Here is a 72,089-nt window from a genome sequence, read left to right as displayed (position 1 = left end):
GATATTTTGATATTTTATTATGTGGTACAAATATCTAAATTTTTTAAAATAAGTTATATATATATATATATAATATAAATATTATATATAAATATATAAATTATATTTAAATTTTATCTAAAGAGATATTTTATACGTATAATTTTTTTTAAAATTAAGATAAATGATTTATATTGTGATATTATATTATTTTTAATTATTGATATAATTTATTTTAAAAATATTAAATTAATTTATAAATAAATATGATGAATAAAAATTAAATTAAATAAAAATCAAATTTTTTAAAGACTAATGAAAAGATAATTCCTAAAAATATTTTTGTTGAAAATAAAAATTGATTTAAAAGTTCATTAATATGAATATAATATAAGATAATATGATATTATATTGTCAAAATCAAATTAATATTAAACAATATTATGTTATTAATTTATTAATGGAACATAAAATATTAATATGTCAAAATGTATAATTTTCAATGCAATTAAATTAAATTGAACATCTTTAATAATATTAATATAATATTTTAATCCGTATATGTTACTGTCTAAATATTTATTATATATAACTAAATTTTATAATAAATTATTAATTGTATATAAATATATGAATTATATTTAAATTTTTTTAAATATATATTTTCAAACATGTAAATTATATTTTTAATTCAAAGATAAATAAAGAGGTATAATATTATTTTCAATTATTGATAAATTATTTTAAAATATTAAATTTTAATTTAAAAATAAATATGATAAATAAAAATTTGAACTAAATAAGAAATCAAATCTTATATATTAAGCGTAATTTTTAAAAAAATTTCTTCAAACAAAAGAGTTTATAGAGATTTTTAAATTTTTTTTTTATTTAATTTAATTTTTATTTGTCATAATTATTGATAAATTAAATATTATTTTAAAATAAATTATCAAAAAATAAAAATAATTCTTTTATGATACAAAATATTTACTATAAATTAAGTTCTATATATTAAATACGAACCTTCAGTAAGTGATTTTAAGAGTTTTTTTAAATTTATATGTATACTAATTTTGAATATAATATATGCATTTAAACATAATGTTTACTTATCTATAATTTATTATAAATTTTAATTATATAATAAATGTATCTGTATATCAAACATATTAAAATATTAGTTAAAATAATCTTTAAAAATGCTAGAGATGAATAATAATTCTTAAAAATATTATCCCACTGTTATTTGCTTTTCATATCTAGTAATTGATTAATCAATTCTTATATATTGAATGTGAGAAAGATTATATTCAATAAGAATATTTCTAGTAGTTATTCTTTGAGGGATGGTATTTAAGAATTTTCTTAACTTATATAATTTAAGTTTTTATTTGTTTATAAATAAAATTTAAATATTTTAAAATAAATTATTAATGTATAAAATAATTTTGTTATGTAATATAAGTTCACTACAAGAATGTTTCAATTTAGAGTCGACCAAAAGCCGACTCTAAATCATAAAAGCTAGCGCAATATTGTCGGTTATTCATCGATTTTTGGCCGACGCTAAATAAGTCGATACAATTTTTTTGTGTCGGCTAAGCCGTCACTAACAAATTTATTTATTTTAATTTTTTATTGTCGGTTAAGCGGACACTATGTTGACACAAATTTTATTTTATTTTTTTCTTTATCTTCTTTTTTTCGCTTATCATTTATTTGTTCGTATTTTTAACATTTCTGGGACTCGATCTGTGAACCTTGAGGTCTTAAGTGAACTTGATAACCAAATGTACTAGAACACATTATGCGTATATAACATTGGAAAAATTATTTTTATCTCTCTGAAAGCACGTATACGTATATTATTTAAATATAGCGTCGACTTTTCCGACGCTAAACTTAAAATAAATTTAATTTAAATTTATTTTCAGTTTAGCGTCGAAAAAGCCGACGCTATTCTTTAAATATAGCGTCGGCTTTTCCGACGCTAAAATGAAAATAAATTTAAATTAAATTTATTTTAAGTTTAGCGTCGGAAAAGTCGACGCTATATTTAAATAATAGCGTCGACTTTTCCGACGCTAAACTTAAAATATTTAATTTAAATTTATTTTAAGTTTAGCGTTCGAAAAGCCGATGCTAAATCTTAAAATAGCGGTTTTTTCGACACTATTTGCCTCAGCTATTAGTCGACGCTTATTTTTCGCCGCTTATTCAGCGTTTTCTTGTAGTGGTTATTTATCTTAAATCTAAAATATATTTTTATATATTTAAAATATTTATTTATAAAATTTTAAATATAATATATATTTGTATATATAATTTCTTATAAGTTTTATTTATATATAATACATATTTGACCTATGTGAAAATACTAGTAATAAATATTATTAAAAAGTATAAAAATATTTTGTTTATATTTACTTAAATTCTTAATTATTTTTTATTAATTTAAAAGTTCACAATATAAGATATTTTTCATGATATACTATTAAAAGGTATAAAAATATTTTGTTCATATTTACTTAAATCCTTAATTTTTTTTATTAATTTAAAAGCTCACAGGTATAAAATATAAGATATTTTCATTAATTTTTTAAATGAAATTAAATTAATACTATTATTTTAACCTGTATATTTTACAGACTAAAATTTTATTATATATTATTAAATTTTATAATATGTAAAAAATACTATAATTTGTAATAAAAAAAATATTATATTTAAATATATAAATTGTATTTAAGATAAATAATTTATATTATAACATAAAATTATTTTTAATTATTGTTAATTTATTTTAAAATATTAATTTTAATTTATAAACAAATTAGATAAATAAAAATTAAATTAGACAACAAATTAAAATATATATAAAAAACTTTGATCAAATAATACTCCCCCAAAAAAATTTCCCTGTCGCGAAAGTCAAAAAACCCACTTCCCAAATCATAATAACTTCTCTGTTTTTTTTTTTTTTTTTTTTTTTTTTTTAGAACGAACAGTTATTGAATAGTTTGAGACTATTATATATCTATCATCTTAACTAATTACAATATATATATATAGGGACGGATTCACTTGTGGGAGAGTTGGAGTACTTGCCCCACTATTATTTGATACATACATAATTTTTTATTTAAAAAATAATATATTTTAAAAAATAAAAATTATATGTTTAAATTATTATATTTATAAAATATAGATTTGGAGAAAGTGTTTATTTATTTGATGTCTATCAAACTTTTAAAAGAGATTAATTCTTTTATGTGATAAAGAATACTCTTTAACAATGAATTAATTTTTTTAAAAAAGTTTAATTAATGTATATATATATATATATATATATATATATATAATACTCACATATATAATGTGATATATTAAAAATTTTTTTTTTGATAAAATAAAATTTGTAGTATGCATACCTTTTGTGTTTACTATTTATTGTATACATCGGTTAAAAACATAAAAATAGTAAAATTGTATATGTTGATTAAAAACAATCAAAATAAGAAATATCGGAAGATTTATGTTTCATTTAAAATTGTTATTATAAAATATATTTTTAAAATAAATTATCATCTAAAAATATATATTAGATATTAAAAACATGTTTATATCATAAATAAATTAAACTTGATTTTTATAAAATTTAACATATTTATTACACTGGTGTCGTTTAAACCCTCCTATATATATATATATATATATATATATATATATTCGGATATGGACAAGACTAAAGTACTATAAGAGGGAACCGAAGAATCCTCGGTACATATGTTCTAGGGAGTCCTTGGCTAGGTTAAAACAACCTATTTCACTCCACAACTATCAAGATTATTAGATTACTAATTGGCTTGGTTATGGGCCTTGGTCCATTAAGATTAGTAAATACAAGTAATTAGGAACCGGTAAAGGTACGCTTTCATAATTACTAGTTTGGATTAGTATTGAGATCTCTAATGTCGAGAGCTGACTTAAGCATTAGGGTGTCTTTTGCAAGTACTCCACTCTTTTTCTAGGACATCATGATAGACGAAGACCCAATAGGAGTAGAAAAATTACTGGAGTACCCTTATGCAAGTACATTTTGGAACCTACCGTGGGGTCGATTTTGTAGGCCTGTGTTGTTTATTTTTTTTGTAGGAAGAAGAGTTCGTAGAAGATGGTTACTACCAGGAAGAACACCCACTCGGTTGAATAGGACTCGAGGCCGATTGCTCTAGAAGATCAAACTAATCTCTCAGATGTTATGAGATTGCTCTAAAAAGAGATGATAACTATCAAGAGAGCTCTTGAAAGGGATGCTCAAGAACTTGAAGCACTTAAAAGGGAGAATGCAGAGCTAAGAAGCCTGAACAGGACTTGGAACCCCACCGTACATGCCAACAATGAAGCCTCATCTTACCACATCCTTACAACCCCATATACCACAGCTCCCCCTCAAATTGGCACCATAACCGGATCTTATAAACATCCATCCACTTAGAGCATCATGGTAACAATCTTATATGATAATCGGAGGAATCTTCCTCTAGAGAAATATGAGGGATCCTTGAATCCTGACGATCATTTAAACGCATACCTTACACAAGTTAACACTAGGGTTAGCCTAGTGGTTGGGTGGAGAGGGCTTGGGGTAGTTAGAAGCACGAGAACCTAGGTTCAATCCTCATTGCGACCATCTTTGTAATCTTTCCTATCTTTACCAAAAAAAAAATACCTCACACAAGTTACTTTGCTGACACAAGAAGATGCCACACCGTGTTGCATATTCCTTACTTCCTTGAAGGGTCGAGCACTGAATTGGTTCATCAAATTCCCCCTACATCCATAAGTTCATTTGAAGAATTGTCATCCTCATTCATCGCAAAATTTGCCACTGGACGACCGTACCAACTGGCATCATTAGCATTGTCCAATCTTAGACAAGAGAAGAAAGAGTCCCTTCGATCTTTCATGGATCGTTTTAACAAGATTGCTATGGAGATAAAAAATTTGAATTCGGCTATTGCTATGGATAGGTTGAACACGACATTAAACCAAGACCTTTCGTGAACAGACTATGCAAAAAACCCTCATTGGATATGAATGACTTGAAGAAGGGTTAAAAAATATATGCAAATAGACGAATTAGCCGAATCAAGAAACCAAGCTAGAGCTGAAACTATGCCAAACAGAAGAGAAAATGAAAAACAAAATTACCAAAAGACTTAAAGAGAGGATATTGGGAAAAACTATCAAGTAAAAAGACCTCGTTACACTGACTATACACCCCACTAAACACAAGCAGAGCACAGATATTGGAACAAGCCCTGGCGTAAAAAATTTTATGCATCCCGAGAAGAGCCCATACACTCCCAAGGATAGACCTATCAAAATCATGTTCGTATCATCAAAACCATGGTCATTCAACAGAAGAATGTGCTATTTTAAAAGATAAAGTGGATGATTTAATAAAACAAGGACATTTGAGAAAATATGTCGAAAGTCAGTATACTAACTAAAGGTGATGGAATCATGCTTTGGAGTGCAAGAGGTGACATACTCAAAGAGCCAAGAGGTGACATACTCAAAGAGCCAAGAGGAGTGGGCTAGACATGGAAGATTGGGCCTTGACTGGCCCAATGGGCCCTATGGGCTTGGAAGGCCCAAACCAAGTTTCAACATGGGCCTATCTTGATATGAACATTCTTATTATATTTTGTTAGCATAGTTTGAATATATTTTGGCCTTGTATTTTGGACCACATAGAGTAGCATTTTAGGTTTTAGGCTTGTTGGGCTTAGTTTTGGGCTTCATGGGCCTTTGGGCTTTTGGTACCCAATATTGGGCTCATTTTCATTCTTGTAATTTTTCCTTTCCATTGTATTTGTTAGACCAATGTATTTAGGTCATTAGAATAGGAAAATACAAGGAATAATAAAGTAGGCTAATTAGGTTAAATTAGGTTTAATTTGGAAGTCATTTAAGTTACATTTTAGTCACATGTTTAGCACCATGGGTGGCTGAACATGTGCCACTCAAATTAACCCTAAATAACTCTCAAATCAAACCTAAATGGCACCTTGGTACCTAAATTTTCGGACTAGCACATGGGAGCCAAAATTTGAATTCAAATTTCAAATTTGAATTCAAATTTTGGGCGCCACATGTAGTCTTTGAGTTAGGCTCCCAAAGAGTGCACATTCGGAACCCTACTTAAGTGTTTCTCCTACACATTGTATTCACTTTTGAGATTAATAAAATTGGAGAGCTTATTCAGCCCAATTTTCCCTTGAAAGTCACCGTGAGAGAGAGCTACACTTTTAGGAATCCATTAGGTTTTTCCTCCTCTTTGAAGTGAGCTCTCCCTTGAACCTTAAGTTTGGATGCTTCCATCCAAGGCTTGGCCTCATTCCATCCGTGTTTCTTCATCGTTCAAGTGTTCATAGCTGTGGATTCAAGTCTCCTTTGAAGAGATCCTAGCATTGGTGAATTCAAGGAGAAGTTCATCTTCCACTTCTCCTAGTGTTTGCCATCGAAAGGTACAATAATGAGAAAAATAGTTACTCTCAAAGAGGAAGAGAAACAGTAAAACAAGAACGTAGATCCGGAAGGGAGAGGAGTCGGTCAAGAGAAGGAAAAAGAGAAAGAAACTCTAGAAATCAAGAAAAAAGAGTCATCAACACCATCTTGGGAGGATTTGCAAGCGAAGGAGCAACCTCTTATGCTCGAAGAAAGACACTTGAGAGCAGTTAAAACAGTAAATTTTGTAGAAAAAAGGAAAAAGAAAATGGCCACTATAACTTTCACATATGAAGATTTTAAGGGGGTAGATCCTGATAAGGACAATCCTATGGTTATCAGTGTGGAGATCAACAATTGCATCGTCAAGAAAACCTTGGTAGATCAAGGAAGTTCAGCTGACATATTGTACTAGAAAACATTTAAGCAAATGGGAATTCCGGAAGAAGAACTGAAACATTATGATGAACCACTAGTAGTTTTTTCTAGAGAACGAGTGACAATGAAGGGATGGCTCGACCTTTACACTTGCTTCGGTTACGATCAAGAGACTTCAAAAACTATAAAGATAAAATATATTGCGGTGAATACAAATACTTATAATATTATGCTAGGAAGACTGTTGATCAATGCGCTCGGAGCCATTGTCTCAACACTGCATCTAGCCATGAAATTTCTTGGAGAATCACGTAAGGTAATTATGATTCATGCTGATCAAAAAAATGCGAGAGAATGTTACATGGTCAGCCTGAAAATACGACAAATGGTGGAACATGAAGACAAGAAAATGTACATATGATAACACTAGAAACAAAAAAAATGTTAGACACTATAGACTTGGATCCACGGTTAGGAAACGAAGACTTCAGAGTGGAACCAAATGAAGAAACTTTATCTTTCTAGTTAGGAGATAAAGAAGGACAAGATACATATATCGGATCTAAACTTGAGAATGATGATAAAGAAATGATACAAAAAGTAGTAAGAAAGAATAAAGAATTATTTGCATGGACAGTGGAAGATATGGTTGGCATCGATCCCACATTTCACTATCATCAGTTAGCAATATGCGAAGCAAGACCGGTGGCTCAACGCAAAAGAAAAATGGGTGAAGAAAGAAGAAGAGCATTAAAGATAGAAGTATAAAAGTTGGTAAATGCACGGTTCATATGAGAAGTACAAGGCATATTAGTAATGGTGAAAAACGCCAATAGAAAATGGAGAATGTGTGTAGATTACATTGACTTGAACAAGGCATGTCCTAAAGACGCATGCCCTCTCCCCAACATCGATCGACTTGTTGATGGCACTGGAGGCCATCAAATTTTTAGTTTTCTAGACGCATATTCGAGGTATAACCAAATTAGAATGTACCCAGGAGATGAATAAAAAACAACGTTCATAACATAATCAACAAACTATTGTTATAAGGTGATGCCTTTTGGTTTAAAGAACTGTCGTAACCGGGATCACGACGGGATGACGCTAACATTTTTATATTCAATGGAGCCGCCACCAATATTTTATTTTAAGGGAAAAACATTGGAAAACCCTTTAAAGGATAATCTTTAAAATTAAAGTTGGGTTCGGGAGTCGATTACGTGTAGGGAAGGTATTAGCACCCTACAACGCCTGTAAAACAGTACCTTTAATTAATTGCGCAACATTATATAAATTTATAAATATTTAATTTATTCCTCAAAAAAAACGTATGTGAGATATATTTTCTTTAATCTGAGATGCCTCCTTTTTTATTTTTATTAGAAAATTATAGGGATTTGGGTTAGCAAATGGCTAATTAATAAACCCTTCCAATAACATGAAAGATAGAATTGCTATTCAATCCATGTTATTGACTTTTATTTGTTGATACTAAATTATGCTTAAAGTGTAGGACAATGAATAAGTATTATATTAACTTTTATGATTTACATGATATTAAAGGGTAGAAGTTCTACTCAATTAATATCATTAACCATAAAAATAAATGTACATAAGAAAAATTATGTTTATATTTTTATTTAAAGAAATAAATTTTGCACAAGGATCCAAGTTAGCAAATGGCTAATCAATAAATCCCTTCAATAACGATAAAAATAGAAATGCTATTTAATTAACGTTATTGGTTGCAACAGATCTTTACTCTTTAGAAAGAAATTTCATATATGAGAGTTTAAGCTAGCAAATGACTAGTCATTAAACCCCAGGACCTAATAATGTTAAAGATAAAAATGTTATTCAATTAACATTATTATTGGTCGTATATTAAATATTTTTTTTTAAATAATAATCTTAAAGGCAATAAATCGTATTCACTATATACAAACAATAAGCAAAAATAAATAAACAAACAAACAAAAATAAAATAATAATAATAATAAATAAATAAATAAAAGAAAAAAAAGAAGTTAAGAAAAGAACGATACCAAATGAAATGAATATTCGAATATGATGATCAAGAAGGTGCTTTTTGGCTACCTTTCACACTACAGAGGTGTCTCACAGATCTTAAGAAATACAAAAGAGAGGGGGAAGAGAGAGAGAAAAAAATTTCGTCCATCTGTCGTAACCGGGATCACGACGGGATGACGCTAACATTTTTATTTTTCAATGGAGCCGCCACCAATATTTTATTTTAAGGGAAAAACATTGGAAAACCCTTTAAAAGATAATCTTTAAAATTAAAGTTGGGTTCGGGAGTCGATTACGTGTAGGGAAGGTATTAGCACCCTACAACGCCTGTAAAAACAGTACCTTTAATTAATTGCGCAAAATTATATGAATTTATAAATATTTAATTTATTCCTCAAAAACGTATGTGACATATATTTTCTTTAATCTAACATGCCCCCTTTTTTTTATTTTTTTTTATTAGGAAATTATAGGGATTTGGGTTAGCAAATGGCTAATCAATAAACCCTTCCAATAACATGAAAGATAGAATTGCTATTCAATCCATGTTATTGACTTTTATTTGTTGATACTAAAATATGTTTAAAGTGTAGGACAATGAATAAGTATTATATTAACTTTTATGATTTACATGATATTAAAGGGTAGAAATTCTACTCAATTAATATCATTAACCATAAAAATAAATGTACATAAGAAAAATTATGTTTATATTTTTATTTAAAGAAATAGATTTTGCACAAGGATCCAAGTTAGCAAATGGCTAATCAATAAATCCCTCCAATAACGATAAAAATAGAAATGCTATTTAATTAACGTTATTGGTTGCAACAGATCTTTACTCTTTAGAAAGAAATTTCATATATGAGAGTTTAAGCTAGCAAATGACTAGTCATTAAACCCCAGGACCTAATAATGTTAAAGATAAAAATGTTATTCAATTAACATAATTATTGGTCGTATATTAAATATATATTTTTTTAAAAATAATAATCTTAAAGGGAACAAATCGTATTCACTATGTACAAACCATAAACAAAAATAAATAAACAAACAAAAATAAAATAATAATAATAATAAATAAATAAAAGAAAAATTAAGAGAAGAAACGATACCAAATGAGTTGAATCTTTGAATATGATGATCAAGAAGGTGCTTTTTGGCTACCTTTCACACTACAGAGGTGTCTCACAGATCTTAAGAAATACAAAAGAGAGGGGGAAGAGAGAGAGAAAAAATTTCGAGCTCTGAAGAGTACTGGACGAAATTTTTCCGGGTCGAAATGAGCCTCAGCTGTCTATTTATAGACTTCGGGAAGGGGTCCAGAACGGCCCGTTCCAAAATCGGAACGGCCGTTCTGGACATGGCCGTTGTGTGAAAAATTCGTATACTGGAACGGCCCGTTCTGAAATCAGAACGGCCCGTTCCAGTATTGAGAATAACACCCAATTTTTTTAGATCGGAACAGCCTTGGAACGCCCCGTTCCAGATGCAGGAACGGCCCGTTCCGTTTTAGGAACGGCCGTTCCAATATTGGAACGACCCGTTCCAATTTCGGAACAGCCCGTTCCAAGTTAGGGTTTTTGGCCTTTTTGGAGCCTTAGAACGGCCCGTTCTGGACCTTAGAACGGCCCGTTCTGGACCTTGGAACGGCCCGTTCCGATTCTGGAACGGCCCGTTCCGGGCCCAAAAAATACTTAATTTGTGCTTTTGGGCCCTCTAAAGTCCTGTCTTCTTGTCGGCATGTTTCGGGAGCTCCTTCCCTTCATAGTAGATGTCTATTTCATCACTTTTGTGAGTCCGGATAAAATTGATTATTCAAAGTTGCCCCTCTTTATTTATTTCTTATTAAATAATCTAAATAAGGTAATTTAGATCATTTATGATAAGAAAGAAATAAAGATGTGAATTAATTTTATCCAGCTATTGTTGATGAAGTAAGTTCTTGAAAGATTCAATACTTTTGCTTGAAGCTAGTCAAATGCTAGAATGTTGTGTTGGAATCATCAAGTGCTAGTGCTGGATCATCCGAATGTTAATGTTGAATGCTTGTGCTTGATCAACCGAATGCCAATGTTTGATGGAGTGGTCGAATGCTTGTGCTGGATCGACTGAATGCTTATGCTGAAGTAGTTGAATGCTTGTGCTTGATGAAGTGGTCAACTGCTTGTGCTGCATCGACTGAATGTTGGTGCCAATTCAATCAAATGCTGGTGCTGGATTGATTGAATGTTGATAGACTGAATGCTACTGCTGGAGTGGTCGAATGCTTGTGCTGTATCGACCGATTGTTGGTGCCAATTCAATCAAATGCTGGTGCTGGATTGATTGAATGTTGATAGACTGAATGCTACTGCTGGAGTGGTCGAATGCTTGTGCTGTATCGACTGATTGTTGGTGCCAATTCAATCAAATGCTGGTGCTGGGTTGATCGAATGTTGATAGACTGAATGCTACTGCTGGAGTGGTCGAATGCTTGTGCTGTATCGACCGATTGTTGGTGCCAATTCAATCAAATGCTGGTGCTGGGTTGATCGAATGTTGATATTGGATCGACCAAATGCTTGTGCAGGATTAGTCAATGGGTCGCGCCAGGTAAATACTGGGCTTATAAAAAGAAATTGTAACTTGTGCCAGGTAAGTACTGGACTTTATACAAAAGAAAAATGTAACTCGTGCCAGGTAGATACTGGGCTTTAAAAGAAAAATATAACTGGTGCCAGGCAGATACTGTGCTTAAACAAAAAGATATAACTGGTGCCAGGCAGATACTGGGCTTTAAAAAGAAAGATATAACTGGTGCCAGGCAGATACTGGGCTTTAAAAGAAAAATATAACTGGCGCCAGGTAGATACTGGGCTTAAACAAAAGAAATTGTAACTTGTGCCAGGTAAGTACTGGACTTAAATAGAAAGTCAAATTTGAAGTAAGTGTTTAGCCTAAAAACTCTACGTCATAAGTTCTAGGAAGCAAGATATGCAAATGAAATGTGATGCAACAGTGATATGATGCAAAATGTTATGAGACACAACTTTCAAGACTTAAACTTTTGTTTCTTTTCCTTTCCCTTTTTGCTTTTGCTTTTTGCTTCTTTTTTTCCAGAAATTCCTCATCGTGACACATAGCCAAGGATCATGGATGAGTGAGTCCTTTGGATACTTTTTTCTTGAATGATAGTTGGCTATTTCCTGTGGGTTACCCTCAAGCTGTTGTAAGTACTTATGAGTTGAAACAACGTTATCCTGTTGGTTGCGCTTGGTAACATTTATCAAGAAATTATCAAGCATACTGTGGTTTTTAAAACCCATAAAAATAATTTGTAATGCCTTGAATTTTCCTTTTTTAGATGTAACATGCATTTCCTTTCTGATGGAAAAGGTTAGGAGGAGTGGTAGATGACTTCTCCTTAGCTTCTCCTTTGCTCGGATCTTCTTCAAGGAGATGGAAACCACAATGATGAACACTAGATGGAGGATGATTCACGGATTGGAAGAAGGCTTAAGCCTTGGATGGAAGCATCCAAGCTTAAGGTTCAAGGGAAAGCTCACTTCAAAGAGGAGGAAACCTAAAAGGGTTCCTAAAAGTGTAGCTCTCTAAATTTGGTGACTCTTGAAGAAATTTGGCTGAATAAGCTCTCAAATTTCATTATTCTCAAAAGTGAATACAAAAATGTGAAGGGAGGACTTAAGTATGCACGGAAATGAAGCACATAGGCACCTAAACCAAAGCTACACAAATTGGCGCCTAAAGTTTGAATTCAAATTTGAAATTTGAATTCAAACTTTGGTGCACATGTGTAAGTCCGAAAATTTAGGTACCAAGGTGCATTTAGGTCTGATTTGAGAGTCATTTAGGGTTAATTTGAGTGTCACATGTTCAGCCACCAATGGTGCAAAACATGTGACTCAAATGTAACTTAAATGGCTTCCAAATTAAACCTAGTTTAACCTAATTAGCATACTTTAGTATTCCTTGTATTTTCCTATTCTAATGACCTAATTACATTGGTCAAACAATTACAATGGAAAGGAAAAATTACAAGAATGAAAATGAGCCCAATATTGGGTACCAAAAGCCCAAAAGCCCAAAAGCCCATGAAGCCCAAAACTAGGCCCAACAAGCCTAAAACCTAAAATGCTACTCTATGTGGTCCAAAATACAAGACCAAAATATATGATACCTATACTAACATGATGTATACAAAACATATGAAAATAGCTATAACAAAATATGGCCCATGAAAAGTTCAACTTGGGCCTTCCCAGGCCCATCAGGCCCATTGGGCCCTGACTGGCCCAAACCTTCATGTCTAGCCAACTCCTCTTGGCTCCTTCAATATGTCACCTCTTGCCTTCCTAGGCATGATTCCATCATCCCCTCCCTCTTGAAAAGGATTTGTCCTCAAATCACGAGGATGCATGGAATAAGAAACATCACCTACATACACAACAAACCATGTATAAGAGGTGACATGTTTATGATGAGAAAATGGATTATGGATCCTAAGAGGAGTCCTTATATCTAGCCTAAGAAAAAATAAACTATCAAAATTAGACTCCCTAAAAGTAGAAATAGGCTCCTCTCCTAAGCATAACCTAGAAGTAAAACCTAAGAATGTAATAACACTGTGACTAAGACAATGAAAAGAATGATTTTTAAACACTACAATATCTTGCCTAAAATACCCTAAATGGTAGCCTAGGCTTTTCCTAAAATATAAAGAAAAGAATACTAGAAAACGTCCTAAACAATTTGGAATCATATTGTTTGGTAGATAAAATGTCTTGGAAAATCTTGAAAACTCATATAAACTATTTTTGTCTTGTAGGGAAGGGTGCAAATTAAGTTCAAATAAGGATGAACTTCCCATAAGATCAAAAATAGAATATGAAATATGACAAGATGTATCTATCAAACAATAGATTCCAAAATTTGGGTGCTTTATTAGAACAACTATGGTAGAAGGATTCCTAAAGAGAGGAAGGCTATCTTCCTTGGGCACCTCCAAGGAAGTAGCACAAGAAGTGGAACTAAATGTAGTCCACTCCTTCTTCACTACATCTTGAAGTTGAGATTCATTTTTCTTTAGAATGATTTGTTCTTGAATCTCTACTTCATGACTAGTGGTAAGATTAGGGTAAGAGTTAAGGTCTTTATTTATGAAGAGAGTATTTTGTAAATGATTTTTAGTGGTAGAACAACTCTCTTCACTCACAAGTCCTTTAGAGGAATTATTTTCCTCCTTACTCTTCCCTAAGAGCAATGCCTTTTTTCTTTCTTTTTCTCTTGTTTTTCTCAATTTTTCTTTTGCTAAAAGTTTTTCTCTCTTTTGTTTAATAATGTGAATTTCTTCCTCTAAAATTGCAATTTGTGCTTTTTTTTCAAGTTTTTCTTTTTCTTTTTTTAAAGCTTCTTGCTTTGTCCAAGGTGTTAGTGATTTAAGCCTTTGAGTAGAATGTGAAAAACCTTTTGGAGAGCTTAATTCACTACCACTTGAGAAATATTTTCTCATGATTAAACAAAAGAATTTTTTTGTATATGCTATGCAAAAAGTTATAAAATGTTTTTGGTATTTTCTAGGAATGAAAATAACACTTGGAAGTCTAAGTGTACAAGTTGCACTATCAAGGGAGGTGAGCTACAAAGAGCCACTTAATAACCAAGCCTTTTCAAGTGGAAATCACTAAACTCCTTTGTGGTATCTCCAATTCCCCAAAACTTTTCACAAAAATTTTGAATGCTTTTTCACAATTTGATTGTTTTTTGAGACTAAACTAAACGTGAGCAAGTAAATCTACACAAGTCTAGACGAATTTAAGCAACTAAGTAAACACAATTAAAGTTCAAACACTTGAAGGAAGCAAGGATAAATCAACTAGTCGGTTTGCCCTAGGTGGAAGCTTGAAACATATGAAATTTTCAAGCCACTTCCACTAGTACTACACGTGAGAATGCTAACAAGGAGTTAGATATACCTGACCAGCTTCTTAATACTCCCTCCAAGCTTTACAAATTGATTTTAAAATACAAGTGAGATTGCAAAATTTAAACTAGCCTAGAAAGCAATAAATGGCGGTTTTGGTGACCAATTAGTGACGGTTTTTGTGTTCAACTTTTCTAACACTTGTTTAAGTGTCTTAATCCGCCACTAATCCTTCAAATTTGATGCTCCTGGACCTGCAAAGAATCAAAACAAAAGAGGTTAATGGTGGCTGCCTCACAAGGTGAAAGGAATGGTCACTCAAGTGAAGGAAGTTTAGGAGAAGTTTTGGTCACTAATTTAGGTCAAATTTTTAGGTCTTAGTGTCCAAACTTTTCCTACTCTTTGTTGAGCAATGCTTGATCCTTGAGCAAGGATTTGAGGCCACTTCCAGCACAGGGAAATTATTGAAAGAAAACTAGACAAGCAATAGAAGCACAATTTGAAAAGCTTATACCAAAAGTTAAGAGTAATATGTATATATGACAAGACTCAAAGAGGTTCAACAAGTAAAACTGGAAAATAAGACTCCAAATAAAGCTAGCACTCAGTTAGGAATGTTCCTATATAGGTACTAGAGTAGATGAACAAAACAAAAAAAATTTGAAAGCAATTGGATAAGTATAGCAAAAATAGTAGTCAAAACAATAACAAGGAATCAAGTAGGTTTTTCACCAATGTACACCTCTCGGCTTTTTCCTTTTAATTTGCTTTCTCTATTTTTTTTTTATTCTTTCTTTTTCCAGTTTCAAGTTAAGAGTCCAGAGAGTATATTTGCCTTTTGTTTCAAATTTTTCTATGATTCCAAGCTATAGAAACCGAGACTACAAGTTAGCCAAAAATTAGGTCAAAATTCAAGTAAATTTGAGAAACTAGTGCACTAATCTTTAGGTTTTGATTTGGCTTCTTTATGAACTCTTTTCTTTTGATCTTTTGAACACTTTAGGCTCTGTTTTAACTCTGTTTTTCCAGACTTAATGTATATATATTTTTTTTTAAAAACTTGAATCCAAAGATAATGCACTAGAAGCACTTGAAATTTTGAATCATAAATGTTTTTGTAAGATTTTTTTCAATGGAAAGTGATTTGAAAACTTTAAGAACACAATGGAAACCTAACTCTAAGGAAACTTGCTAGGACTAATAGCAAATCATGAACACAATAAGGTAAAAGAAAAAGCACATATAGGTAGGCACATATGAACAATGACCGAGAGCAAAATTAATGAACAATGAACTCAACAAAAATTAGATCAACATGCTATTCAAGGAATTTTATGACATATAAGGACTACACAAACATACTAAGACAAAACATGGATTAAAAACCAAAATCTAAATGCAATGTATGCAGTCCAATCACGGACACATATTAGGAATGGAGAGACTCAAAATTAAAATAAAAAACAAGCACAAGCTAATAGGTCCTAAACAAGTTGATTGAGGAAGAAATTCAAGAACAATCAACCAATGGATCTATGGAACAAAATATGATAAAAAGCATGTAGATCCGAAAAGAAACTCAAACAAGACACTTAGAACACAAAGAACACAAAAACAATCGGACCAAAACAAGATGAAGAACTTATCTCCTTGAAGACCTTGCTCTTGATACCAAAAATGATGGAAAAGGTTAGGAGGAGTGGTAGATGACTTCTCCTTAGCTTCTCCTTTGCTCGGATCTTCTTCAAGGAGATGGAAACCACAATGATGAACACTAGATGGAGGATGATTCACGGATTGGAAGAAGGCTTAAGCCTTGGATGGAAGCATCCAAGCTTAAGGTTCAAGGGAAAGCTCACTTCAAAGAGGAGGAAACCTAAAAGGGTTCCTAAAAGTGTAGCTCTCTAAATTTGGTGACTCTTGAAGAAATTTGGCTGAATAAGCTCTCAAATTTCATTATTCTCAAAAGTGAATACAAAAATGGGAAGGGAGGACTTAAGTATGCACGGAAATGAAGCACATAGGCACCTAAACCAAAGCTACACAAATTGGCGCCTAAAGTTTGAATTCAAATTTGAAATTTGAATTCAAACTTTGGTGCACATGTGTAAGTCCGAAAATTTAGGTACCAAGGTGCATTTAGGTCTGATTTGAGAGTCATTTAGGGTTAATTTGAGTGTCACATGTTCAGCCACCAATGATGCAAAACATGTGACTCAAATGTAACTTAAATGGCTTCCAAATTAAACCTAGTTTAACCTAATTAGCATACTTTAGTATTCCTTGTATTTTCCTATTCTAATGACCTAATTACATTGGTCAAACAATTACAATGGAAAGGAAAAATTACAAGAATGAAAATGAGCCCAATATTGGGTACCAAAAGCCCAAAAGCCCATGAAGCCCAAAACTAGGCCCAACAAGCCTAAAACCTAAAATGCTACTCTATGTGGTCCAAAATACAAGACCAAAATATATGATACCTATACTAACATGATGTATACAAAACATATGAAAATAGCTATAACAAAATATGGCCCATGAAAAGTTCAACTTGGGCCTTCCCAGGCCCATCAGGCCCATTGGGCCCTGACTGGCCCAAACCTTCATGTCTAGCCAACTCCTCTTGGCTCCTTCAATATGTCACCTCTTGCCTTCCTAGGCATGATTCCATCATCCCCTCCCTCTTGAAAAGGATTTGTCCTCAAATCACGAGGATGCATGGAATAAGAAACATCACCTACATACACAACAAACCATGTATAAGATGAAGAACTTATCTCCTTGAAGACCTTGCTCTTGATACCAAAAATGATGGAAAAGGTTAGGAGGAGTGGTAGATGACTTCTCCTTAGCTTCTCCTTTGCTCGGATCTTCTTCAAGGAGTTGGAAACCACAATGATGAACACTAGATGGAGGATGATTCACGGATTGGAAGAAGGCTTAAGCCTTGGATGGAAGCATCCAAGCTTAAGGTTCAAGGGAAAGCTCACTTCAAAGAGGAGGAAACCTAAAAGGGTTCCTAAAAGTGTAGCTCTCTAAATTTGGTGACTCTTGAAGAAATTTGGCTGAATAAGCTCTCAAATTTCATTATTCTCAAAAGTGAATACAAAAATGTGAAGGGAGGACTTAAGTATGCACGGAAATGAAGCACATAGGCACCTAAACCAAAGCTACACAAATTGGCGCCTAAAGTTTGAATTCAAATTTGAAATTTGAATTCAAACTTTGGTGCACATGTGTAAGTCCGAAAATTTAGGTACCAAGGTGCATTTAGGTCTGATTTGAGAGTCATTTAGGGTTAATTTGAGTGTCACATGTTCAGCCACCAATGGTGCAAAACATGTGACTCAAATGTAACTTAAATGGCTTCCAAATTAAACCTAGTTTAACCTAATTAGCATACTTTAGTATTCCTTGTATTTTCCTATTCTAATGACCTAATTACATTGGTCAAACAATTACAATGGAAAGGAAAAATTACAAGAATGAAAATGAGCCCAATATTGGGTACCAAAAGCCCAAAAGCCCATGAAGCCCAAAACTAGGCCCAACAAGCCTAAAACCTAAAATGCTACTCTATGTGGTCCAAAATACAAGACCAAAATATATGATACCTATACTAACATGATGTATACAAAACATATGAAAATAGCTATAACAAAATATGGCCCATGAAAAGTTCAACTTGGGCCTTCCCAGGCCCATCAGGCCCATTGGGCCCTGACTGGCCCAAACCTTCATGTCTAGCCAACTCCTCTTGGCTCCTTCAATATGTCACCTCTTGCCTTCCTAGGCATGATTCCATCACTTTCAGTATATTATCATAAAATGCAAAAAGAATTGGCAACAAAGAGGTAGGATAATCTTATTTAAGAGAGTAAGAATGTGTTTACAAAGGAAGTCATTGTATGACAAGAATGACAAATATGTACAAGGGTAGCAATAGGAGGTAATTGTTATGTGAATGATACTTTCTAGATGAACAATGCTAGTACTACACTTCAATAACTTTGATTGCTCGCCAATAAACTTGAGAGGATAATTCAATGTAATTGCCCCATTTTGTTTTTCTCTGCCGTGTCTGGCCCCAATTGATACCTAGCATGTCGCTCTAAATTTGCTTAGATCGCCTTTTCAGGTTTTCAATCTAACCAGTTTTTTTTTTTTTTTTTTTTTTTTTTTTTGACCCTAATTTTTGCCTAGATTGCTCTTTCGAGTTTTCAACCTAGCGGGTCGCTCTAACTTTTGCCTAGATCGCCTTTTCGGGTTTTCAATCTAGCGAGCGTTTTTCTTGTGTTTTTTTTAGCCTAATTTTTGCCTAGATTGCTCTTTTGAGTTTTCAATCTAGTGAGTTGCTCTAACTTTTGCCTAGATCGCCCTTTTGGGTTTTCAATCTAGAGAGCCTCCTTTTTTTTGTTGTTGACCCTAATTTTTGCCTAGATTGCTCTTTCAAGTTTTCAATCTAGCGGGTCGCTATAACTTTTGCCTAGATTGCCCTTTCGAGTTTTTAATCTAGCGAGCCTTTTTTTTGTATAAATGAAAATTTGCATTTAACCTTTTCTCCTCAATGAGATTTAATTTGATCCAAACGGGTTTGGACCCATTCTGCTTCTTCTAATTTGGCTTCCGTCAATACTCTTAAAGATGGAATTTCAACCTCGATTGGAAGGACTGCTTCCATTCCATAAACTAAGGAAAATGGGGTTGCCCCAATTAATGATCCTCTTGATATTCTTGTTTGCTGCTCATGTAAAGCAAATGGAAGCATCTCATCCCAATCTTTGTATGTCACCACCATTTTCTGGATGATCCTCTTGATGTTCTTGTTTGCTATTTCAACTGCCCCGTTCATCTTTGGGCGATATGGGGAATAGTTATGATGCTGAATTTTGAAGTTAACACATAAATCTGTCATCATCTTGTTGTTCAAGTTGGTTCCATTGTCAGTAATGATTTTGTTTGGCACACCATAACGACAAATTAATTTCTTTTTGATAAGTTTGCAACCACATTTTGTGTCACATGGGCATATGAAGCGGCTTCAACCCATTTGGTGAAATAGTCAATAGCAACCAGAATGAAGCGATGTCCATTTGACACTTTCAGCTCAATAGGGCCAATAAAATCCATTCCCCACATTGAAAATGGCCAAGGTGGTGAGAAAACATTAAGAAAAGTTGGCAAAGCATTGATGTTATCAGCATACATCTAGTATTTAGAGCAATCATTTTCCATTTCCTCACAAGTCTGATTAACTGCACAATCAAAATTATTTGATGCAACACTAGCATTATCACTTTTGAGCGCATTTTTTGCATTCTTTAAAGTTAGAATAAGATTGAGTAAAAAGATTAAGGAGAAAGGAAGAGGTAAAAGGTGAAAGATGAGTGAATGTTTTTTTGAGATTAAGGAGAAAGGAAAGGGTAAGAGATGAAAGAAGAATGAATGCATTTTATTTAATATTTAAAAGGAAAAACATGAGCCCTTATTTAAAGAAATAAATCTTAAAGCCTTGGGCAGAGCAATAAGACTGACATTACAAGAAAATTACTTAAAATTTGAATTAAAAACCAACAGGCAGCTTGACAATCTCCTAATTGTTAAGTTCCACGTTCAGTGGACAAGCGTGAACCAGACTAGCATGTTCATTCTCGCAAGAGTCTTGCTCAACAATAGCTATTGAGTTTGGAAACTCAAACCCATCACACCAAAAGCTTTCTCACAGATCACTGAGAGGGACCCCATCTACTTTCCTCAATAGAATTAACTGTCGGCCCTCCATGACCTGGTAGAGGGTTATTCCCAATGTTAGGATTGTCCTCTTTAAAGTTTAACCACCCAGCCTTAGTCAAACTTTGTACCTTGGTTTTTAGTGCCCTGCAATTTTCAATGGAGTGACCAATAGCTCCCGCATGATAATCACATTTGGCATTAACGTCGTATCCCCTAGGATATGGTGGTTCTATGGGCTTCATCGGGCAACGTACTACTAGTGAATTTTGTAGTAGGAGAGGGAACAACTCAGTATAGGACATAGGGATAGGGTCAAACTCAATTGGTTTCCGATCTTGGGTATTTTGTGACCGCACATGGTTAGAATTTTGGTTCCATGGCTGGGTAGATTGAGGTGGTCGTGCGGTAGGTATTGTGGGTGAAGCTTGCAGAGCTTGATGGATAGGTTGTTGAGGATGTGATGAGACGGCAGTGATATTTGGGTAGACCATGTGAGGGGTATAAAAATAAGGAGGTTGGTCGTTAGGTGACCTAGGGGAGTTGAATGTCACTGCATTTGTATCTCCTTCTTTTTTTTTCCTGCACCATTTGAAAATTTTCTTAAACCAGCTATTTCAATAGAGTTAACCGCAATCTTCCCACTCCTCATGCCATTCTCAATCCTTTCCCCAATGATGACTATATCAGAGAAATTTGATAAAATATTCCCAATCATTTTATCATAGAACGGTGCTTGTAAAGTATCAATGAACAGGGCTACTGCTTCTCTATCAGACAAAGGAGGTTCCACTTGTGCTGCCACTTCTCTCCATCTCTGAGCATATTCCTTAAACGTTTCACCATCTTTTTTAGACATGTTACGTAGTTCAAACCTATCTGGAACCATGTCAAGATTATACTTATATTGTTTAAGGAAAGCATCAGCTAAATCCTTCCAGGAGCGGATATAGGCCCGTTCAAGATGCATATACCAATTTAAAGCTACCCCAGTTAAAGAATCCTGAAAACAATGAATAAGCAACTTATCATTGCGAGCATACGCTGCCATCTTTCTGCAGTACATGGTCATGTGATTCTTTGGACAACTTGTTCCTTTATATTTATCAAATTCAGGAACTTTGAACTTTGGGGGGAACTCTATGTCTGGAACCAAACAAAGATCGACAGCTTCACCAATATCATAGCTACCTCCTTCCACAACCTTTAGCCTCTCTTCTAGCATTTGTAACTTTTTGCTAGACTGAACATGCTCAATTCCTGAGGTTGGTTGATATCCCCCAGAAGTTTGGTGAGGATTCCCTTGGTTGGTGAAATTAGAATTTTGGGCTTGGTAGGGAACTTGATGTTTGTAAGAGGTGGCATTCATGGGTGGAACCTCATGTTGGGTTGGTGGCATTTGTTTAGGCGGCTGGTTCACCAATGGTTGGTGCTTATCCGGAGGATCCATGATTGTTGGAGGTGTGTAGTTGGGCGGAAGGCCATATTGTGGCCATTGGACCTCTAGAGGGTCAACATGTTGGTCGGGATTGTTAAGATGTAGAGTTAATGGTTGTGCTGGGGCTGGGGTAAAGCCAGGTGGATACGCAGGAGAGGTTGATGATTCTCCTCTAGCTACTGGAGGGGTCCCTTCCATGTTTTTCACTTGTATAGATTGCAACATCTCTATAATTTGGGCCATTTGTTCCTTCAGTTGATTGATATCATTTCTCATTTCTTCGTTGCGTTCCTCCATCTCATCCATGATCTTGGCCTGAGAGCGTGTTCTATAACGATGCCGAGGAAACACTTTATTTTTTTTGCTTTATTGCTTTCAAAATACAAAGTAAATTTTTATGAGTATAAAAGAAAAAAGAAGACACAAATTATTATTATTATTATTATTATTATTTATTATTATTATTATTATTATTTATTTATTTTTTTTGAAAATATTGGTTTTGTATTCAAATTAAAGAGTGATTCCCCATATCTTAACGCTAGAGGCAAAATCTCTTAGGTTATACAAGAGTTGACACTTATTTCAAGGGAGCATTCACTCCTCAATGGATAAGGTCATCTTACTAGCAATGCAGCAGTACGAACCACATTTTCAAACAAGGATCAATCATTTCAAGATCAAAATGTGATTAACAATCACTCAAGGGAGAATTCTCTCCTAATAAATGATGTCTAAAACAAGTTATCAAGTCAAATGTGCTATTATTTTAGCAGATCTTACCTACCCTTTGGAGATCATTTTTTTAGCACATTTATCCTAATACTCTTGCTTAACACTGATGCATTGCTCGTATGATTTTGAATCTCCTCCATATTGAATACTATCAATTATTTTAAGGTTTAAAAGAAAATAAGAAGAAAAAAAAAATGAGATGAGGATTTAATTAAATGAAAAGAAGAAAGAAAAAAAAAGAAAATAAAAATGAGATAAAGACTTAATTAAAATGTGACTTACTATGCCCCTAATATGCATGTATGCATGACTTTTTATCATTTATCCTTTATTTATTAAAAAATTTATTTTAGGCAAGAAAAACACCCTAAAAAATTGATATTGGATATAAATTTATGATGCATGAATGTATAACATTTTTTTTGTTAGTATGAACATATATCAAAAGAGGGATAGAGAGTAGTGCGAGGTAAGCCTAGGGTAGGAAATTTCTAAGGTTAACACCCTACTTTGGAAGGTCATTAAGTCCACCTATTAGTGCATGGTTTTGTGGGTGAATCTAAAAACTCCCCAAGGTTTATTGGTCCCCAGGTTGCCCTTATCATATAAATAAGGACCTAGCGCATGAATTAATCACAAGTAGGGAACATACCCTCTCAATATGATTAACCCATACTACTAGTAACAACCTGAGCGGTAACTCAACAACGGTCAAGTGAGCATCAAGCCCTCAATAACAGTCATCAAGCCACCTTCTCTTCTTAGGCTCGCACAGGCTCGGGTATAGAGCCCAAAGTGTGTGAGGTACAAGTGTTAATGGATGTGTAAGATAACAAACAAACATGCAAATAAAATAAACAAAACTCTAATTTAAACTTAAATCCAAACAAAGCATGCGTAGCAAACAGAAATAATAAAACAAATAAATACAACAAATAAATAAATAAATAAATAAAATAAAAAGAAAGGAAAAAAAATAATATTTATAAAGTCATAATTTTGCGCAATTAATTTAACAAGGCTTGACTCTCATAACTAGTCCCCAGTGGAGTCGCCATCTGTCGTAACCGGGATCACGACGGGATGACGCTAACATTTTTATATTCAAAGGGTTTTCCAATATTTTTCCCTTAAATTAAAATATTGGTGGCGGCTCCATTGAATATAAAAATGTTAGCGTCATCCCGTCGTGATCCCGGTTACGACAAGAACGTAGGGGCAACTTATTAGAGGATGATGGATAAAATATTCTACAAGCAGATCGATAGAAACGTTGAGGTCTATGTAGATGATATGGTGGTGAAATCAAATAATGTAAAGGAACATATCAAAGACTTAAAAGAAATATTCAATGAAATAAAAAAATACAAGATGAGACTCAACCCCGAGAAATGTGGTTTTAGTGTTTAAGGAGGAAAATCCCTTGTGTTTATGTTATCATCCAAAGGTATATAGGCAAACCCAGACAAGTGCCAAACAATATTAGATATGAGGAACCCAAAGAATATAAAGGAAGTACAACAATTGATCGGGAGACTCACATCGTTGTCCCAGTTTATTCCTAGGTTATTGGAAAGAACCAAACCAATACTGAAACTACTTAAAAAAATTAAGGAATTCTAGTGGACCGAAGAGTGTGAAGAAACATTTCAAACTCTAAAGGAAACCTTAGCCTCCCCTCTAATATTAACAAAGCCAGATATGAGCAAAGATCTCATTGTGTACTTATCAGTCTCTGACGAGGCCGTAAGTGCAGCTGTAGTTCAAGAAGAAGAGGGCAAACAACAACCAATATACTTTATAAGTCGAACCTTACACAATGCCGAAACCCGTTATCAATTGATTGAAAAGGCAGCATCAAGCCTGGTTTATGCAGGAAAGAGGTTGCATCAATATTTTCAAAGTCATAATATTGTTGTTAGGACATATTGCTCTATTTCTAAAATCCTAAAAAACTTGAGTTAGCAAGAAGAATGATGGCATGGGCAATATAACTATTAGAATTTTCCATTCGCTATGAACCATGAGGTCCAGTCAGGGCACAGGTCTTAGATGATTTTGTAAATGAATTACATCCAAAAGAGACAGTTGAATTGGTATGGTAGAGCCTTCATACAGATGGATCCTAAATAATCAAGGAAGTGGGGCTGATATCATATTAGAAAGACCGAATAAATGTTCAATCGAGCAATCCATTCGGTTCAATTTAAAACATCCAATAACTAGGTTGAGTACGAAGATTTGATAGTTGGCCTTCGGTTGGCCAAAGAAATGAATGTACAAAAGATTAAATATCACACCGACTCGAAATTAGTAGTAGATCAAATTAATGGACATTCCAAATTAAAAAAAAACCTACTGAGCTACTTTCATCTTTTTTAGAAAATTAAAGATAACTTTGAAGATGTACAAATCCAACACATACCTCGGAATGACAACGAGAGAGCAGACAGATTGGCCAGATTGGCTAGCAGTTGAAAACCCGAGCATTTGAACACTTTGCTCCAACAAGAACTACAAATTCCAAGTATAGAAACAAAGGTATGCTACCAAGTTGAGACCTCAGAAAAAGGATGGATCGAGGATATTTTGAACTATATGAACAAAGGCATATTACCATAAGATCCGTTGCACGCTAAGAAATTGAGAATAGGAGAATTTTATAGACGAGGATTTTCGTTACCCCTGCTCAAATGTTTGATGACCGAACAATCTAATTATGTGTTGAGAGAAGTACACGAAGGAATATATGGTTTTCACACGGGAGCGAGAATGACTGCAACAAAAATTTTAAGGGAAGGATATTTCTAGCCGACATTAAAGAAGGATTGTGAAGACTTTGTTAAAAAATGCAAACCATGTCAACAACATGGCAATATCATCAGAAAACCTGCTAAAGAGCTACACGGTATAAGCTCCCTATGGCCATTTGCTATGTGGGGAATGGACATCCTCAATCCATTCCTCATGACCAAAGGACAACTGAAATTCCTCATTGTAGCTGTTGATTTATTCACAAAATGGATAGAAGTAGAACCACTAACAACCATATCAGAACCAAACATCCAGAGGTTCACATGGAAAAATATATTAACACGATTTGGAATACCTTACGCTATAATCACTGATAACGGGCTTTATTTTACTAACAAAAGATTCAACAAATTTCTAATGAACTTAAACATCAAGCATAAAACCACCTCGGTAGAACACCCTCAATCAAACAGAAAAACAGAATTAGCTAACAAAGTCATACTATCAGAACTAAAAAAAAGATTGGGACTGGCAAAAGGAGCATGGGTAGAACAACTACCTAAAATTCTATGGGCATATAGATGTACTCCAAAATCTTCAATGAAAGAAGCACCTTTTAGACTCACTTTTGGGAATAATGAAATGATTCTGATAGAAATTGGAGAACCCTTGTACAGACGAGTTTATTTTCATGAAAAGGATAATTATAAGAAGATTTACAAATAGAAATTGACTTATTAGAAGAAGGGAGGGATAAAACCCTCATCAAAATTGAAGCATGCAAAAGAAGGATGATGATAAGATTTAACTTGGGAGTGAGACCTTGAGAATATCACAAAGGCGATTTAGTTTGGAGAAGCACATGGGAAGCAAGAAAGAATCCAAAATAAGGAAAGCTCTCGGCCAATTGGGATAAACCATATAGAATTAATGAAAACCTGAAAAATGGAGCATACAAGCTAGAAGAATTAAATGGAAACTTAATCCCAAGAACATGGAATACTACACACTTGAAAATGTATTACAATTGAAAAACCTTGGATTTTGGTGTACTCTTTTTCGTGCTTAGCTTTTTATCCGTAAAAGAATATGAAAAGGTTTTCGCTAAGTAAGGTTTTAAATGAGGCACCCCAATGAATAATAATACAAGAAGTTTTTCAGGTTTAACGAGCGCATAAACTCAAGACCCTCGATTAAGGACACACTCGGTCGAGTGCATAAAACAACACAAGATCCTCGGTCCAAGACACACTCAGTTGAGTGCATAAAATAACTCAAGACCCTCAGTCGAGGACACACTCGGCCGAGTGCGTAAAACAACACAAGACCCTCGGTCAAGTGCGTAAAACAACTTAAGATCCTCGGCTGAGGACACACTTAATCGAGCATGTAAAATAACTCAAGACCCTCGACCGAGAACACACTTGGTCGAGAACATAAAACAACTCAAAACCCTCGGCCAAGGACACACTTAGTCAAGCGCGTAAAATAACTCAAGACCCTCAACCGAGGACACACTCGGTTGATTACGTAAAACAACTCAAGACCCTTGGCCGAGGACACAGTCGGTCGAGCGAGTAAAAACAATTTAAGACCCTCGGCTGAGGACACACTCGGTCGAGTGCGTAAAACAACTCAAGACCTTGGCTGAGGACACACTTAGTCGAATGCTTAAAAAAAATAAGACTCAGTCATGGACACACTTGATCGAGCACGTAAAAAAAACCCTTGATCGAGGACACACTTAGTCAAGTGCATAAATAAAACAAAACCCTCAGTCGAGACACACTCGATCGAGTATACAAGCAATATCAAATTCTCGGTTGAAAATGCAAAGCAACGATCGAGTGTGATTTTAAACATATAAAATACTTCGATCAAAAACGAACTTGATCATGAATCTTTAAACAAATCAAAATACCTTAACTGAAGATATAGTCGGTTAAATACAAATTCAAGAATTTAAGACCCCTCGACCTAAGACCATTAACTAATTTTTTTTATTGTTTTTAAAGACGTCCCTTTGGCCTATTTGTTTTTAAAGCCCCTCGGCCTATTAAAGTTGTTTTTAAAGCCCCTCAACTTAGGTCCCTTAACTAAATCTTTCGAGGTTATAATATTATGACACCTCGGCCAAAAACCTTTGGACAAAACCTTTTGAAGTTATTATAGACTCTTTGGCCATGAAACTTTTACATTAAAGTTCACGACATAAAAACTTATTAGAAACTGTTCTTACATGAGATTTGTCAAGAGGGACGATCTGCTGAGCAAGATTGGTGAGCCTTCTTTGCTAGGTACGTCGGCTGCTCTAAGATGGGTGTGTTACCTGCAAAAGAGACTCCGATGCTAAAGTTAGTCTTTAGTAGTGTAATCTTCTCATATATTTAGTGCATGTACCTTGATGTGAATTAGGGTTTTCCTCTTAGGCGAGGGTAACGTTGATTTGGGCCTGAGATTAACCACAACCCGATAAATAGTGGGCGTTTGCTTTGGCAGATGTCATGTGGCATCTATCTGATGTAGTTTAGTGCTTTAGTGCGAAGCTCAAGCTCGGCTTCTCAACACGAATATTACACTAGCCCCTCAAGCTCTGAAGACCTCTAGTCGAAGAGTTGATACAGAGTTTGGTGGGGGGTCGTGACTCTTCGTCTCTGCATCTTGGGCGAAACACCATTTGTCATAAAGTGTTGCCTCGTTTCCCGAAACGCATGGGCAGATTGTAATGAAGGGTGGCGGCTTGTAATGATGGGATGCACCCTGTCATTATGAGCCTCATTTAATGCTCTGCGTCTTTTGTTGTTTCCCACTTTTTAAAACATTTGGTCTCTTTCTCCTTCGCGCATTTGCGTCTAATTCCATCCTTTACATATTTAGCTTCCTATTCGCGCGTAGCCTTTCCTTTACACATTTCTCTCTCTGTTCCCCTTCTCCGTTTTCATTCTCGATAACACCTTTACCATTCTTCGTCGTTGTCCTGTCTTTGTTCAAGGAGTACCATGTACTTCTTCTTCTCCGTTTTCCTCTTCCCTTTCTGCTAGTAGTGGTGTGAGTGATGGTTGGTGAAGGCTTTGTTCCTCCCAAGGCCGTTTCTGGGCAGGCCAAGGGGAAAAGCAAAGCAAAGGTGGTCATCGCTGACAGCGATCCTAAGAAAAAGATGGGGGGTAATAACCCTAAGGACTCGCACCCCGCCATCTCTGTCCCTCGGTACGAGTGGGTTAGAGGGGATGTTGGGGAGTTTGAGAGTGGGTTTAGGTCGTTCCTTGATGTGAATGTGGTGTGGAAATCGCTGAGGATCTGCAAGTTGACTATTTCTAAGCTTATCCGGGTTGAGCCCTGCCAACCTGGTGAGTGCGTGTACATGGCGGGTACTCTGAGTACCCCCTTCTTCTACATGTATCAGTACTTTTTTAGGGATCTTGGTGTGTGTTTACCATTCACTGAGTTCGAGTGTGCTTTCCTCAAATTTATCAATGTGGCTCCCTACCAATTGCACCCTAATAGTTGGGGTTTTTTGAGGGCTTTTCAAGTTCTGTGCTTAGCCTTGGGGATATGTGTGTCTTTGCCCATGTTTTTTTTACATTTTTATCAACTCAAATTAGGCAAGCCCCTGGGTTGGGTGTCTCTTAGTGGGAGTAAAGCTGGGGGGTTGTTCCAACTTTATTCCCAATCATATAAAAACTTCAAGAAGGAGTTCTTCCGTATCTGACCAGTCGAGGCCGACTCGCAGGTTGATAGAGTTTTCCACAATGAGGGAGAGCCAATGTTTCCTTTCTTCTGGTAGCAGAATCTGATCAAGTTTAATGGGTCGAGCAACCTTCAATTGTCAGATTCCGATAATGCTACCATTACCAATTTGGCCGCACTTCCACGCCCATTGGACAACATGCTTGTGCTTTCTCTTGCTAATTTGGCGAATGAGGAAAGGGGTTTCGAGAGTGAGTTCCTTGCCATTTTAATTATTAGATTCTCTGTGTCTTTGTTCACTTTCTGATGTGTTGCCCCATTTGTGTTTGCAGGTGTGATAAGGAAAAACAAATGGCGTGAGCTGAAAGCGAGCTACAACATTGAGGAGCTCGACCTGCCCGAGCCTGGTGAGGAGAAGGTTGCTCCTTTAGAGACTCGCCGCAAGAGGAAAAGGGGAGAGAAGGGGGTCGACGAGACCTTGGGCCCTCTCGTTCTTGAGGAAGTGACGTCAAGGGGGCTCGCGATAGAGGTCGCTCCGGAGAAATAGGTTTTTGCTTTGCCTTGCGATGTTCCTTTTGTGCGTTATATCAGTTTTGCAACTTAGAAGTTTTTACTTTGAATATCTCATAGGTGGGTTCGATGCGTTCCTCCTTTGAGGCTCGCGGGGTAGGTCCAAGTTCTGAGGTGCCGACATCGGCTCCTTCCGCTATTGCACCTCCTCCTTTAGGTGCTCCGAGAGCAAAATGCATCGTGCAACGCTTCGATGTTAGTCGGCCCATGGCAAGGCTGGATCATGTGAGTGTGTCACTGTCGTAACCCAAAAATTTCTGATCTCGCGACTAATGATTTAGACATCCTTTTAAAAGTCTCATCAATTAAGGAATGCCCGGACACCAGAATAATCCTTAATTAATGGTTTTGAAAAATGAGTTCATGGAGTCGCCACCAATGTTTTACTCAAAACATTGGAAAAAGAAAAGGTTTTTTAAAAGTCCAATAATGGCCTTGATAACCAGAATTGGGTTCGGGGGTCGGTTACGTATAGAGAAGGTACTAAGCACCCCTACAATGCCCTTAATTGGTACCCTATGATGAAGTTAGAATTATAAATGATAATAATAGAAATATTAAATCCCCTTTTATTAATAATTATTTACATATTTGAAATTTAAATTATGTACAATTAACCCTAAAATGTCTACATGATTATTTTTATTATAACAATATTAATTATAAATAAGAAATAAATAAATAAAAATCTCAATGAGCTCTATTGAATCTTCAAAATAGGAAGATTTTAGGTGCTTTGTGACAACCTTTCATACTACAATGCCCTCACAAAATCTCAAGAAATACAAAAGAGAGGGGGAGAGAGAAAAAGAGAGAAATTTCGTACTCTAAGGAGTATGGACGAAATTTTGGAGTCCGGAGAAATGAGCCCAAGCAGTCTATTTATAGACTTTAGACAAGGTCCAGAACGGCCCGTTCTAAAATCAGAACGGCCCGTTCTGGATATGGCCGTTACGTGCAAATTTTGTAACTGGAACGGCCTGTTCCAAAATTGGAACGGCCCGTTCCGGAGACAAGATTAACACGTCTATAGGTATACTGGAACGGCCCATTCCACATTAAGAAGTCAAGCCTTTTTTTGTTATCTGGAACATCCGGTTCCAATTTGGGAACGACCCGTTCCAAATGTAGTTTTAGCCTTATTTAAAGAGCCTGGAACGGCCCGTTCCAATTTTGGAACGGCCCATTCCAATTCTGGAATAGCCCGTTCCAGTTTTGGAACGGCCCGTTCCAATTTAGGGTTTTAGGCCCTTTTTGTAAATTGGAACGGCCCGTTCCGGGCTCCTACAACCAGCTTATGTGGGATTTTAACCTTCTGATGTCATGTCCTGTTATTTCCATGATTAAGAGCTCATTTCCTTGATAATAGAAGTCCATTTCTTCATTTGTATGCCCCCCGGACGAAATTGGGTGTCTACAGTCACCGGACGTGACATCACTGTGGAGTTCCAACATGATCATTGAGGTGTTTTTCAAGGAGGATCTGGTCTTTGTTGCTAACAAGGCGATGATAGAGAAGGTTGGTCCAGTTGAGGGCCTAGATTCTGCGGAGGTGTTTATGCAGAGGTCCATTGCCATAATGGACCATTGGAGGTGTAAGTGGCTGAGGCTTCAGGGCGAGCTTGAAAAGGCGAAGAAAAGTGAAGCTCAGCTTCAGGCCCTAAGGAGAGAGTTGTCAAAGACTCATAAGTCTTTGGAGGTTTCCTTGAAGGCCAACGAGGTGTACGCCACCCAGGTTGGTCACTTGCAAGAGGTTGCTAAATATGGCAAGGCCGAGGCGGAAGCTGCGCTGAGCTGGGTCCTATCGTTGGAGGAGGAGAACGCTGCATTGAAGGCTGATCTATGGGAGGCTTCTGAGAAGTGTCTTTGCGACGAGGTGCTTCTTTTCAAGAGGGAGGAGGAGATTGGCTCCCTGAAAATGGATCTCGATGTGATGGTCTCCGAAAAGAGAAATTTGGAGAAGAGGCTCGTCGAGACTGAGCGGGCCGTTGTGGTGGAGCTTCGTCGAGGCTTCGCTAAGGCAGTTCGGCAGACTAGGCTTCTAGCGGGAGAGGTTGACCTTTCTACCATGCATATTGATAAGGATGTGCGAGGTTGGCAATTGGTTAATGAAGATGACCTGTCCGAGAGTGCTAGCGAGGATACTGCTGCCTAAGCCCTTATTGTTGTTTGCATTTTTTTGTGATAGACTTAGTTTATTTTGCTCACTTTTTGTGTTGAACTCATGTGTTTCTTGAATGAATTTGCTATGTATATTGTTTTGTTCGTAGTTGCTTGAAAACGAACATCCAATTTTGAACTTTTGAGGTTCAAAATTGACCTTTTAATTTTCGTGTTAGGGCTCGTTTTTGACCATTAATATAATTTGTGCAAAGGTTCGAATTTGACCTTGACTTAACATAAATAGTGCCAACGTTTGAACTTGACCTTGGCTTAGTATAAATTGTGCCAAGGTTTGAATTCGATCTTGGCTTAGTATAAATCGTGCCAAGGTTCGAATTCGACCTTGGCTTAACATAAATCGTGCCAAGGTTCGAATTCAACCTTGGCTTAATATACATTTTGCCAAGGTTTGAATTTGACCATGGATTAATATAAATTGTGCCAAGGTTCGAATTTGACCTTGACTTAATGTGAATTGCGCTAAGGTTCAGATTCAACCTTGGCTTAGTATAGGTTAGACAGTGTGAGATTGAAAAAGTAAGAGAAAAGTGTGTCATTGTTATTGATGTTATGGGTGTGCTTTGTTAAAAACCCTCTCAGCCAAAACCCATTTTTCTATCTTTTGGGAAAAAAGACTGGGTAGGGAAAAGAGTGCAACGCCCTATTTTTACAACTTAGCTAAAATAGAATTTAAGGTGAGTAGCGTTCCATGTTCTCGAGATAGTTTTGCCGTTGAGCTCCTCTAGTTGGTATGCTGTATTTTCTAAGTCTTTAGTAACTCAGAATGGGCCATCCCAATTAGGTGCGAGCTTTTCTTCTGATGGGTCTCTTCTCACCTTACCTTGTAGTCGCCAGACGAGGTCTCCTGCTCGGAAGGCCCTCAGCCAGACCTTAGTGTTGTAGCGTCTAGAAGCACAGAGTTTGCATCCTTCTTCTTGAATCCGAGCCTCTTCTTTGAGTTCTTCAATTAGGTCGAGGTTGGTTGCTGTTTTGGAATGTTTTGCTCGCTGTCAAAGGCATGACATCGATGAGAAGTCTCGCCAACCTCAATTGGGATCATGGCGTCGGCTTCGTAGGTCAGCCTGTAAGGAGTTTCTTAAGTTGTTGAATGAGGGGTGCAATGATATGCCTAGAGAATGCAAGGGAGCTCGTCAACCCATTGTCCCTTGGTGCTCCCTAGTCACTTTTTGAGTTCTCTTAGGATGACCTTTTTTGCAGCTTTGGCTTGGTCGTTGGTTTGGAGATGTTCCACCATGGTGGGGAGGTGTTTGATGCCGAGCTCTCAGAGGAAGCTCTCAAAGCTTTGTGCGATGAATTGCCTGCCATTGTCGGTGATGAGGGAGTGCGGGATACCAAACCTGCAAATGATGTTCTTCCAGGTGAACTTTTGCACGTTCTCGGCGGTGATCTCAGCGAGTGGGCAGGCCTCGATCCACTTGGTGAAGTAGTCGATGGCGACGAGGAGGAATTTTAGTTGGCCTTTCGCAGGGGAAAATGGTCCGAGGATATCCATTTCCCACTGGGCAAAGGGCCATGGGGACGCCATTTGTGGAGGACTTTGGGTGGCTGTTGATGTGCGTTATCGAACTACTAACATTCTTTGCACTTTTGTACATAATCTTTGCAATATGACTTTAGCGTGGGCCAGTAATATCCAGCTTGGATCACCCTGGTCGCCATCGAACGTGCCCTGGAGTGCATACCGCATATTCCTCGATGGATCTCTTCGGTGACATAGGTGGCCTGAGACTTGGTTAGGCATTTTAGCAAGGGAGCTGAGATGCCTCGTTTGAAGAGTTCACCTGCAATGATTACAAATTTTGATGATCTTACCCTCATCTTCCTAGCTTTGTCTTTGTTTTCAGGCAGTATCCCTTCCTTTAGGTAGTTCCATATGTTAGTCATCCATTCCTTGTCTTGGATGTCATTGGTATGGACGACTTTGTCGTCTAGGCTGGGAGAATTGAGGGTCTTTTGGATGATGGTCCGATGATGTCTTGGGCACTTTGTGCTGGCGAGCTTGGACAGGAGGTCGGCCCTGACATTCTGCTCTTGGGGCACTTGATGTATGGTGAACTCCTCGAAGGATGAGACCCATTGGGACACTGCATGAAAGTACCTATGTAGTAGGGCGTCCTTTGTCTGGTAGGTCCCACTGAGCTGTTCTACCATGAGTTTTGAGTCACTATTGCAACTCACCCTTTGTAGTAGTGCTAGTAGTGCTTTGTATTCTGCTTGGTTGTTGGTGATCCTGAACCTAAATTTCAGAGATTGTTCTATGGTGACGTTGTTGGGCCCTTCCAAAATGATACCTGCACCACCACCTTTAGTTTTGGAAGATCCATCAACATGTAAAGTCCATACTGCTTTTCTTCTGCTAAGATTGGGGTGAGTTCGGCCACAAAATTTTGCTAGGCATTGGGCTTTCAAAGGGCCTCGATTTTCATATCAGATGCTGAACTCGGATAGTTCTACTGACCACGCAATCATGCGCCCTGCGAGTTTTGGCTTTCTCAGTATTTGCTTGATTGGGTAGTCCATTTTTACCACGACTTGGTGGCTTTGGAAATAGGGCCGAAGATGTCAGGCCAAGGTGACCAATGCTAAGGCCAACTTCTCAATCGTTTGGTACCTCTTCTCTGTGTCTTGGAGAACTCGGCTAATGTAGTATATAGGAGTTTGTTTATAGTCGCGCTCTTGTACCATCACCGCGTTGATTGCACTTTCACCGTATTCCAAGTACAAAAGCAGGCCAGAGTGATGATTTGGCCTCTGTAGGATTGCTGGGGTGGCGAGGAAATTTTTTGAAGCTTTTGAAAGCTTCTTCACATTGGTTAGTCCACTCAAAGTTCTTTGGCTTGCGTAATAGGGTAAAGATGGGTCCTTCTTTCTCCGCCAACCTGGGAATGAAGCGAGAAAGAGAGACTAACCTTTATGCCAAACGTTGGACGTCGTTGACATTGTGGGGGATATGCATCTGTATGATGGCCTTGCACTTTTCTAGGTTGGCTTCAATACCCCTATGGGTGATCATGAAGCCGAGGAACTTACCTCCCTGGACCCCGAAGATGCACTTTTCGGGGTTTAGGCACATGTTGTGTTTCTGTATCTGGTTGAATACCTTGGCTTGGTTAGCAACATGGTCGTCGACCGATGTGGTTTTCATGACCATGTCGTCTACGTAGACTTTCACGTTTCATTCGATCTGTTGGTGGAAAATCTTGTCCATCAGCCTTTGATAAGTAGCTTATGCATTTTTGAGGCCTAAAGGCATCACGCGGTAGCAAAAGTTGGCATGATCGGTGATGAAAGTCGTGTGCTCCTCGTCTGGTGGGTAAATCATGATTTGATTGTATCTAGAGTATGCATCTAGAAAGCTTAGAAGGGCGTGATCGGATGCCCCATCGACCAACCTATCAATGCTTGGTAGGGGGTAGCTTTGTTCAAGTCGGTGTAGTCGACATACATACGCCACTTCCCTGAGTTCTTTTTGACGAGCACTACATTGGCTAGCCACGTAGTGTATCGGACTTCTCGGATGAATCCTGCTCCCATTAACATTTTTGTCTCAGCTATGATAACTTATCTTTCTTCGCCAACCTTTGGTTTTCTCTGAGGCACTGGTTTCGCCTCTTTATGGATTGCCAATCTGTGACAGATGAGGTTATGGTCTATACCTGGCATGTCAGCAATGGACCATGCGAATAGGTTAGTGTTTTTGTAGATCTCGGCCTCGAGTTGTTTTCACAACTCCGGGTTCAGATGTCGGCTTATTTTGGTGCATTGGCCGGGGTTTTCCGATTTGAAGATCAACAAGCTCATCAATTGGGCTTGGTCGGTTGTCATGGGACTCCGACCTCGGATCCAGGTCAATAAGGTCGGCTTGAGTGATATGAGCGATAGTGGGGGAATCACCTCGACGTTGCTCCTCTGCTGGTGATGATGCTTTTAGACTTTCAGCATAGCATTGCCGAGCTATTCTTTGGTTTGTCTTGACTAAGATTATTTGGCCGTTACCTCCTGGGAATTTCATCGTCAAATGCGGGGTGGACACCACAGCTCCGAGTTGGTTTAAAGTTGGCCTTCCTATGATGATGTTGTATGACGTGTTGGCATCGACGAGGAGGTATTTGACCATGGTTCTTCTAGAGCTAGGAGGTGTCTCAAAGGTTGTCAATAGCTCTATGTATCCCCGAGTGTGGACTCGTTCTCCTGCAAAATCGACTAGGGGTTCCGTGTGAGGTTGAATGAAAGAATGAGGGATGTCTAAACTTAGGAATGTCGGCTAGTATAGGACATCTGCCGAGCTTCCTTGGTCGATTAGTTTCTTGTGGACCTCCTAGTTAGCTACCTCCACCGCAATGACTATGGGATCGTCCTGGTTTGGGCAGATGCCAGCATAGTCATCATCCGTGAATGTGATGGGTGACGTGTTGCGATGCGGGGACAAGGTGTCCTGTGGAAATTATTGATGCTTCGCAAGTCTCTCTTGCGCGCTGAGCTACTGAAGCCTCCCCTGCGAAGCCACCTACACTGGTATTGATGACTCCACGCAAGGAAGTCATTATTGTATCATGACTTACCTCAGCCTGCATTGCTCTGCCGATATTTTGCTGGGATCTGGAGGGTTGGTCTGCTTGAGCGCTGGAGCCCCGGCCTCGTCCTCGTCCTCGTCCATGTCCATGGTAGCTTCCCTTGTGAGATTATTGCTGTTGGACGTATTGTCCGAGGTGCCCTCCTTGGATGAGTTCCTCGATGCGGTCCTTGAGTGTGTGACATTCTTCGGTTGTGTGGCCATAGTTTCTATGGTGTCGGCAGTGTTTGGATTTATTCGCGCTACTCGGGCTATGTCTGGGTGGTGGCAGGGTAACTAGGTCAGTTTTACTGGCCTCTTCCAGTATGTGTACTCGGGGTGTGTTCAAGGGGATGTAGAAGTCGTATTTCCCACCTTTGTTCGGCTTAGTCTTTTTGAATTGACTGTCGTTGGAGACTCTCATCTTATCTTTATGGTCGTTGTCTTGCTTCCCTTGTGATTTCCCACGTACTTGGTCATGGAACGGCGTGTGCTCTTCCATCTAGATGTACCTGACAGCTCGGGCACGGAGTTCGTCCATGTCAGGGGGAGGTCATCGACAAAGGCTGTCGATGAAGGGACCTGGCTTGAGTGCCATGAGCATTGCATGTAGGGCGATCTCGGGGTTTAGATTGTGGATCTTGATGGCAATGTTGGCGAATTGCTCCATGAATTTGCACAGCGACTCATCGTCACCTTGCCTGAGGTTGTCTAAGGCGACTGAGGTGATGTGGTGGGGTCGGCTTGTTGCGTATTGTGCCGTAAATTGCCTAACCAAGGCTTTAAAGTTGCTGATTGACCCTGGTGGTAGTTGGGTATACCAAGCGAGTGTCGATCCTTTTAGTGAAGTCGGGAAGACCCGGCACAAGATGGCATCATCATTGGTGTAAAGGTTCAGCTGGGTGACATAGAGATCTATGTGCTCATTGGGATCAATGGACTCGTCATATCAATCGATGTTCAGGGGTTTCCAGCCGAAGGGAAGAGGTGTCTCCATAATGCTGTCCATGAAGGGGTGGCAACGAACATTGGCTCATTGTGACGGAGCCAAGGTTGGTGCATTGCTGACCTCCTGATCCGATCTTTGCGTTGGCACATGTGATCGATGTGTCACTGATTGGTGAGTGGTTGTCCTCGGCGCTGTTGGTGGTGGAAAGACCGATTGGTGCTCCTCCTCGTGTTGGTTGCTTGGTTGAGGAGGTACATGTGGGGGCTGTTGATGGAGTTGAGCACGAATGCGCTCGTTCTCAACCCGTAGCGCCGCCAGGTCAACCTCGTGGCGTGTATGCATATTTTCCAGGTCGACTGTGTTCCGCTGCTGCATCTGTTTGACCTGTTCGATCGGTCGTCGTAGGGTTGTTTCTCCTTCCATCCTGGGTGCTTGCTCTGCTTCGTTCGTTGCTCTTCTACTATGGCTTCGAGTGAAAACCATATGCGTGGCCGAGAGACTTCTTGATCGGCCCCACGGTGGGCGCCAAATGTTCTTACTTGAGATCTATTGAGAGGGACGATCTGCTGAGCAAGATTGGTGAGCCTTCTTTGCTGGGTACGTCGACTGCTCCGAGATGGGGGTGGTACCTGCAAAAGAGACTCTGATGCTAAAATTAATCTTTGATAGTGTAATCGTCTCATATATATAGTGCACGCACCTTGATGTGAATTAGGGTTTTCCTCTTAAGCAAGGGTAACGTTGATTTGGGTCTGAGATTAACCAAGGCCCAATAGATAATGGACCTTTGCTCTGGCCGATGTCATGTGGTGTCTATCCGATGTCGTTTAGTGCTTTAGTGCCAAGCTCAAACTCGGCTTCTTGACGCGGATAGTACATAAACAATGATTGCTAAGTTCTATATTAAACCCCTCTACCAAAACCATAATCTTTATATTTTATATTGAAATCGGTTTTTATGTTAAAGACCCCTCCTCCAAAGGCTTCAATGAAGTTATGTTTTTTAATATTAAGACCCGTGGCTAAATATATATATATATATATATATATATATATATATATATATATATATATATATATATATAAAGATTATATTAACCCCTCGGCCAAAAACTTGATTGAAATTACGGCTTTAATATTCAGACCATTATGACAATGATAAACTTAGTTGAATGTATAACTTCTTAAAAAACTAGCAAATACATGATTTTAAAAATAATACTCATACCTGTATAATATTCGTAGCAAAAGAACAATAAAGTTGAATATTCATAATATTGCCGAATTACATGAAGACAAACAACACAAAAACAAAATACAAAACATAATATAAAGGCTTAAGGGTCTACGTCATTCACAAGAGCAGCATCCTGGGGAACAACATCCTCGGCATCTTGGCTCGAAAGAGGAGGAGTGAAGGCTTCTTCAACAGTGGCATCGTCTAGAATGTCATCTAAGCTAATAAATCGTCCGTTGTAAAAGTCCTTTCCGAGGTCAAATTCAAAATCTGAGGGGACATTGAGAAAACGAATAGCTTGGCGAACGACATAATTGAAACCTTCCTCGTGCTCATTTAAAATCCTATCCTCGGCATTGACCTTATAAGCTTCAAAATCGGTAACAACCTTGTTTTGATTAGTGGTCACTTCTTCTATTTGACGGTGAAAATCCTCCACCAGCTTAGCGTTGGACTCTTCAACTGCTTTCAGTTTCTCCTGAAAGTTACTCACCAAACCAACAAGCCTGTCGCAATCGACCCTAATCTTCTCAACCTAAGAGGCAAGTTATTTATTTTTATTAAGGGCCGAGGCTAATGTCGTTTTTGAATCCTTCAAACTAGTACGAAGCTTATAGGTCTTCGTGATTGACTCCATGAAGAGTTTGTGCTATACACATAGGCCGACCCATTAATTTGTTAGAAAATAAATTTAGTAGAACACAAAAAAATATTTAGATTTTCCAATAAGACCACTATCAACAACACCATGAATATTATAAAATTAAAACAGAGTAATTAGTAACAACTAATTAAACACAAAGAACAAATTAGAATATTAAATAATAGGTTTAGAGTAACTTGAGTTGAAGCACGCAGAACGCTATCCTTAGAGAGAAAATGGCCCCACTGCACTGGTAATTTATAGTCTTATAGTGCGCTCATCTCCCAAGATATGTCAACCCGTTAGACCGTTCTAGTGCAGCGAAAGATCCCCGAACCAAAGAACACCGCTCCAAAATTATAATTTTGTAGTAGAAATAATATTGAGGGAGAGAGATCAAATGACCTTGCTGTGTATTTTTGTTTTTCACGTACCAGGGTCTGTATATATAAGCACGATATATTTTTAGATAAAGGATGTGCCCCCTGTTTTGCAAGTTTTTTCGGTAACAAAAGGTGTACATTGTGTGGGGATGTGCACTAGCTTTTTGGTAACAGTAAAAGTGTACGTGGTGCACTTTACTAACTAATCAAAACTGCAGGCTTGGTCAAAGTGAAGAAGGCCATAACAATATTTTTTTGGTTTTTTGCAAATTACAAATATTAAATAAAACAAAGATTAATTAAATTAAATATTTAAATTAAATTTTAAATTATAAGAAAATTTTTTAACAATCCCCCACTAATTTAAAATTTAAATATGCAAAAAGAATGATATATATATATATATATATATATATATATATATATATATATAAACTTAAATATTTTAATAAAGCATGATATATTATATTTTCAGTACAAGGAACCTTCCGGGTTTGAGCCTTATACCTAGTGTATATGAACTTCCATTTGAGAGAATATGGAGACATAATTGTCTTGAGCCATATCCCTTTAACCAGTTTTTAGAACATAACACGTATAATAAAGGTGTTCATTTGAGTTCTAACCAGTGGAGCGCATTACGGCCTTGTGCATGTATCTTATTTCGTGAGTGTCATTTAAAGATTGTCCATATATCTCACAGTAGCGGCCCCACCACCACACTTACTAGGTGAAACCTTCCAAGGGTGGTCTGTGACACCCAGTCCATTAAAAGGTATTTTTAATTTTAACACAATAAATATAAATATTTGAATACCTCAACCTTATTATTGTCATAGTTTACTTTAGAGTACACCTCGCCATAGGAATGGAACATGCAATAATTTTGCAATTTACAATGGTGTACTTAGTTAACAAACAATTTTGTTATTACCCATTGAACTCCATTTATGAGATCTCCATTTATGTGGAGACCGGTATCCATTGTTGCAACTAGTTGATGGACTTTAGTCTCATTCCCCTCGACGATTCAAGTACTTGTTGACGCGTCAACCCTTTTGTGAGTGGATCCGTAAGATTATTTTTAGACCTGATAAAATCAACAGAAATAACACCATGAGTGTCGCAACCCGAAAATTACCGATCTCGCGACATATGGTTTAGACATCCTTTTAAAAGTCTCATTAATTAAGGAATGTCCAGACACGAGACTAATTCTTAATTAATGGTTTTGAAAATAGGTTCATGGAGTCGCCACCAATATTTTACTCAAAACATTGGAAAAAAGAAAAGGTTTTTAAAGATCCAACTATGGCCTTGATAACCAGAATTGGGTTCGGGGGTCAGTTACGTGTAGGGAAGGTATTAAGCACCCCTACAACGCCCTCAGTCGGTTCCCTATGATGAAGTTAACATGATAAGAATTAATAAATTAAATATTGAATCCCCTTTATTAATATTTATTTACATGCTTAAATATAAATTAAACGATTAACCCTAAAATATCTACATTATGATGTTTATTATAACAAAAAAAGAGATAAAGATGAGAAATAAAAAGAAGAGAAGAAGATTGACTGAAATACCTCCTGAACGAGCTTTATTGAATCTTCCAATATGGAGAAGGTTCTTTGTGGCGACCTTTCACACTATAGTATGACTCACAGCTCTCAAGAAATACAATAGGAGGTTGAGAGAATATAGAGATGCAACACAAATCTCAAGAAATACAATAGAAGGGAGAGAGATAGAGAATTTTCGTGCTCAAATGAGTCTTATTCAAAATTTCTCTGGCTGCCCTGAGAACCGTGCCCAAGGCTTCTATTTATAAGAATCAAAAGGGGGCCAAACGGCCCATTCTAGTTTTGGAACGGCTCGTTCTGGGCTAGTCTGTTGTGGGTAAAATAAGAACCTAGAACGACCCGTTCCAAAAGTGGAACGACCCGTTCTAGGTTCAAATTTTACTTACGCAAAGCTGTTCTAGAATGGTCCATTCCAACCAAGGGGAATGGTCCGTTCCAGTTTTAGAACGGCCCGTTCTGGGCAAGTTTGTTATAGGTAAAATAAGAACCTTGAACGGCCCATTCCTAAAGTGGAACAGTCCATTCTGGGTTCTAATCTTGCTTATAACAACCTGTTTTGGAACGGCCTGTTCCATTTTGGGAACAACCCTTTCCGGTCTTGGAACAACCCGTTCTGGCCTATCAGAACTAGCTTTTTTAGGCTTTAGGTCTTCTGATGTCATGTTTCCATGCTTCGGGAGCTCCTTTCTTTCATAACGGAGGTCCATTTCCTTGTTTGTGTGCCCCCAGATGAAATTGGGTGTCTACAGCTGCCCCTCTTTACTTGTCCTTTGGAGTAGCTATGTGTTGCTTTTCCAAAGGAAAGTAAAGACGTAGACATTTCGTCCGGGTCTCCTCCTCGCACTACTACAAAAACATTATTTAACATCGCCATATTTACATCGGTTCTAGTAGAACCGATGTAAATCATAAACACGGTGGCAAACTTGTAAATAAATAAAAAAATATAAGTATATTTACATCGGTTTTACTTATAATCGATGTAAAAATAAAATATGGGAGTTGTTCTACATTGGTTTTACTTATAACCGATGTAGAAATAAGACCCTAAGTGCGCTCATCAACAACGTAAATCCAGCTGCCTCCTCCCACTCCCAATCCCTCTCCCCCATCTACCAAACCCTAAACCTCATGCTCTCCTCCAGCCTCGCCCCCAACGCCGTCACCGTCGACATTGCCATCCGCTCCCTCTCCTCCGGCTACGCCTTCATCGACGAGATGCGCCGCGACTTTGCCCTCAAGCCCGACCTCGTCACCTACACCATCCTCATCGACAACGTCTGCAACTCCAAGAACCTCCGAGAGGCCACGCGGCTCGTCGCCATCCTCCACCGCGAGGGCTTCAAGCGTGGTGGAGGACCGGCCCCTCCCGCTACCGCAAGATGCAGGACCGTCTCGTTGAGGTTTCCAAGGAGACAACCACTGGTGTTAAGAGGCTCTACCAGATGCAGGCTAATGGCACTCTTCTCTTCCCCGCTATTAACGTCAATGACTCTGTCACCAAGAGTAAGGTTTTTCCTTTTCTCCAGATCTGTTACTTTTTACTTCCTTAAATCATGCCTCCGCTTTAGATCTCTCCTCTTTTTGAATCTGGTAACTGTTTGACCAATGTCCTCAAAGAATGTTCACCTCGGCACAAAACCCTACGCAGCAATAGGACTTGCTTTTCTCTCTCTCCATAAACCTCTCTCTCTACGCCCTCCTCCCTCCCCCTCCCCCTCCTCCTCGCGCCGCTCCTTCTGCGCCGCCGCTCTCCGCACCTCCCATAACACAGTCCAACACTTCTGCAAGAAGCTTAGGGTTTCCCAAATCAAAGAAGGCAATGGCGTCGACATGCTCGGCCGCGACCTCGTCGTGCAGGGCTGGGTTCGCACGCTTCGCCTTCAGAGCAGCGTCACCTTCATCGAGGCAATTCTTTACTCTTATTTCCCTTCTGAATAGCATCCTTATGGATTTCTACTTGCATTTTAATTGAGTGCTTTGTTGATTGTGTGTAGATTAACGATGGTTCTTGCCTTTTCCAACATGCAATGCGTGTTGAACTCTGAGGTTGAAGGTTACGATCAGGTATGCTTGCTTTTTGTAATGAGTTGTTTGTGGCTTTTGTTGCTCTCTCTGTTGAAGTTGTGGAGGTTCTTATTAGGTAGAATCTAGATTGGTTACCACTGGTACCTCCGTGCGGGTGCAAGGAGTTGTGGTGAAGAGTCAAGGATCCAAGCAGAAAGTGGAATTGAAGGTCAACAAAATTGTACTGGATAGTTCTTCTTCGTTCTTAACAAAACACTGTTTTTGTTCTCTTTTATCAGAGTAAGGAGTAAATGCACTTTTTATGCTGTCAAAAATTGTTGTGTATGATAATTTTGTCGATTTATATAATAATTATCTTAAGAGTCATACATGACATGATTTATGATTGGTTGGATAGTGATTTAAACTATTTTAACATATCATCAATGCTTTCTTCGTTAATTTCTTCAAGAGTTGAACCTTTTTCCTCTGTTTTTAATTTCTTCATGGACGTGTCAGTGTCACAGACGAAGACTGAGTCTTAAGGGAGTGGTTCACTTTTCTTTATGGAAAGCTACTATATCATTTTCCATACATGCATCTATTGTTTTTTTCTTGTACAGTGCGATATTCATTTTCATCACTCATGTAAACCAACCACTATTAATTGATGCTAAGCTATGAAACACCACTTTTTTGTTTTTTTTTGTTTTTTAACAATTACATGGCTAAAATCTGGATCAACTATTAGGTTCAAAAACAAACTTTATAATATTATCTTTAATTAATACTTTTTTATATCAAATCTTTAACTAATACGGAACTTAAATCCTTTTGGATCTATTCCTTCACACGGATTGGCTTGTAGCCACGTTGGCTGGGACTTTTGCAGAAGCACCTTTTATCAATATTAATCCCAATGAAAGTTTCTTGGTAATCCTCCACTCTAGCGGCGAGTTTTGAAAGTATTTTGAGAGATCTAATTAGTTATGAGAGTTTGCTCGAATGTGTGATTTTGTTGCAAATCTTAAAATAGAACTATTAGACATTAATCATGATTTATCTTCACTGGTCTTAAATCATCAAATAACATTACTTGTGCTCATGGAACAGCTTTACAGGTTGCAATGACTTGATCTCTTAATATCGTGTTCTATTTTTTTTATTTAAATATTTACTAATCTTTTAGTCTAGAAACTGCATTGGTTGCTTTTTTTTTTTGCTTGCTTCCTTTGTTTAGCATAAAAGAAAAATGCATTTTGTTCCTTTATTTAGTGCTTTCAACTTCTCCATCTATTATTCACAAAGTGTTTCACGAGGCAACTACTAATTTTTTTGTCTATCATTAGGTGTGAGACAGAGAAATTGTTCACAACACTAGCAAACTATTATGATAATGATGTAAGTCTCCTTATTCAACATATGCTTTGTAAGATATTTTCTCATTGCAATTATATAGTGGGAATTAGAAAGCAATTATATTTGACCATTTATTACAAGTTTCATTGTATTTTGTAACTCTTTGCGAATGTATGTGATCCTTATTTTTCATTTAGGTATTCTTGGTTAATATGATAAAATGCTACAGTTTTATACCCTTGACGTGAAATACTAATTTCGTGGTGAGCATAGTTGAAATTTTCACATCATCTCATATGATGAAATAGAAGGCAAAATATAATTTTTAATTGTATTTGTTAAACTAAATATTTTCCTTACATAATTCTTTAGGTTGTCAGTCTCATATATGTTGAATCCTCTTCTTATAAAATTGTATTGTATAGCCCTCCACTTCTACTTTTTTATTTTATATTTTTTACCCAGATTAATCCTGATTCTACTAAAGGATACAAGTCACGTGGCATGGCATGAGCAATGCTTGGTCAATGGGAAGAAGCTGTAAAGGATCTTTAATTGGTTTCAAAGGGAAGAACAATCGTCTTCTAGTAGAAATCTTAGAGGCATGCTTTGTGGGTTTCTTGGTGGCATGCTTTGTGACTTTCCAGGGGTTCTAATGTTTGGTTCCATTCTTTTTCTATTCTAGTTAGTTTGTAATTTTTCCCATTTGAGGACTTATTTGACGTGTGCCAAAACTTGAATGTTCATAAGCTCGTAACTTAATCAAAATCATAATGCCATGTACTTGTCTTTTTATGGTTAATTTTGGATTTAAATTCTTAATATTCAGTAATAATTGTTGCATAAATTGTATAGTTTCCACGATGTAAATAAAGAAACTAATGATATATTAGATGAATTAATTAATAATGATGGAAACATGGTTTTATATAATAAAAAAGCATAAAAAGCCTGCTATCACATTGCTATCACAGAGATTAAAGCCTGCTAAAAGTAATTTTGATAAAAAAAATTTACTTCAACCACGTTACCGGTTATCAATTTGTGTAATATTTCTCAACATTTTACATCGGGTGATAAAATACCCGATGTAGTTTTTCTCACTTTTTACAACGGTTCAAGAACCGATGTAAAATATCTTATTCATTTTACGTCATTTGCAACTACATCGATTTCAAAACCGATGTAGAATAGTCAAAAGAACCGATGTAAAATGTTGTTACTGTAGTAGTGTCGTCTCTTTCGTGTTGGGATACGAGTACAGTCTCTCCAGACCTTTCCCTCACGGCTTTATCGTATACCGGATTGGGATTTGAGTACAGTCTCTCCAGACCTTTCCTTCATGGCTTTGTCGTATACCGGATTGCGATTTGAGTACAGTCTCTCCAGACCTTTCCCTCACGACTTTTTTGTATACCGGATTGGGATGCGAGTACAGTCTCTCCAGACCTTTCCCTCACGACTTTGTTGTATACCAGATTGGGATGCGAGTACATTCTCTCCAGAACTTTCCTTCACGGCTTTGTCGTATACCAGATTGGGATGCGAGTACAGTCTCTCCAGACCTTTCCCTCACGGCTTTGTTATATACCAGATTGGGATTTGAGTACAGTCTCTCCAGACCTTTCCCTCACGGCTTTGTCGTATACTGGATTGGGATTTGAGTACAGTCTTTCCAGACCTTTCCTTCACAACTTTGTCGTATACTAGATTGGGATGCGAGTATAGTCTCTCCAGACCTTTCCCTCACGACTTTGTCGTATACCAGATTGGGATGCGAGTACAGTCTCTCCAGACCTTTCCCTCACGGCTTTGTCGTATACCAGATTGGGATGCAAGTATAGTCTCTCCAGACCTTTGTTGTATTTTGAGGGAATTGTCGGTGCCCTCATTGGATTGCTTGACTTATGGTAGATATTGTCCCAAGGATGTTGGGCAGGAGGTGTGTTGTGATGCCTTTAATTTCTTTTTTGGCTTTTCTTGTTGGTGTTGTGGGATGAAAGACTGCCCCTAGGTGGATGGGTAGGAGATGTTTGATGTGCCCCTGTGTTTGTGGACAGAGAAGTGGATGGCTAGCAGGGATTCTAGTGTTGCCCCTGCCACGTGAGTATTGTGATGCATCTCCAAGTGCTTGTTGCGGAGTCCTTTTGATTCATTGATGGTTGATTGTTTGACTGTTGATGGATGGTTGTGGATGCCCCATGGTGAGTATGGATGCACATGAAAATGCAAGACAGGAATGGATTGGATTTTTTTTATTATATTTATTTTATTATTATTATTATTTTTATAAAGTGAAGTTATACCCTTTTGTGCATACTTATGCCCCATGCATGCTATGCAATGATGCCTCCATGCTAATGCTTAAATGCAGATTGATTTTACTTTCAAGAAATTAATCTATGCGCATTGATCAATGTCACGGATTGTTAGCCTTTTAGCCGTGTCAAATTTAGTGTTGCGTTTTTGAACCTGAGGTTTGTGTAGTTCGGCCCTCTCGCTTGTACCGAATATGATATGTTAGCCCTTAGATCAGGTGTACCTAGACTCTTTTCTAGGACACCTCCATCTTTTCCTTATGAGTATTCACTGTGCATATTCCGTGTATTTCTCAAATTTATCTTAATGCCATGTAGGTTAAGAGGAATGAGAGGAAGGGGATATATACATATATCTTTTTGTAAAAGTTATGTTAGAAAGGATTTTTTCAAAAATGGTTTATAGAAGAATGGCTAGTCGAGGTAAGCTAGTGGTTTAGGTTGATGAACAAGCACATTCAAAGTGAGGAAATCATTTTTTGCGTTAGCTTATTATTTCCTTCAAAGTTAAGTAATGACTTGGGATTGCATATTGATTAAACGATCTTCTCGAGCCGCCTTTTGGTTTTCAGCTCGGGATGCTGCTTTTGTCCTAACTTCTGCCTAGGTTACTTGAGATGTGTTCCCTAGCGGACATTTTCTTTTTTCGTTGATCCTCACTTTTACCTAGGCTACCCTTTTTGTTTGTGGGTCTCCTAGCGGACCTTGCCCTAATTTTTGCGCAGCCCCCTTAGTGGGTTTCCTACCAGGCTTTTGTCTTTGCAACATTTGTGATCATCTTTCATTCCTTCATTAAAGAGGGATGCCCCTTGCACTGATTTCATTTGGACTTTTATCCACAAGTCATGCCCAATTTGATTGATCTTTATGTGTTTTTTTATTGCATATTAAGCCATTGTTTCTAATGACGTCCTTATTTCAAATGTACTTGTTCATTTAAGGTTTGTTGACGAGGCTTAGAGTAGATAAAAGGGAGAAGAGAATGAAGTAGAAAAGTGTATGCCATTAAAATAGAATTTTCAATTTACACATGGCCATTTAATGTAGCTTGAGGGCCCGGGCATGCCTCAAGTTCGTGATTCGTACACAAAGGGAAAGAAGGAGGTTGCCCCTTAGAGAGGCCTAAGTCATCTAACCGTAGAGCTAGTCCTCCACTTGCATAGATGTGGCGCTTCAGAAGATCTCGTGTAGAGGGGGGTCCTTTGGCTTCTTCCCTTGTAAAGGTATTTTCAACCCATATCCTGAGCCTTTCCTAAGAAGTAGGAATGGGTAGAAGAGATGATAGAGCATTCCATGGAGTCTTGCTTCTTAAGAGGAACATTCAAGCGGTCTCTCAATTTTCAACTCGAATAAATATTGCTTCTCAATTTTATTTTTATTATTTTTATTATTTTATTTTTTTAATTATTTTATTATTATTATTTTTTTTTGCCTAGAACGCCCTTTGCGAGTTTTCATTCGAGCAGCTTCTTAACAAGCAATGTTTCTCTCTTGTTGAAATCACTTTTCGAGAAAGCTCTATTCACTTTGTCTTAGTGTTTGACGGATTCGTCCTCCTCAGATTCTCTTTATTAGCATGCAACTTGTTAGGAGTGTGGATCCATCCATTCCTAGTCGTTTCTCCTATTCTGCTTGGATTTCGCAGTTGCACAACACGACTTTATCCTCTTGGGGCAAGAGTTGGCGTCTTGAAAACTCTTTATGCATATGGCTTATATCCCATTACTTTCGACTAATGCACATAGGTTAATTTCCCTTTTTATTCTCATTTATACTTTTACAAGGAAGGATTTGTTCTAAATGAATGTAATGCAGAATGTAGAGAAAGTTGAGAAAAATAAATATCAGTCTCATTGATTTGTTTATATGTGAATGCTCTAATAGATTTTGACAGTATTAAGCGAGAATCTACATTAGATTCTAAGAAGACTTACTTTAACAAACATATCAAAGCAAGGGCCCAACCATAGTATTTTTTAAAATTGATTTGGGCTTTTCTTTAGAGCGCAGGTACTGTCGTATATTAGAGCATTCACTTTTCTTAACTTTCTATACGTACTGCAACCTAATCCTCCTTAGCTAATAAAATAAAATGAATGAAATTAATGAGCTAATCTAGAATGCATGTCATATTTTTTTTGCCTAATCTTTATCATGTTTCTATTATTTAAAAGGGAATGATGCATGGTAAAGAAGAGACTTCTTTTATTGATTTTTTTTTACAAAAAGGAAACTACCTATATGATGTTAATGGAATGCTGACCTAAGAATGTACGAAGGGGTCTAAAAATTTTTATTATTTTTTTTTATTATCTGTTCGTTTATTTTAAAATTTCAATCCACTCTTATTAGAAGAAATAATACAAACAAATGCACACACACATGCTCAATCAACGTACATCCACGAACGATCGTGTTCAAATCCTTGGTCTATGGTCCCTGTCAAGAAAAGTGCATTGTATAGGACAGTTCTAATCTGACTGGTCTTTAAGGTCCCCAAGGTGCCCCCATTATAGGGACCCAGTATCTCTGTCGCCGTCACCTGGCAAACTCTAAAGTCTGTCGCAGAATTTCGGGCTAGAGTAACCGGTTATCACCTTGAGTGCGATTTCTGACAAGGCTCGTAGGTTCCAAGGCCAAACTTGGGCCGGTCATACGTCAATCACTCCCTATGTTTAATACCCTCATGCCCCTGGGTGTAGGGGGAACTGTTGTGTGCAATTTTTATTTCAAACATGTGTGGAATTTAAACAAGCAAATAGATATCAAAGTCAAACAAAGAAAACAAACAAGGTAAAGGGGAAAAATATTTAAATTATTTATTCTTATTTTATTAACTTCATCATTTATTTGGGCCTAACCCTCTTAAAACGTCCCCAACGGAGTCGCCATCTGTCGCAACCAAAAATTTTCCGATCTCGCGACATATGGTTTAGACATCCATTTAAAAGTCTCATTAATTAAGGAATGTCCGGACACCAGACTAATTCTTAATTAATGGTTTTGAAAATAGGTTCATGGAGTTGCCGCCAATATTTTACTCAAAACATTGGAAAAAGAAAAGGTTTTTAAAGATCCAACTATGGCCTTGATAACCAGAATTAGGTTCGGGGGTCGGTTACGTGTAGGGAAGGTATTAAATACCCTTACAGCGTCCTCAATCGGTACCCTATGATGAAGTTAACATGAAAAGAATTAATGAATTAAATATTGAATTCCCTTTATTAATATTTATTTACATGCTTAAAATATAAATTAAACGATTAACCCTAAAATATCTACATTATGACGTTTATTATAACAAAAAAAGAGATAAAGATGAGAAATAAAAAGAAGAGAAGAAGATTGACTGAAATACCTGTTGAACGAGCTTTATTGAATCTTCCAATATGGAGAAGGTGCTTTGTGGCGACCTTTCACACTACAGTATGTCTCACAGATCTCAAGAAATACAATAGGAGGGAGAGAGAATATATCTCAAGAAATACAATAAAAGGGAGAGAGATAGAGAATTTTCGTGCTCAAAGGAGTCTTATTCGAAATTTCTCTGGCTGCCCTGAGAACTGTGCCCGAGGCTTCTATTTATAAGAATCAGAAGGGGGCCAGAATGACCCATTCTGGTTTCAAAACGGCCTGTTCTGGGCTAGTCCGTTGTGGGCAAAATAAGAAGTTGGAACGGCTCGTTCCAAAAGTGGAACAGCCCGTTCTGGGTTCGAATTTTACTTACACAAAGCTGTTCTGGAACGACCCATTCCAACCAAGGGGAACGGCCTGTTCCAATTTTAGAACGGCCCGCTCTGGGCAAGTTTGTTATAGGTAAAATAAGAACCTGGAACGGCCCGTTCCTAAAGTGGAACGGCCCGTTCTGGGTTCAAATCTTGCTTATAACAACCTGTTTTGGAACGGCCCATTCCATTTTGGGAACAGCCGGTTTTGGGCTATCAGAACTAGCTTTTTTAGGCTTTAGGTCTTCTAATGTCATGTTTCCATGCTTCAAGAGCTCCTTTCCTTCATAACGGAGGTCCATTTCCTTGTTTGTGTGCCCCCAGATGAAATTTGGTGTCTACAGCTGCCCCTCTTTATTTGTCCTTTGGAGTAGCTATGTGTTGCTTTTCCAAAGGCAAGTAAAGACGTAGACATTTCGTCCAGGTTTCCTCCTCATCTCTTTCGTGTTGGCGCTTCTACGTTCCTTCTCTTGGATAGGTTTATTTGCTCAAGTCCTCACCTTTTAGAGGAATTGAGTGTTGGTTGCATACTCTATTGGGTAACAAGGCTGACGAACTGTACACCTGATCTTCGATCTTTAAGTAGATGCTCCATTGTTTCTCTTGTGATAGTGCGTTCCTTGGTTTAGACATCCTTTTAAAAATCTGATGAATTAAGGAATGCTCGGACACTAAACTAATCCTTAATTAATGGTTTTGAAAATAGGTTCTTGGAGCCGCCACCAATGTTTTACTCAAAACATTGGAAAAAGAAAAGTTTTTTTTTTAAATTCAGTAATGGCCTTGATAACCAGAATTGGGTTCGGGGGTCGGTTACGTGTAGGGAAGGTATTAAGCACCCCTACAGCGCCCTCAATCGGTACCCTATGATGAAGTTAATGTGATAAGAAATAATAGATTAAATATTAGATCCCCTTTATTAATAACTATTTACATACTTGAAATTTAAATAATACAATTAACCCTAAAATGTCTACATGATTATTTTTATTATAACAATAATTATTATAGATAAGAAATAAAAGAAAAGAGAGAAAGAAATTAACTGAAATACCTCTTGAATGAGCTCTATTGGATCTTCAAAATAGGGAGATTTTAGGTGTTTTGTGGCAACCTTTCGCACTACAATTGCCTCACAACACTCAAGAAATACAATAGGAGAGAGAGAGAAAAAAAAGAGAGAAAAAGGGAGAAAAAAAGAGAAATTTCGAGCTCTAAGGAGTGTTGGACAAAATATTTGGGGTCTCCAGAACTGTGGCCGAGATTTCTATTTATAAGCATCAGATGTGGGCCGGAACAGCCCGTTCTGGATTGGAACAGCCCGTTCTGAATCTGAACGTTATGTAATATTTTTCACCCTAGAATGGCCTGTTCTGAAATCTGAACGGCCCGTTCCGGGAACCAGAACGGCCCGTTTCGGGGTACAAAGTTTAACCCTCTTTGATTGGTTTGGAACGGCGCGTTCTGGTCTAGAACGACCTGTTCCAACCTACAATTTTTAGGCCTTTCAGAAGCCTCAGAACGGCCCGTTTCAATTCGAGAACGGCCCGTTCTGGACTTGGGAATGGCCCGTTCCGATTTTGGAACGGTCTGTTCCGGGCCACTAAAAATAGTTGATGTGGGCTTTTGGGCCCTCTGATGTCCTATCTTGTTGTTTGTATGCCTCTCGGAGGAAATTGGGTGTCTATAGCTGCCCCTCTTTACTTGTCATTTGGAATAGCTGTGTTGCTTTTCCAAAGGCAAGTAAAGACGTAGACAGTTCGTCTGGGTCTTCTTCTCGTCTCTGTGTTGATGCTTCTACGTTGCTTCCCTTGGACAGGTGTATTTGCTCGTATCCTCACCCTTTAGAGAAGTTGAGCATTGATTGCGTACTCTATTGGGTAACAAGGTTGACAAACTGTACACCTGATCTTCAATCTTCGAGTAGAAGCTCTATTGTTTCTCTTGAGATAATGTGTCCCTTTATTTGTAGCTTGTTTAAGAGGGAGTATTATTATGGATGGCCTCTCTAGGCTACCTGCTGAACGATGAGTATTATTATGCCTGGCCTCTCCAAGCCGCCTGTTGAACGGTGAGTATTATTCTGCCTGGTCTCTCTAGGTCGCCGCTGAATGCTGAGTATTATTATGCCTGCCCTCTCCAGGCCACCTGCTGAATCCTGAGTATTATTATGCCTGCCTCTCTAGGCTGCCTATTGAATGCTGAGTATTATTATGCCTGGCCTCTACAAGATGCCTGCTGATGCTGATGATGTGATTGCCCCTTTTCTGTGGGAGGACGTCTGATGAAGACGAGGATTGCTGGTAGGTGGTGCCCTTGTGATGGTGGGCAAAGGAGTAAATGATGAGTATTATTATGTCTGGCCTCTCCAGGCTGCCTGCTGATGATGATGATGTGATTCCCCTTTTCTTTGGGAGGACGTCTGATGAAGACAAGGATTGCTGGTAGGTGGTGCCCTTGTGATGGTGGGCAAAGGACTGAATGCTGAGTATTATTGTGCCTGGCCTCTCCAGGCCGCCTGTGGATGATGATGATATGATTCCCCTTTTCTTTGGGAGGACGTATGATGAAGAAGAGGATTGCTGGTAGGTGGTGCCCTTGTGATAGTGGGCAAAGGAGTTGATGGGTGACAGGGATTCTAGTGTTGCCCCTTCCTGGTGAGTATGGTGATGTCTCTCCAGGCCCAATGTTGAGTCCTTTTGATTGATTGATGACTGATTGTTTGATTGTTGATGGATGGTTGTGGAATGAAAGACTGCTTCTAGGTGGATGGGCAGGAGATGTTTGTTGTGCCCCTGTGTTGGTGGGCAGAGAAGTGGATGGCTTGCAGGGATTCTAGTGTTGCCCCTGCCACTTGAGTATTGTGATGCCTCTCCAGACGCCTTTATTGTGGGATGGTTGGTAAGTGTTTGGTGTTGTTGTTGTCAAGATGAGTATTGTGATGCCTCTCCAAGCATCTGCTTGTGGTAGGTTTTTTTCTGTTTGTTGATGACTGGTGTTTATGCTTTCCTGTTTGATGATTGTTGATGCCCCTAGTTTGGGCTGCTTTTGCCTCTTGTTGGGATGATATCAATCGGAACTTATGTTTCCCTTTTTGGTTTTTCTTGTTGAGATGCAAAAAAATGTTGAATGCTTATTTATGCATGATGGTAGTTATTGCATATTTTGAATAATTCCCTTTTAATAAAGAAAGTTTTCTAAGTGTGTGAGATGCCTTTTTTAGATGCATGCGATGCATATTTTAGTTTTCTCTTTTTTAGATGATGGCTTTTCTTTTCTCTTTCCCACAAATGGATTGCTTTGATTGATGTGCAACATTAGTCATATTGGCCGTTTGGTGTATTGAGTCATCTCGGGGCTCCTTTTTTCTTTTTTTTAGAAACCCTAATTTTTGCCTAGGACACCCTTTACGAGTTTTCATCCCAGCGGGTCATTTTCATTTTTTTTTGTACTTGTTTAAATTTTGACAACCATCAACAATATACGTCATTAAGATTGGACAGAAAAAGATGGTCAGTGGAGGTAGGATGATTTAAAATGAATGGGTAGTTGAGGTAGGTGAGTGTTTATGTTTTTTAAACAAACATTTCCATGGATAATTATTATAATCATTCTCCTAATTATCTTGAACTACATATCTAAGACTTGGGCAGAGTCTTTGTATTTCGGCCTTTTGTAGAAGTATTCAAGCTGCCTGTTGGATTCCAACTTGGAGAGTTGTCACTTGCTATTTTTCTTTTTAGATCCCTAATTTTTGCCAAAGACGTGTCTTAGCGGGAACTTTTGATTTTGATTTTTTTTTGCCTAAGATGCCCTTTGCGAGTTTTCATCCTAGCGGTATTTTGCAAGTGATATTTTTTTTGGCATCACACTTCTTTGCTTTGACAAAACCTCTTGCCATCTGCGCTTGGGAGGACCAATGCCTTTGATGATTAACACTACCCTCGTCCCATACACCAAGGAGAAAGATGTTGCCTCGGCCTACAGGTATTGGGAGTTCTTTTATGGACTGAGATTTGTGCTTCCTTTGTCAAGTGAAATTGAGTTGAAGATTTTGTAAGACTCCTTTTGTGCAATGAGAATCTTATGTTTCTGCATTCGATCACTTTCTCATCTATGTGTGTTTTGAGGAAGTGATCTCCTTATCTATCTCAGACTCAGACAATGCGTCGTAGATGTTCAGAGTTTTGATTAATTTCATTATCTTTAGTCATGTTTGTTTGTTGCTGTTGTCTTTTTTTTATGGTGATTGATTTTGGAATTAGATGCGTGACATAAGAGAGAAAAGAATAATCACAAGAGATTTATGAAATGACGTATATTATTTGATGAATGAAAAAAAACTTGTACAAGCCCTTATTTTGTTCTGGATTCGAATCTTGCTTATAACAACCTATTTTGGAACGGCCCGTTTCATTTTGGGAACAACCCGTTCTGGTCTTGGAACAGCCCGTTCTGGTCTTGGAACAGCCCGTTCTGGGCTATCAGAACTAGCTTTTTTAGGCTTTAGGTCTTCTGATATCATGTTTCCATGCTTCGGGAGCTCCTTTCCTTCACAAAGGAGGTCCATTTCCTTGTTTGTGTGCCCCCGGACGAAATTGGGTGTCTACAATGAGTTATCAAATTTCTAATAGATTTGTGTCTTATTCTCAAGTGCCTTCTTTTTTAATTAAAGTTTTTGCTAGTAACTTTACCAATGGCAACTTGACTATCCCAATGCATTGAGATTGGAGGTATAGGTTTATTTAATAATGGCAAGTCATATAGTAAATTTTTAAGAAATTCAGCCTCACTACTAGCAGTATCTAAGGCAATTATTTCAGCTTCCACAGTAGAACGAGAAATAATAGTTTGTTTTGCAGATTTCCAAGCTACTGCACCTCAAGCTAAAGTAAAGACATAACCACTAGTAGATTTAGTTTCATCAGAGTCAGAAATCCAATTTGCATCACAAAAACCTTCAATTACAACATGATAACATGCATAGTGAATGCCATAATTAACAGTTCTTTTGAGATATCTAAATAACCTTTCTAGAGCAAGCCAATGTGAATGATCAGGATTATGAGTATATCTTCCTAACCTACCAACAACATATGCAATGTCCGATCTTAAGAAATTAGACAAATGCAACAAGGAACCAATAATTTGAGAATATTTAAGAGGAGAGACACTTTCACCAATATTTTTCTTCAATTTAATACTAGGATCAAATGGGGTAGAAACTGGTTTCACATAAAAAATAATTAAACTTTTTTAACAATTTTTCAATATAATATGAATGTGTCAAAACAATACCATCATGATTCTTAATCAACTTAATACCTAAAATAACATCAACAAGACCAAGATCCTTCATTTCAAAATTACTAGACAAGAAAGACTTCACATCATTTATAACATGTAGATTACTACCAAAGATTAAAATATCATCCACATAGAGACATAAAATAACACATGAATTATCATCAAATTGTTTCACATAAACACATTTATCACTATTATTAAACTAAAATCCATATGAAGAAACAACTTGATCAAATTTATCATTGTAACACCCCAGTTTTCAAAAATTTTTTATTATTATTATTATATTATTATTATTATTATATGGTATTTAGTCATAATTATTTTAATAATTATAGAGGAATATTATTTTGTAATTTTAAATAATTATTGTTTTGGACAATTATTTTGTACGTATTAAATAAGTATTTTTATTAGCATTTTAAATAAATATTTATATGTTTTAAGAGAAGGTTGATTTTATATGATATTTTGTTATTAAAATTATATTATTATATTTTGGGTCAAAAATATATTATTATTATAGAGGAAAAATATTTTATAATATACATGTATTTATTTTATTTAATTATTTTGAGGAAAAAGAGAAGTGGGTTAGAAGAGAAAGAAAATGGGTTGGGTTGACCCAGCCCAATAGATTAATTTTAAGAAAGGAGTCAGGTAGTGTTAACCCTATCTGCCTCATTTGCGTTCTGAAGGGTTAGGAAAAAAAAAAGAGGAGAAACAAAGAGCTCTAAGGAAGAGTAGTCAGGGACGATCTTATATCACACCAAGACCATTCGTCTTCTGCTCATCCAGGTAAGGGGGGAGTGAGAAACCTCGCTCTGGGTGTGGGAATATATGTTGGGTAGTGGGATTGGTCCCCAATCCTGTGTTTGTTGTAGTTGTTGTATGCTCATGTATGAGGGGTTTTTCCCAATTGTATCTGTTTCGCCTATTATTTTTCTTATATGTAATTAATCGTATGATTTGAGATCTCTATGGGTTCCTATGAGAAACCCTAAGGGAATGCATTGGTGATTGTAAGAGGAGATGGTTTGAAGTGGTAATTGTATGAGTTAATTGTATTATTTTAAATGTTTATCGTATGAATTAGAGTGCTCTATGGGTTCCTGTGGGAACCCTATGAGAAATAGGTAAAATATGAATATTTTCTGTTTTGCTTTCTGGTTGTTCTGATGTATTCCTTGTTGAATGAGATGTATAAATATGTGTTTATTTTTGAAAATAGACCAGTTTTGATATGATTTTGAGTGCTCTGTAGACATCGTGTGAATATGATGAGATGATGTGAAAAGTGATGACTATGTGAATATGATGAGATGATGTGAAAAGTGATGACTATGTGAATATGATGAGATGATGTGAAAAGTGATGACTATGTGAATATGATGAGATGATGTGAAAAGTGATGACTATGTGAATATGATGAGATGATGTGAAAAGTGATAATGAGACATGATGATGTGATATGATAATGATACATGACAATGTTATATGAGAATGCATAGAGTCTTGATTGACATGCATCATTTGCATAAATTTTTTTAAGGGTACGATATGGAATACACCACCAGGGAAGGCCCCCTAGTGTAAAAGCCTTGGGGATTAGTCCTTGGGGATAGCTTGGTTTGGAAGTCCTAGTCTCGCCCATTGTGTGCATGGGATGTATCTCGCGCAACTTAGCTATCCCGACGAGACCCTAGTAGTATGTCCTTCTAGTGAGAGTACGCAGAGGGTGTGACCCGACATGTACTCCTAGACTACTCTTCGTGTATTGCTAGCGGCAATATTCCATGTGATGTTTTATTGGTGCCACATGCATGATAATATGTAGTCCGTGTCCATACATGTGCATTTTTAATGTTATATGATAAATTGATATTTTTATGTCTTGGATAAGTGAGATGTAATATTGTTGTTAATTTATCTGCGTTATACCTGTTTTGTTTGTGTTTGGCTATTCGACGTATATTTTTACACTGTGAGCCAGAGTGAGATGTTTCTCACTCCCTTTTTTCATGTTGTTTTTCTTTGACTATTATACAAGTGATCATCAGCGTGAAGCTGACGATGTTGGTGATGAAACTTAGGCTTCTATGTTGGGCTTTGCTCTGATAGGACATGTGACATCGGGACATAGATAGGATTAATTTAAGATGTTCTTATTAAATTATTTTGGAAAACTCAGTTTTATTTCTTTGTAATTTTACCGGCATGTTATTTGGATTAAGTTTACGAATGTGAGCTCTTTACCCTTACGTGGTTGGAAATTTGGGTTTTAATGATGAAATTTTTATTTTTTTTATAATTATTGTATATGTATGTTGGGGTAGAGGGTGTCACATTAAGTGGTATCAGAGTAGGTCGATCCAATCGGCCGTGAGTTATGTACTTATCGTGATTCTGTTGTGCACTCTGACAATGTTTTGTTTGTTATGTACTTTGATGATGTTTTGCTTTAATGATGATGATGTTCTTCTTGTGTTGATATTGTTAGGTTATTTTGTAATTAGAGGAATGATAGTCATGATAGTGTTAGCTAATACCTATGATGCACCGATACAATACGCGTATCGGATACGACATGTATCCGATACGACAATACGCTTATTTTAAAATATATAGGAAACGATATTTGTAAGATACGTGTCGTCATATATATCAATGTTCATACAACATAATAATTGTGTACTTGTAATTTTGATCAAAATTCATAAACATTAAATATATAATTGTTATTTTACAAATCTAAATTAAAAACATACTTATTGTACATTACTAAAAATAATTATAAACCATTTCATCATAAATTAATTTTTATTATTTACAAATAGAAATAATATTACCAATTTCATTCCTTTCTTAAAATTATCTATGTAGAAGTAGAAGACAATTTTCATTTACAGTTTATCAAAGACCAATATTTCTATGTTTCTATATTAAAAATGTTTATATATCTTATTTAGTTGTAATAGATATTTCATAATTTTTCAAATATTTGAATACTTTATCAATATGTATCACCGATAAGTATCGGTGAAGTATCTGAGAGTATCAAGATTGAATAAAATTTTTATAATATTTTCAAAAGTTAGGATACTTCATTGATACGTATTGGTGAAGTATCCAAGAGTATCGTGTCGGATACGTATCGGATACGAATACGTAAAGCAAATTGAAGTATCGGTGCTTCATAGGCTAATACCATTATGATCGCTTTTCTTCATTCTTATGAGTGCTTAATTGTTTGATACTTCTTGCTTACGTAAGAAGTAGTGGATGGGTGGTATCACTTGTGTTGCAATCATATGTGCGAGTCGTAGTAGACGAGATATTGTGCTAATCAACTAGAAATTATTGGGACCTTAGATTTGGGTGAGACATTGATTTGTCGAGAGTTTACGGTTAATAGAGTTTCTGGAATCTATAGTTGTAGCGATTGAATCCAAGGAGGTTGTATATGAGAATTGGAGTTTTGGTATCCTTGATGAGAGATTGAAATGTTGGTAATTCCCTTGAGTGTTGGTGTTGGCATGTTAACCGTTTATGGTTTAGGTAGCATGTGAGTTTTATTTTCTAAGTCTGTTGTGCTAAATATGTGAGTTGTTTTGGTTTAGGATTGTAGTGGGAAGCTTGAATATGAAGTTGAGGTGTGAGTTTGGATGGGTTGAGGTATTTTTGTGGCCTTAGATATATTGATACACTATTGTTGTTCGGTGTAGAGGATATTTTCGCTGAAGTTTTGTTGTGCCAGTATAAGTACCGTATTGACAGATTTAGATTTTATGGTCTTCACAAAAGTTGTAGCCTTGGACGTTATCGTTCCAATGGAACTGGAATCAGGTAAAACGGAGGTCTAGAACTCCAGTTATAGCTACTTTGGTGATCAAAGGTCTAGCTGTAAAGTGATAATGAGACATGATGATGTGATATGATAATGAGACATGACAATGTTATATGAGAATGCATAGAGTCTTGATTGACATGCATCATTTGCATAAATTTTTTTAAGGGTACGATATGGAATACACCGCCAGGGAAGGCCCCCTAGTGTAAAAGCTTTGGGGATTAGTCGTTGGGGATAGCTCGGTTTGGAAGTCCCAGTCTCGCCCATTGTGTGCATGGGATGTATCTTACGGGGCTTAGCTATCCCGACGAGACCCTGGTAGTATGTCCTTCTAGTGAGAGTGCCCAGAGGGTGTGACCCGACATGTACTCCTAGACTACTCTTCGTGTATTGCTAGCGGCAATATTCCATGTGATGTTTTATTGGTGCCACATGCATGATAATATGTAGTCCGTGTCCATACATGTGCATTTTTAATGTTATATGATAAATTGATATTTTTATGTCTTGGATAAGTGAGATGTAATATTGTTGTTAATTTATCTATGTTATACCTGTTTTGTTTGTGTTTGGCTATTCGACGTATATTTTTACACTGTGAGCCAGAGTGAGATGTTTCTCACTCCCTTTTTTCGTGTTGTTTTTCTTTGACTGTTATACAGGTGATCATCGGCGTGAGGCTGAGGATGTTGGTGATGAAGCTTAGGCTTCTATGTTGGGCTTTGCTCTGATAGGACATGTGACATCGGGACATAGATAGAATTAGTTTAAGATGTTCTTATTAAATTATTTTGGAAAACTCAGTTTTATTTCTTTGTAATTTTACTGGCATGTTATTTGGATTAAGTCTACGAATGTGAGCTCTTGACCCTTACGTGGTTAGAAATTTGAGTTTTAATGATGAAATTTTTTATTTTTTTATAATTATTGTATATGTATGTTGGGGTAGAGGGTGTCACAATCATGCCATTGTTTGGGAGCCTGTTTTAAACCATACAAGGATTTAACAAGCTTGCAAACTTTATTTTCCATTCCAGGTTCTATAAAACCTTCAGGTTGATTCATGTAAATTTCTTCTTCCAAGTCACCATTTAAGAAGGCAGTTTTTACATCCATTTGACGAATTTCCAAATTAAAAATACATGCAAGTGCAATTAAAACTCTAATAGTAGTAACTTTAGAAACATGAGAGTATGTATCAAAGAAATCTACACCTTCTACTTGTTTATAACCAATAACAACTAGTCTTGCCTTAAACTTATCTATGGAGCCATCTGTTATCAATTTTTTTCCAAAAAACCCATGTACAACCTATACTCTTGCAACCAGGAGGAAGGTCAGTCAAAAACCAATTTTTATTGATTTTAAGAGAATCTATTTCATCATTAATAGCTTTTTTCTAAAAGGGTGCATCAATAGATCTCATAGCTTCACTATAAGTTTTAGGATCATTTTCAAGTAAAAAAGAATAAAATTCAGGACCAAAATCTTTAGCTTTTCTAATTCTTTTACTAATTCTAGGTTCAAAATCCTTGTTAACCGTACTACTAGAAGGTAAAACAGAGCTAGAAGTATCATAAACAGGTTTAGACAATTTATTCTTCAAAGGAAAAATATTTTCAAAGAAAACAGCATCTCTAGATTCCATAATTATATCATTAGAAATTTCAGAAACTTCAGATTTAATAACAAAATCTATAAGTAGTACTATGTAAAGAGTATCCTAGAAAAACACAATCAATCGTCTTGGGACCAATTTTTCTTTTCTTATTAATAGGAATATTCACCTTTGCATGACACCCCCACACTTTGAGATATTTCAAATTTGGTTTTCTATTTTTCCAAAGTTCATAAGGGGTTTTATCGGAATTTTTATAAGGAATTCTATTCAAAATGTGACATGCAGTAAACAAAGCTGCCCCCCACAAATTATCAGGCAAACCAGAACTAGCATAGCGTTTATCATGTCTAATAAAGTACGATTTTTTCTTTCAGCAATTCCATTGGATTGAGGAGCATAGGAAGGAGTGACTTCATGAATTATGCCATGGGTTCCAAAAAATTCACCCATTTCATTAGAAGAATATTCCCCTCCTCTATCAGAATGAAGAATTTTAATACTCCTTTCTAATTGATTTTCAACTTCTGCTTTATAAACCTTGAATTTTTCAAATAACTCACTTTTATGAATAATCAAGTATATATAGCAATATTTTGAGAAGTCATCAATGAAGGTAATAAAGTATTTCTTTCCACCACGAGTAATAACACCATTACTATCACACATATCACTATGAATGAGTTCAAGCACACAAGTTTCCTTTTGGACAAAATTTTGAAAAGATTTTCTAGGTTGTTTGGCTTGAACACAAACTTCACATTTTTGTTTCAATTCATTAAAAGATTTAGGAATAAGATCAAGTGTCATCATTCTTTTAATAGAATTCAAGTTAACATGTCCAAGTCTACCATGCCAAATGTCACAACATTCAACATTTGAAATAGAAGATGAAGAAATGCTAGAATTTTTATTAATAAAGGAAAACATGATACTAAGTTTAAATAAACCATCACAAATATATCCTTTCCCAACAAAAGAACCATGTCGAGAAATTACAACTCTATTGGATTCAAAAACAACTTTAAAACCTTGTTGAACTAACAAAGCAGCACTAATAAATTTTTTTTCTAATTTCAGAAACATGAAAAACTTCATCTAAAACAAGACAATTTCCAGAAGATAATTCTAATTCTACTCAGCCTAGACCAATGACGCATGCTAGGCTCCCATTCCCCATGCTTACAGTACGTGTGCCATATTCCTGATATGAAGAAAATAATTTTTTATCAGCACACACATGAACATTAGCTCCAGAGTCAATCCACCAATCATATGAGTTATAAATAAAATTTAACTCTGGGCTAGTGACATGATACCTGTTAGATGGGAAATCCGAGCTAGCATCAGCGATAATAACATTAGCTTGAGGCTGAGATGAAGATTTGAGATCAGATGTAATGTCTTTTGGTTGATGACGACGATGAAAACAATCTTTAGCAAAATGATTGTTTCTTCCAGAAACAAAACAGAAGGACTCATTTCCTTGAATTTTACTCTTTGGTTTGTAGTTGTTATTAAAAGCTTTGTTTTTATTTTTAGAGAAATGAGAGCTTTGACAAAATTTATTATTATTGGAAAAACCAGATTTTTTGAAAATTTTTTGTTTAGGCTTATTAGCGTTTTCCACTAAATGAGCCTTAACCTGAAAAGGGGTTTTATTAGAATCCTTTTGTGAAATATGATGTTTATCTTCAATTCGCAAGGTAACCAATAAATCAGATAAAGTGAAATGATCGGGTTTATGTTTAAGGCTTCTTGCAAATTCAGACCAAGAAGGAGGCAATTTAGAAATTAACAAACTAACAAGCATTATGTCACGCAAAGTAATTTCTTTCATTTTCATATCATAAATAATATTTTCAAATTCATGAACTTGGTCAGAGAAAGGTTTTCCATCTTCCATTTGAAAATAAATCATTCTTTCACAAGAACATTTTCTTAAACCCTTTTCAGCAGAACCATATTTTAGTTCAAGAGCGTCCCATAACTTCAAAACAATTTTTGTATGACAAAATATTTTAAAATATTATCAGATAAAGCACTCAAAATGTGACCATGACACAAAATATCTTTATCACTAGAAGAACTAGCTTCAACCAAGGCACATTCAGAACAATTTCTAGATTTTTCATTTAAAATAACAGAAAATAAATTCAACTCTGTAAGCTAAAATTTCATCTGTTGTTGCTAACATAAAAAATTTTCACCAGTAAATTTTTCTGGCTTACTACTCAAAGACTTTAAAATATCCATTGCAGACATGTTGATATTGAACAAGAAAAGAAAATTTTTCTCTGTAAGATTGTTAGAAAATAAATTTAGTAGAACACAAAAAATTATTTAGATTTTCCAATAAGACCAATATCAACAACACAATGAATATTATAAAATTAAAACAGAGCAATCAGTAACAACTAATTAAACACAAAGAGAAAATTAGAATATTAAATAATAGGTTTAGAGTAGCCTGAGTTGAAGCACGTAGAGCGCTATCCTTAGAGAGAAAATGCCCCCACTGCACTGGTAATTTAGAGTCTTATAGTGCGCTCCTCTCCCAAGATACGTCAACCCGTTAGACCGTTCGAGTGCAGCGAAAGATCCCTGAACCAAAGAACACCGCTCCAAAATTATAATTTTGTAGTAGAAATAATATTGAGGGAGAGAGATCAAATGAACTTGCTGTGTATTTTTCTTATTTTTTTCACGTATCAGGGTCTGTATATATAAGCACAATATATTTTTAGATAAAGGATGTGCCCCCCGTTTTGCAAGTTTTTTCGGTAACAAAAGGTGTACGTTGTGTGTGGATGTGCACTATCTTTTAGCTAGCTTTTCGGTAACAGTAAAGGTGTACATGGTGCACTTTACTAACTAATCAAAACTGCAGGCTTGGTCAAAGTGAAGAAGCCCATAACAGTTTTTTTTTGGTTTTTTGCAAATTAAAAATATTAAATAAAACAAAGATTAATTAAATTAAATATTTAAATTAAATTTTAAATTATAAGATAATTTTTTAACATAATTCACACCTGAGAGACCATTTAGTCATGGAGTTCTCTTGTGAAAGGAAATCACGTCCTTCAGGAGAAATAAACCCTTGGCCAAATACTTCTCGGGTATTGATGGTAGGCACCAAAAAATTACTCGAAGATAAAGTTGGGGGAAAAGTACACGACCTAATAAATGAACCACTTGAGTGTTTCTTCTTTTTTGCACGTCTCTCAGCATTGGCCTCAGTCTCCATATGTTGGGTAGTTTGATGTTTAGGACCTTTCTCCTTATTCTTTGGGGCACTCTTCTTTAGCCCGAGGGGTAAATATGTCCATGACAAGCTCAATCGGATGAGATCCAACCTGAGGAGTACCACCAGCAACTACAACAGTTGTCTTAACCTCAACCTAAACACCTTCCTTGTGGACTTGACCAAAAGAAAGAATGTTGGCACTAGAAGTAGCCATAATACCCACACAAAAGGAAAGTTAAAATCAAAATCACCATTATAGAACAATGAATACCTTCAAGATCTCAGGTAGGGTTAGGAGACTTGAGTAAATCAATGAGTCGTCGGTAGGGGAGATTGCAAGGAAGACTCTCCAAAAATTTTAAATTTGAGGACTCCTCAGGGGATAAGAAAGAAAGAGATAGTACATCATATCAAAGTTGGACTTGAGTCTAATAAAAAGGAAACAAAGGGTCATCATTACTATCAAAAAAGAAAGAACGATCACTTGGATGAATGAAAACCTTGAAAAACCCTACTCCAAACTTCTTATAAGAGGAGGTATAAGGCTTTAGAAGTTTCCGAGAAGAGACTTGGGCTAAAGAAACCCATTTGACCTGTTTAGATGGACGTCAATAATAATGAAAAAGAAACAAACTAGATGTGGCTTTTACGTGGGTAAAATAACAGAGACTCCAAAAGGCTTGCATGGATGCCCAACTATTTGGATGCAATTGAGTGGGTCCTACATTAAGGATTCCGAGAATACTAGTGCTAAAAGGATTGAAAGGAAGAACAATGCCGAGGTCACGAAAAAGACAATCATACATGTAAAAAAAGTGCCTCAGTTTGGTATATGGTTGGTAAGCAAATATATAATCTAGAGTAGAGGAGGCATTGATTTTACAAGTCCTAGCATAAATAGGGTATGGTTCGTCCCCGGAAGGGAAGGAGGATACTTCTACAATGCCTATGAAGTTTTCTAAAAGTCTAGGGTCACAAAACCTATAATTGTATGTAGCTACCTCGAGATGAACCCATTCAAACTCCGGTACCATGTTAGACTTACTATCATCAAGAGGATTTATATCTCCATCTTTGTCCTCGGTAGAGGGGCCACCTTCGACACGATTTAAGCCTTCGGATGAAGATGAAGAATCCATAGATGACTAACGACGAGAGTCATCATCCTTAGATGAAGATGAATAAAAAAAAGAAGAAAAACTAGAAGTAGAGGAAAAACCCTTTACCTAGAAAAAGAAAAGGAACAGAGGAAGTCTTTGAGTAAGATGAAGAACAGAAGAAACCTTGAGCAATTATGAAGAGAGTCTTCAGCCTCGAACAACAAAGTTTTTGGTATCAGAGCAAATAACATGATAAAAACGAACAAGTATTTATAGCCGCGGTGAAAAACGAGGGGTAAGATCGTAACCCTTCATTTACTTCCAATCTAACGGTAATAATCCCCCTACTCCTCGTATTCACCTCAAGTAAAAACCTTTTCCCTCCCTTTTTTAAGAATAATTAAAAAATAAAAGATGCCTCATTTAAGAGGCCTTGTTTCCAATGAAATGATGACACTCTTAAGGAACCTCAAGACCGAAGAGACACTTGATTGCAAATAGAAAAGTTACTGTCACACAACACTTAATGCAAAGAGATGTATTTGTACTTTAGGTTTTCTTCGATTATCAATAATAATAAATAATTATTAATAATCTTGAAAGCCCAAGGGCATGATATTGGATATGGACAAGACTAAAGTACTATAAGAAGGAACCGAAGAATCCTTGGCACAAATATTTTGAGGAGTCCTCGGCCAGGTTAAAACAACTACTTCACTCTATAACTATCAAGGTTATTAGATCACTAATGGGCTTGATTATGGGCCTAGGTCCATTAAGGTGAGTATAAATAGAAGTAATTAGCAACTGATAAAGGTATGCTTTCATAATTACTAGTTTGGATTAGTATTGAGATCTCTGACACCGAGTGTTGACTTAAGCATTGGAGTGTCTTTTGCAGGTACCCTACTTTTTTCCTAGGACATCATGGAAGACGAAGACCCGACAGGAATAGAAATATTACTGGAGTATCCTCGTGCAGGTATCATATATTTTTAAAATTTTAATTCATAAAAAAAATTAATTACACTTGATTATATCACTAATATAAGTAAGTGTCAATTTTAAGATTACTCGAGAAAAATTGTATAGTTTTGTTAAGATTTTGTATTCATGATATATCCAATAATATTAAAATATTCAAAAATAAATTATTGAAATCAATAATATATATCAATTTAAAGGAGAAAATCAGCCAAATAATTACTCCTAAAATAATTACTATGATACCTTTTATTCCACATACCATAATACATGAATAATTAAATTGAATAGAAAACTCTATCATAAATAATTTCAATGTTCACACTACTACAAAAATACTATTCTAGGACATCATTTCAACATTGGTTGGCATAAAAACGATGTAAAAGTAAAATACGATGGCATTTTTGTAATTAAGTGTAAATCACTAACATATTTACATCAGTTCTAAGAAGAAAGGATGTAAATTTGAGATGTTCTACATCAATTTATTTTGGGGCCAATGTAAATTTCCTCAAACTTCATATATTTACATCGATTTTAAGGAAAAATGGTGTAAATTCGAAATGTTCTATGTCAGTTTATTTAGAGATTGATGTAAAGTTTCTTGCATTTCATATTAACATTTCTCCTTCCTCATCACCTCTGATAAATTTTTGGATGATGCTCAACAAGGAGCAAGTGGAGGTTCTCAGTCCTCACCTTCATCGACGAGCTTGAGAAGCTCTATCAGCCTTTCACCATGACCATCACACAAAACCACCATGAAATAGAAATCTAGTTGAGAACTTCAAATCAAGCCACAACACTCAAACGGTGTAGTGGCAGCCAATAACTATGGCTACAAATAGTTTCGCGATGGAAGGTCTGTCGTCCATGGTGATGAAGCGAGCATATTTGTCGCAAAACCCTAGAACAAAGAAGTCAAAGAAGGTGGAGAATCTCTCGATGCATTCCTAGGCCTTATTGAATCCTTTTCTCTCAACTTTGATTTGAAGGCATTCTCTGTTAGGCTTTCCCTCTCCTTCATCTTCCTCTCGATGCGCTCTTTGCTGCCATGGACATCTCGGGGATGATGTCGTGTAAGGAGTCAAAGCGATTAAGGCATCAGTGGAGAAGACAGAATAGAGATTCGACAATTACGAGAATTAGGGTTTGTTGATGGGTTACCACACCTAATTATAAGCGGGGACTAGAGGTACTTGGGCAATTCAAAATGGCCAGGTTTTTGTTCTTGTACATCATAGGTTGGATAGATTTGGAGTTGTTGACGGTCTCATGATTACTGTTTATACCATCATAGGTTGCTGGTGGGCTGACAAAAATCACCAAAGCTCTTCACAAAGAAGGTGAAAAAGGACTAATAGTTTACAACAAGCTTGATGACAAGGCCAAGATTTATCAAAAAATTCTGAATAAATCAATCCTCCACAAGATAGGTGGCAAAGACAGTATATCAAATATGCAAAAATTCTATTTATTCCATATTATGACAAGAATTGCCTTTGACCTACCTCAAACACTATTTTAGCATTAGAAAAGGTGTTTGAAAGACTGCAAGAACTTCATAGTTCATACCATGCTTCTAAATAAAATTCTATAAGATCAAAATGTCTATCACACGTTCCACTTGCTCAAAAACAAGGAAGAGAAGCAGAAGATCATGAATATTGGATCAAACAAATGGATACAGCCTATTGTCTTTGAAAAGGCTAATCTAGAGAAAATGGCTATAAACTACACAATTCCTGATCTCACCGAAGCAATAGAAATAAAGAAGGAAATTGGAGAAGGGCAGCGTGCGACGCGTTCAACAAGGAAGAGTCAATCATCTACATCTCCCATGAAGATAGTGAAGTTAGCGAAAAAACACATAGACAGAGGGGGGGTTGAATATGTATTTGTGTGAACAAAGGTGTTTTATAAACATTTTTGCAAGAGTGGTGCTCTTCTTCCACTGCCCTTTTGAATGTTAGACGATTGTGCATAGCTTGCTTATCATACAGTCAATGCATCTGAAAGTTTTATCGTCCACTAGGGAAAATTTCATGTAAAAATATTAATTAAAGTTTTTACATTTTCCTTTTCAAGATAGTTTCGTTTAAGGATGAGTAGCAGATGAACTTTCATTGTAAGAAAAATTGTTAAGCAAAATTAGCGTCTTCGTCTAAAAGTTGTTTTAAAATATATGTGAGAAACGGACAAAGTCTTTTGCAAAGATTTAATCAATAAGAAAAATTTGCGTCTAAGTAAATAAAAGGATGTAATCATTTTATACTGGTTCACTCAACTGAGCTACATCCAGTCTCCTTCAACTTTAAGGGTTCCACTATATATTCAATGAAGCACATGAGTATTGTCGTCCACTCCTAGACCTGAGTATTCTCGACCACTCCTGGTCCAAGTATTCTTGACCACTCCTGGCGTGCCAGCTTTACTCACCAGCGCTAGTATTCTTACACCACTTCTGGTCCAAGTATTCTTGACCACTTCTGGCCCTTCGGATTTACTCACCAACACTAGTGATCTTAAACCACTTCTAGTTCAAGTATTCTCAACCACTCCTGGCCTTCCAACTTCACTCACAAGCGCTAGTATTCTTACACCACTTCTGGTACAAGTATTCTCGACCACTTCTAGCCCGTCGGCTTCACTCACCAACGCTAGTATTCTTAAACCACTTCTGGTTCCCCAAATATTCTCGACCACTCTTGACCCGTTGGCTTCACTCACCAACGCTAGTATTTTCTTATCAGCCACTTCTGGCTAGCAGTGAGTATTCTTTGACAAGCCCCTCTGGTGTTTACAAGTATTCTTTCCTTAGCCTCTTCAGGCTTTACTATGTTGATAAATGTATAGCTGGGTTTGAGTGTATTGGGTTACTCTCACAGAGTGGATAGGAAATTTCTTACACTCACTAAGGTTTATTACCTTAGTTTTACAAAGACTTGTGGTTGAGTGTTTGGGTTACTCTTATGGAGAGGATACATAGGTTTACAACACTCACTAAGGTTTGTCCATAGCTAACATTTTGAACACCTTAGTCTACATAGATACGATTACAATGATACATTGTGCATGTGACTTTAAATGCTCATCTTTGGTCTTTGTTTCTTGGGCTTGATATCACTCTTTTTCTTCTTTTTTCTTTTTTAAATCAAAGCCCACCCCTTAAGGTTTGAGATAGTGATATATTATATATATATATATATATATCTATATTCTTGTAGAATCTGCCCATTGCTTGATTTTGAATATGTCCATTGGCGCGGAGCTTCCCGTTGCATATGCCCGTTGAAGCTAATATAGTCGTTAATGACTAGTTTGATCCTTTCATTTAATGCATTTGGCCTTGCATTAAATGTTTCTTCCTGTTCATAGACAATGCATGAATTCTACTTTTGCCTATTGTTAGCGGTGTTTGACTATTTCTGAGACCTAGAAGTTGTTTGTCTTTTTCTGGTCATGCAGCAATATAGCCGTTGTGCTTTTCTGAAAATGTAATGCACTTTTTCTGACACATGCATGCTCTGCTTTTGCGTACTTCTCTTTTCCTTCATTCTTTCGTATGTGTTTTACATTGAAAGCTTTGGTGTGTTCATAGACAATATCTTGACTTGTTTCCTAAGACGTGATTTTGCTTGCGTGGCAGTCTTCATCTTCGTCTGTTGGTCCTCTACATATGGGATTTGACTTTTGCTTCAACATCTGAGTTTAATGCTTTGAATTTTCATTGGTCTTATTAACTATGTGAATAGACAAACATTATTTCCATCTGGAATGTCTCTCAGTCTGTGTTGTCTTTCGTCTGATGCATGGTTGACTTTCTTTTGACCTTAGATAGTTTAATGATAGTTGTACTAGACGTTTCTTTGTCTGAGTATTGTATGATCATTTGGTGCATACTTGTGTTCCATCTATTCTGCTCGGTTTCCTATATTACTTACTTTATCTGCCTTGACTTGTCTAGTCATGTCTTGCCTTGATTATTCCTCCTAGGCTTTGTCTGATACCTTGGTTCCTTATTTTAATAATAGTAGTCTTCATTCTTATGCTTGCCTTCTCATCATCTGAGTCTTTCATCTGATTTGTACATTCTTCATGAATTATGACATTTAATGCTTTTGACTTAGCATTAAATGTTTGCTTGCTGAATCTGCACTTCTTGAGATCTATTGTACTTTATATTGTTGTTATAGAGGTGTTGTCTTTTCCTGGCTGGTAGGTGTACTTGCTCTGACACACGTTGCTTTGATTTGTGATTAAGTGTTCATTCACTCGTCTTATCTTACTCCTTATATTTTGATGACTTGATATGTTCTTCTAAGAGTGTAGATGTTAGGTGACTAGTCTCGTTGTGTCTTCAGACGCATTCCAACTTTCTTAGCCTTCGTCTATGTATCCAAGTCTTTGTCTATTTAGTTGATTCAGTCTAGAGTGTTCTAGTCAGGACTTGCCCATCGTCTATGGTCTTGTATCGTCTGAGTCTCCATTATCTCCCTTCTCGAGCTGAACTTGATTCTATCTAAATGTTTGTTCTTCTTGTCTAACATTTTGTCAGCTTTTTCCCTTCATCTTGATTGCTCATGTCCTGTTCTTTATTCCTTTGTGTAGGTGTCTTCGTCTGATGCATTTCCTTCGTTTGCTCTGCCTTGATGCTTGACTCATATCTCTTGATTATGGTGTGGATGTATGTTTTCCATTTTTTAGTTTACCTATACTTATATCTGAAATACTAACACACTTGTTAGTAATAAAAATAAGTATTATATTTGTCTCATTCAAAACCTTGCTGGGAAGTCCTGTCACTTTGTCTGACTTAACAGATAGAACCTCTGGCTGCTACAACACCAACAACTAGATGGAAAGTGGTTCTTCAATTAGAGGAAGAATCCACGTCTGATGATGAGGACAACCAACCCATCGGAAAGTCTGTAAAAAGAAAAGCCTTGCTACGTCCTCTTGCAAAACCTCAATCCACAAAGAAAAGGATTATAAAGCTTGGATAAAAAATGGTGGCTAAACCTGCGCCTAAAGTTCTCACTACTTCACCTTAGATGAAAATACCTGAAAATGTTCCCTCTCCTCTCGTCACTATATATTCCTCTTTCGTTGTTTCTGGAAATACCTTGGCTGTGAGGAAAAGGAAGATTTTTATCAAGAATGATTTCAGGATCATGCCCCCAAGGCCTCCTTCCTTTCCATCATTTTCTCTCAAGGAACAAATAACCTCGCTAATACCATAAGGAATGGATCCAGGGACAAACTTATACTCGATCATCTTCCCTGGAAT

At 36.8% G+C, this 72,089-nt stretch overlaps 4 protein-coding genes across 4 annotated transcripts; 1 reads left to right on the top strand and 3 right to left on the bottom strand.

The window, feature by feature from the left end:
- Positions 1–19,400: 19,400 nt before the first annotated feature.
- LOC145952302 (uncharacterized) lies at positions 19,401–20,044 on the bottom strand. The gene is made up of 2 exons (XM_083064642.1): positions 19,859–20,044; positions 19,401–19,718 (listed from the first exon to the last, which is right to left on the bottom strand). The coding sequence occupies exons 1-2, from the start codon at positions 20,042–20,044 to the stop codon at positions 19,401–19,403; spliced, it is 504 nt and encodes a 167-aa protein (XP_082920768.1).
- Positions 20,045–33,503: 13,459 nt separating this feature from the next.
- LOC145952301 (uncharacterized) lies at positions 33,504–34,454 on the bottom strand. Its single transcript, XM_083064641.1, has 2 exons — positions 34,393–34,454; positions 33,504–34,290 (listed from the first exon to the last, which is right to left on the bottom strand). The coding sequence occupies exons 1-2, from the start codon at positions 34,452–34,454 to the stop codon at positions 33,504–33,506; spliced, it is 849 nt and encodes a 282-aa protein (XP_082920767.1).
- Positions 34,455–34,496: 42 nt separating this feature from the next.
- On the bottom strand, positions 34,497–35,085 carry LOC145952300 (uncharacterized). The gene is made up of 2 exons (XM_083064640.1): positions 34,965–35,085; positions 34,497–34,813 (listed from the first exon to the last, which is right to left on the bottom strand). Exons 1-2 carry the CDS (start codon positions 35,083–35,085, stop codon positions 34,497–34,499), a joined length of 438 nt encoding a protein of 145 aa, XP_082920766.1.
- Positions 35,086–42,835: 7,750 nt separating this feature from the next.
- Positions 42,836–45,449, top strand: LOC114915172 (uncharacterized). The gene is made up of 5 exons (XM_083065706.1): positions 42,836–43,189; positions 43,279–43,348; positions 43,425–43,588; positions 44,638–44,689; positions 45,113–45,449. Exons 1-5 carry the CDS (start codon positions 43,104–43,106, stop codon positions 45,158–45,160), a joined length of 420 nt encoding a protein of 139 aa, XP_082921832.1. The 5' UTR covers positions 42,836–43,103; the 3' UTR covers positions 45,161–45,449.
- Positions 45,450–72,089: the final 26,640 nt, after the last annotated feature.

The sequence above is a fragment of the Cajanus cajan genome, chromosome 10, assembly GCF_000230855.2.
Source record: "Cajanus cajan strain Asha chromosome 10, NIPB_CcT2T_4, whole genome shotgun sequence".
Classification (NCBI taxonomy): Eukaryota; Viridiplantae; Streptophyta; class Magnoliopsida; order Fabales; family Fabaceae; genus Cajanus; species Cajanus cajan.
Note: the sequence above shows the minus strand (reverse complement) of the source record. Positions and strands in the feature narration are given on the sequence as shown.

Excerpts from the sequence above, each read along its gene's own strand:
- LOC114915172 (XM_083065706.1), top strand. The coding sequence starts at position 43,104 with ATGGCGTCGACATGCTCGGCCGCGACCTCGTCGTGCAGGGCTGGGTTC. Across the intron at positions 43,190-43,278 it reads GCAGCGTCACCTTCATCGAG|ATTAACGATGGTTCTTGCCT; the intron begins GCAATTCTTTAC and ends GATTGTGTGTAG. Across the intron at positions 43,589-44,637 it reads TTTTGTTCTCTTTTATCAGA|GTGTGAGACAGAGAAATTGT; the intron begins GTAAGGAGTAAA and ends GTCTATCATTAG.
- LOC145952300 (XM_083064640.1), bottom strand. The coding sequence starts at position 35,085 with ATGGTCATGAAAACCACATCGGTCGACGACCATGTTGCTAACCAAGCC. Across the intron at positions 34,814-34,964 it reads CATCTTCGGGGTCCAGGGAG|GTTGGCGGAGAAAGAAGGAC; the intron begins GTAAGTTCCTCG and ends CTTCATTCCCAG.
- LOC145952301 (XM_083064641.1), bottom strand. The coding sequence starts at position 34,454 with ATGGACTACCCAATCAAGCAAATACTGAGAAAGCCAAAACTCGCAGGG. Across the intron at positions 34,291-34,392 it reads GCAGGGCGCATGATTGCGTG|CAGAAGAAAAGCAGTATGGA; the intron begins GTCAGTAGAACT and ends CCCCAATCTTAG.
- LOC145952302 (XM_083064642.1), bottom strand. The coding sequence starts at position 20,044 with ATGTATGCTGATAACATCAATGCTTTGCCAACTTTTCTTAATGTTTTC. Across the intron at positions 19,719-19,858 it reads AAGCCGCTTCATATGCCCAT|CATCATAACTATTCCCCATA; the intron begins GTGACACAAAAT and ends TTCAAAATTCAG.